The sequence below is a fragment of the Artibeus jamaicensis genome, unplaced genomic scaffold, assembly GCF_021234435.1.
Source record: "Artibeus jamaicensis isolate MK-2021 breed Jamaican fruit bat unplaced genomic scaffold, CSHL_Jam_final contig_540, whole genome shotgun sequence".
NCBI lineage: Eukaryota > Metazoa > Chordata > Mammalia > Chiroptera > Phyllostomidae > Artibeus > Artibeus jamaicensis.
Window position 1 is genome coordinate 4,048,001 of NW_026521879.1, and position 62,573 is coordinate 4,110,573.

General features: G+C 39.0%; 1 protein-coding gene across 2 annotated transcripts; it reads left to right on the forward strand.

Moving 5' to 3' along the window:
• The first annotated feature begins 6,140 nt into the window (after positions 1 to 6,140).
• ASB15 (ankyrin repeat and SOCS box containing 15) lies at positions 6,141 to 53,469 on the forward strand. Of its 2 annotated transcripts, XM_037149859.2 has the most exons (11): positions 6,141 to 6,268; positions 12,390 to 12,459; positions 18,400 to 18,505; positions 20,078 to 20,130; positions 20,221 to 20,352; positions 21,676 to 21,834; positions 37,159 to 37,404; positions 39,138 to 39,309; positions 41,392 to 41,962; positions 42,496 to 42,649; positions 50,549 to 53,469. In XM_037149859.2, the coding sequence occupies exons 3-11, from the start codon at positions 18,402 to 18,404 to the stop codon at positions 50,719 to 50,721; spliced, it is 1,764 nt and encodes a 587-aa protein (XP_037005754.2). In that variant the 5' UTR covers positions 6,141 to 6,268; positions 12,390 to 12,459; positions 18,400 to 18,401; the 3' UTR covers positions 50,722 to 53,469. The 2 variants fall into 2 exon arrangements, with proteins under 2 accessions (XP_037005754.2, XP_053525928.1); XM_053669953.1 differs by lacking the exon at positions 42,496 to 42,649 and having other exon boundaries at positions 50,549 to 50,645.
• The last annotated feature ends 9,104 nt before the right edge of the window (positions 53,470 to 62,573 follow it).

A 62,573-nucleotide genomic window follows, 5' to 3' on the forward strand; every position in this document is an offset into this window, starting at 1 on the left:
ATAGTAGAATCTCTGTTTCCTCCCTAATAAACTAGCATAATATTTCTTATATGGTTTCCAACCACTCAGCATGCTAGCAGAGTGCAGAGAAGGTAAGGAATGCAAAAAAAAAAAAACCCTAAAAGCCCCCAAACCTAAAATCTAGTACCAGTAAGAGTGCTGAAAGGGCAGCTGACTCAAATAAGCAAAGAGAGTTAACTTTGAATGTGCCAGAAAGAACCAACTGAACTATACTGAGGAAGTATAATGCTCTTCGTACACACACACAGACACACACACACACACATTACAAAATATTGAGGAAGAAATAAATCCTCGAGACAAATAAAAATGACAATACTTTAAGTTCAAAAGGAAAGTTTTGAATACATGGAGACAATGTCATATCCCTGGGTGGGAGACTAAATATTTTAGATATGCCAACTCTTCCCGAAGGAATCTAGCCTTAGTGCACTCCCAGTCACAACTCCATTTTGACCAGCTGAGTCTAAAAGTCATCTGAAAGAGATAATGTGTGAAATAAAAATATTAAAAAATTATGAGGGAGGACTTGCCTTCCTAAATACCTCATCATTCTATGAAGCTGTGACCACTGAAGTAGTCTGGTACTCGTGAAAGAAATAGATGGGTGTACGAACGTGTTAGCACGTCCCTGACTGCTTTTTTTGGTTGTGGGATTTAACTATCTGAACAAAACCCTCAAATACTATTGCATTTGAATTGTGCACCAATTCCTCTTCTTAGATATTCACTTTTATAGGTTAAACATTCTGAAAAATAGATGGTTTAGCCTTGTTAAGTGAATACAGAAACAAATTGATTAGAGTAGGAATGGAACATCTCCCTATTCCCTAAGTCCTGTTTAGAAAGCAGTAGGATGGAGTCCCCAGACTGACGCATCACTGCTGGAGATTCGTATGTGCCTGACACAGCTGTTACTAGCTACTGTGATGCTTACTTTCCTCATAGAGTTTCCTCTAGTTTGTTGTTATTTGCATTTATTTCACTAGTTTAAATGTAAATCTCTTCAGGTTGTTGGTGCCTAGAGCAGTACCTGACATGGTACATGTTCCATAAATACTGTATTTGTCAAGCATTGCATTGGAAAGAGTCCCATGTTCATCTACTTCTGCGGGTCCTACATTCTTGACTTTGTAAGATGCTCTATAGCCAGTGATTGGGTTGACTATCATATCCCACCCAGAGCCCCCTGGAAAGCTTTCAGTTACACCGAGACTGAATGGTCTGGAGCTTCGGGATTGGATAATTACCCAGACATACCAAGGTGCATAAAAACACCTTACGGAGCTCTGGCCGGTGTCACTCAATGGATTAAGCACCGGCCTGTGAATGAAAAGGTCGCGGGTTAGATTCCCAGTCAGGACACATGCCTGGGTTGTGGGCCAGGTCCCCAGCAGGCAGTGAGCAAGAGGCAACCACACATTGATGTTTCTCTCCCTCTCTTTCTCCCTCCCTTTCCCTCTCTAAAAATAAATAAAGTATTAAAAAAAAACCCAACACTTTAACAAAACCTCAAAACTCAATGTGTTATTAATACTTTTGATATTACAGCAAACACAAAGGAAATGTGAAAATTTGCCTTATTTGTATGGTAATTAAATAATAGATCCAAATAAACAACTAAGCCAAATATTTAGTAGAAATACCATTCTGCAAAATCCAGAATATTTGTCCTAATTCTGGCACTATTTGTCAGAGGCAAATCTGAGTCCAGCAGGAAGAGACACTAGAAGAAATCACATTTTTCTAGCTTACTGAAAAAATGACTAAGCTTACTTTTTATAGTGAAATTATTTTAACATACACAAAATGGTGGGTCAAATTGGAAATGTTAAAAATAATCATCTGAATGCAGGCAGGAGCAGGATCTTTTAATGTTAAAAAAGTTGCATTTGCACTGAAAATTTTCAGTTTTAGTGTAGTAAGTTTTCTTCATCAAATTATAGAATTTTTTCTATAACATTTCATATTAAAATGCTATTTCAAAATTGAATATTAGTTGGTGGAACGTCATGCATTAGAAAATTCTAAAAATTAAATAGTGGGTGTACATAAAAAGATCAATTCTTTTTAGAAAAAAATACTGAATTTTAAATAATTCCAATTTTACTTTGCTTGCTAGTTCTATCATGCAGTCATGATTATGATTATGTTTAATTTGTATTACACAAGATATTAAAAATAGTTAACGCCGCCTTGCCTTCACATTATCAATTTGGGATATATAACAAACTAGAAGAAAAAGATTTTCAAAGTACTTTGATCCATGAACGTAAAACCATTTTCTTTTTCAAACTCATGTACAGGTGAGTGTGAGTGTGTGTGATCCGTGACTTTCTCCACAGCCTACTTGTGTCTTTATCTGTCCTTCCAGTTTCTGGCCTCTTTTCTACCTATTTGTTCTGTACCCAACGGTAAACTTCTTGAGGACGGGAACTGCATGTCCCACCCAACTTGGCCCGTACTCCTTGAAAAGCTCTAGCATCACATTCTGTGTATGCGAACATGTCTGCCTGCAGAGAAAGGACACCCAAATCGGAGAGTTAATTTAGTATCCACTTTATGTCCCAGAAGTATGATATCATTATTAAGTCCTGTGTCTGTAGAGGGATTATTTTTTCAAGGAATTTTCATAATTATGCTTCTCTTATTCTCATAGCAGTGGGAAATAAAGAGAGCACATTATTTCACAGGAGCAGCTGAGGCACATGTGTAAACGATTTGCTTTAATTCACAAAGATACAGAAAGATCTAAGACTAGAGTACAGATTCTCGGCTTGCTTCTTTTAATCCAGGGTCCTTTTTCTGAGAGGTACTTGAAATATCTCTGACAGCACTGAAAATTAAATGCTTTGTCCCAAAAAAGAAAAAAGAAAGGTTAACCTTTCTTAAAATTCCCCGTGACTCAGCTTTAACCGAGTTCACCTCTAGTTAGATTAAATGGGAAACAACTGCTAACCAATGTGAAGCAGTGTTTAGCGAAATACTCAGCACGTATTCGATGTGCGCTTTCTACCTGGCAAGCACACTCCCAGACACTGGTGGTGAAGTGGTGGGTTAGGTCACTGCCAGCACAGAATCCCCCCACCGCCTTGCTCATCGCCGGTTTAGCGTGCTATCCCGGGCGCTACTTTACTCTGCAAACCACCCGCCAGTCACCCGGCCTCTGTGCTGCGCAGAAACAAAGGGCCGGAGTGATGTCAACAATGCGGGTTCTTCCAGGGGCCTGCGGGCGTCCGTGATCCCGACGGAGTGCAGCGCTGATACACGTGACTCAGTTTCAGTTGTGTAGCTTTCGTTCTGGGGAGAAAAAGAAACCTGAAAAGCACAGCTAAAGTAAACAATTATCGAAGTTCTGGGAGGCATACTAGAAATAAAGGATTCCTTCTCTTTACTCACATTTTTCTACTCTGTTTTATGGGCAACTGAAATAAAACATGAGATTTTTTATCACAATCCCGAACGCCAAAATAATGAACAAGTGCAGAAAGGGAGGAAGGAGGAGAAAATCTGAGCTATATTAAAGATGAAGCCAAGTGAGATGGACATAGGTATTGCTTATACAACAAATCATCGGACAGAACAAAGTAGGATTCTCCAAGGTGTCAAAACTACCCCACCGTGCCCAGAAGGCGAAGATAAGGCTTTAATAAAGAATGGGCTGGATCACAGAGGAATGTGATGAACCATTTTGTGGTGGGGTTGTAGGAGCTGTAGCTCATATCAAGAGCTGTATTTGTACTTACAGCCAAAGGCCTGCAAGCCCCACATGTTTTCAGGAACACAGAGTACCTGTGGGCAAGTGACATGTGCAGTAGCAGCAGGTGCCTTAAAACATGCAGGCCAGGGTGCCTCACTGCTCCCTGGAAGTTCAGGTGCAATGCTACCCCAAGTGGTTTGTTCCCCAAATCAAAATGAGTGGTTCCAGGGATCGCGCCTCTAACACTGCACTCCAGTCATTTCAACCCAACGTTCCTCATATCCGTTGCTATGATTATCACCTTGAAATAGGACATGCGTTTCTTGCCATATAGAGATAGAAGTGACACGTATTTGGATGTCAGCGTCAGGTGGATTATATGCACCTTCCTCAGGACAACAGCCATATTCCGTGGTCCTTCACTGCTCGGTCACACGCCTCTCTGAGACTCACCCTCACCAGACAGCACCAAGCAAACCAGAGGCACAGTGCTCAAAAATCTGATATACTGAACTTTGTTTTCATTTTGAGAAAACCAGCAGGAAAAGGAACTTCCAAAACAGGTGAATGTGGAAGTGATTATTAGCATTATGAACAGATATTCTTTTAAACATTTGAATTACTTGAAGCATGCTTTATTGTATGTATAGATGATTAGACTACTTGAGGAGTAGACTTCATAAAATGGAGGGTGCCATGGTCATTGTCTTACTGTTGCTTTCATCATTATGGTTATTACTATTATTGTGGCTATCACTCTCAGAGAACTTGAACAACCAGTTTCCGGTGACAGAGACAGGAAGCGGTGTGACGAGGCTTGCTCGTTGTCTGTGTTAGCAGTACACACTTTCATTTTTTTACCGCATGGCTTTTGTTTTGTCTTACTATTTAAATATTTTATGATATAAGTATATGTAAAATGATTATTCTATAAGTGAGTAAAAGAGGCATAAATTGGTTGGTTTAAGAGCAGAAATGTCCCTGAAATGTCCCAAACCACATCTCAAAAGGTTGGGTGTAGATTTTCCCAGAAATTGCATTATACTCAAAACCTTCACATGAATATTTAATATTGTAAGTTTTCAGAAGTATTATGTAAAAATTAAAGTATTTCACAATGCTGGTGGCTTTTGTAAGCCTTTCTTACTGAAAAATCTCAAATTAGATTAATAATTATAAAATGTGCACAATCTTCTAACCTTCAACCTTGACTCGATAGTGGCATAAATACAAAATATTTGAGTCCTCCAAGGACTGCAATACAGCCTCTTTTATCACAAAGAATAGTTAGGTCTTCTAATTAAGGCTTCCCAATTTTTGAAACAAAACTGGTAAATTTACCACAATCCATACATTTATTTATTAACACCAAGTAAAAAGAGTGGGTCAGAGAGATAAGAACAACATTGTGGTAAGACCTGGGGAGAGGGAGGTGTAAGGGGACTAAAATGTAGTGTGAAAAAATACAATAAAGATAAAAACATATGATTTAACTTATATCTGGTATCCAAAGATCAAGAAAGAAAAATAAAATAAATAACTTAAGCCAAAAACAAAGTATACAGTTCTCTTCTAAGCCTAGGGAGTAGAAAGCTTCAGGAAAAAGAAAGGAATCAACGTTGGTGAATCCAAGACAGGGCGTAAAAATAACACATGAAAAGTGTCGATCCACCTGAGACAGTGGGAGGTCACTGAGACCCGAGAGTTGTTTCAGTGGAATAGTGGGGAGAGAAGCCAGACAGCTTTGCAAATGCCGACAGCAGCCTGAGTTAATGCAAGGATGACTATGTCTAAACGTATTTAAAACATTATTTTCACTAGAAAATTAGTTAAGATACTGAGCTTTACTGTTTTTTTAAATAGAAAACAAACAATTTTTCCCAATTTAAATCCTGATTTTATGCTGCTTCACATCTGCTACTCACTGGTTTTAGGCTATGCATGTTCTATAAGGTGCCCTAAAGATTCTCAGTCAGATTGTCTCACCTGTCTATCAGATCAGCAGCAAATCAAAGGGAAGACAGGAAATTTGTATGACAGTAAGATTGTACTTAGTGAGATTCAACATGAGTCTAAAAGATGAAGAATGAGAAATAGTGTGTTCTAAAATTGTTGAAGAGTGGATTTGGATCTGCGGGTACACAAACTCATAGATTTAATGTCTCTTGAACAACTAATTTAAAAATATGGTTCAATTCCATTTACATGGTCTTGCTTTCTTCCTTCAGCAGGAACCCTCATTGCAGCTGGGTTGGCAGGTCATTTGTTTTCATGAGAGCTCTTTGAACCAATCAGGACACAGCTAATCTTATTATACCTCTGTGGGTTTGTGTTTCTTTTGATGAGAGTCTGGAGAAGTCATGGGTAATACTTTACTGTGTGCCAGGGACCACTTATGTTTCAGTTGTACAAGGTCAGATCTTAATTTAACCACCAACTGGGAACTTAATTTTAGATACACAGGGGAACACATTGGCTCCCAGGCACTTCCTCTGCTTCAGGAAGGCAAGGCCCTGAATACGAATGGCAGGACGATCATTCCAAAAGGTGAGATTATGAAATATTTGATCTGCACCTCACCAACTAGCTTATCAAGTAGTTTAGTATTAAGAATATTTTAAACAGATGGAAATAGGTATTGTGGTAGCTTCTCATTACTGTCTTTCCAATTGACCATCTGTGGGTTTGCCAGCCTAGAGCCTTTTAAATTACAATATGAAGCCAGAGGGTTTTTTTTGTTGGAAATATGTATTATGGTAGTTTCGCATTTCTGTCTTTCCAATTGACCATCTGCGGGTTTGCCAGTCTAGGGCCTTTTAAATTACAAAATAAAGCCGGAGAGTTTTTTTTGTTACTCTGTTTTTGTTTATAGAATATTAATTCAATTACATAATTGTGGACGTAATAAAAAATAGTATCAAGAAAAAAACAGATCGAGAATAAACAGGCTTATAGGAAGTGTCAGTATACACAGTATGGAATCCCAGAAGGGTCTTATCTAGCTCTGGTTTCTGAAAAAAAGAGTTAATGATTTTTGTCAATAATTAAAATAAATCTCTATCAAAGGTTTTTCATCACATAGCAAAAGATGGCTGCTTTAGATTCAGACAAAAAATTCCTTTAAATTCTCTTAAGTCAGTAGAAGAAAAGGAACTCAATGGAAGTGGAAATTTGCTTTTGCAAATTAAATACTAAAATCTCAAGGCTGGAAAGTCCTTAGAATGTATCTGATACCATCACCCATCTGGTTCTTAAATAAACATATAACTTCTACGAAAGACTGCATATCTAAAGTAAAATGATTTCTACAAAATAGATGATTTCTGCAGTGATGTGGGTGGGAAGTTCTAACACTGCTTTGTGCTGGGAATATTATTGTCATAAAATATAATTTTAAACTTCTGTTGTTTTTATGAGAATACTTCAAATGAAAACTTACCTAAAATATTTATATTCCTGCTGGGGTTGTTTGGTAGGTTTTTGGTTGTTTGCTCAGCCCTTTTAGAAAACTTTTCTGAGGCTTATGAACATTAAAATTATAAAACGTGACCCTCTTTTCATGAATTCCATGAGAGTGGCTTAATCACTAGGGTGCAGTGCAGCAGTAAACCTTCGTGGTGCTGATGTCGAAGGACTGGGTTTACACAAATTACCTAACCTCTCTGTGCCAGCTCAGTTTTCTCATCTGTAAATTGGGGGGAAGTGGTGTTGTAGAAAGTAAATAACATAATCTAATGTATTTATCATAATGCATATCACAGGTAAGCTCTCCATAGATATTTTTTATAATAATTATTAAGGCCCTGCTGTGTGCTTGATTCTGCAAAAACTTGGAAGGAAAGGGAAGGGGGAGATTAAGGTTGTTTCTGGGAAAAGTCTAGAATGTGTTACTTAAAGGCAGCAAACTCCCTGAAGGCACGGATCCCTCTGTCTTGTGTCTAATACAGTGACTGGGACACAGCAGGTATGGAATACCTACTTTTGCATGAGCAGGTAGGACATTCTGAAAATCCTTAGGATTTCACTAAAAAGTGAAAGTCACTGAGGACTGCTGAGTCAACTCTTCTTTGTATTTTTGATTTAGTAGAGAAAGGGAATATAGATACTCTGCATCTGTATTTCAACAAGGTATTTGACAGTATCTGTTGGACAAGGTCTTGTTATTGAAAAGGAGACAATACTGTATGCTCATGTTTTTTGGGGGTGGATTTGAAGCTGGATAAACATTTTCTTGAAGGGTGCTAAATACTAGATCAATATTAACCTGAAAGCCTCTGTCCTTTGCCAATTTCTGTTCTACATTTGTCATTATTTTTTAAAGATTTTATTTATTTATTTTTAGAGAAAGGGGAAGAGAGAAAGAAGAAAAGAAGAGAAATATCAATATGTGAGAGAAACATCGATTGGTTGTGAATTGATTGGTTGCCTCTCACACATGCCCCAACCAGGCAGGCTGGCAACCCCAGCATGTGCCCTGACTGGGAATTGGACCGGCAACCATTCACTTTGTGGGATGACACCCAACCAAGTGAGCCACACTGGTCAGGGCACAACATTTATAATTATTATTAATGAACCAGGTAGACACAGGGGAAACATGCAAATATATTTGCAGATAGAACAATACTTGGAGGGTTACAAAACATATCAGATCTTAGAAGACTGCAATAAAAGTCAAATCTACAAATAGATAAACAAATAAAATGGAATAGAGTTAAAGAGAGTTCTACACAGAATTGCACAGCTATAATGTGGGGAAAATATGACTTGTAGAATTTGGGGCAACAGGGAATGAATCAAGTGTGTAACTTGAGAGCCTCCAAACTCATCTGAGCTTGGGCTACATTAATATGAGGGGGTACCCCCCCAATGGAATTATCTTCTGCAGGGCAGGCCCCTTGTAGTGCAGGATTCCCCCACTAGCTGAGTGTTCTAGGAACCCATGTGTACCAGCTGGTATTGTGAACCAGCTGGTATTGTTGTGAGAAGCTGTGTTTGATTTCAGTGATGTTTTCTGGAAAACTCTTTCAGCAGTTTGCCCATTTCAAGATGGGTGACTTATGAGTGCACTTGCTCAACCATGCTGTGTTCAGCAGTTTTTGACCCAAAACAGCATGACCCCAAGCTCCACACTCCCTATTCATTTGATTTTGCCCCAATCAAACTTTTTTTTTTGTTTCCCCGGATGAAAAATGTCCTCAAAGGGGAATGTTTGGCCAATGTGGAAGATGTGAAACAAAAAAACTGCAGAAGCAAAAAGTCATCAAAATTGACAAGTTAAAAAACTGTTTTGAACGGTGGAGGAAATGTCTCAGTATGTGTGTTGCCTCAAATGGAGAGTACTTGGAAGATAACTGAAGTTTAAACACCTAAGAAAAATATACACACTTTTTCCACAAATAAATTTCATTTTTTAGTCCCCTCTTATAGATTGATAGTGCCTGGCGAAAGGAAGATGGTTACATCTGCTTAATAGTATGATTATTTGACCGCAGCTGCCCGCAGAGCCCATGGTCCAGAGCCTCTCTGAGAAAGAGATGGGTGTTGAATGAGTGTGTTCACAGGAAAGCAATCGAGATGGTGGAGAGAGGGAACCCATGTCCTAGGAAGAGCAGATGTCCCTCCTTGGGAGGAGGAGGCTCAGTGGAGACCTCACAATCTTCTTGGGAGGCATTTAAAGGGCATTCATGTGGCAGAGGAACGATTTTCTCAGGGTAGCTCTGAGGAATAAAACAAGGATCATAGAAAAGTGATTTGAGGAGATGGATTCAACTTAAATGTTTCTCCTAACTGTCAAAGTTGGCCCAAGTGAAAGGGAAGTATGGAGATAGAGCAAGCTTCTTGTCACTTTGTGGTGTTTGGGCTGAGATTGGAAAAATACTCATCGCAATGTGTTAAGTGGAATTAACTGGTGAGGCCACCTAATGGACTTTAACTCTGAAGTCTGGTGATTCTAGAGAAAAGGAAGGAGAGGGAGGTAATAAGTGTGTCAGAGTGTTCAAGGATGAGGAATAGAGCTAAAACTGCCCCAAAATGTTTAAAATTCTATCTCCCCATTCCAGGGGAGTTCAGTTACAGAATATTAACTGGTATGTTTGTTGACCACTTGCTACACATCAGTCACAGCTAATGAGGCAGCTGATCGAGGTGGGGAGGATTTGAGTGAAGAATCAAGTACCACAGACAGCTGTCTCCAGCAGAAAGAAATGCATGGCCTGGACATGAATTCAAAATAAATATGAAGAAATACAAAGGCTCATCATTTTTTTGAGTGAGTTTTAAACAAAAAGATTTGACTTGGAACACCAGTCAGGACCTTCTGCCATGTCAAATATACCATGCTACAGAACAAATATTTACGTAGAAGGGATATTATACATGTAGATGAATATATGCATGTACATATACAAATGCATGCACATATATACATATACAATACTTTTTATTAAGGTCTAGAGATAATTAATTTTGTTATTGTAGCTAATGAATGTAGCCAAAACATTTTCGCTTACCCTGCAACTCAGTTGTACAAGTCAAATTTAGCTCTTTTAGTGTCTGTACCTGGCCTCACCTTCCTCTGGAGCTGCTACTCGATAATAAGTGGAAAATAAATGGTTTCATGTAGGCAGAAGCGATAACTTAGATAATGAAGCCATGGCTTGTGTGATGCAGGTAAATGAATTCGTCTTTCAGATTTCTGCTCTTCCCTGATCCAAGAAACTCCCTCTACCAGGTTTCATCTGCTTGACTAGAAGTTTGGGAAATTTTTACTCTTCTCAAAGTCACCAAGGAACCTGGCTTGTCCAGAAGGACCTATCTCACCACCTATGAGACTCATCCTGTGAGCCAGAAGCCAGGCCAGTTTTCTGGAAGGTTTTGTTAGCTTGGGCTCCATGAAGTCAATCTTAGTTCCTTCAAAGCAGCTGGTCATGCCTGATTAAATGAACATCATTCTCTTACACAAAACTTTATCCATGATGTTAAATATTCTTTAAGGATATGAATTTTAATAACTATTATAGCTTCTTATTGTTTCAGTATGCAATAACATCTTATACAAATTCCCTCTTGTTGGACATTTTATATTATTTCTAATGCATTGTCAGTTTAAATATGGCTAAGATGAATATTTTCACAAATTTCCATATCTCTGATTATTTTATAAGATTCTTAGGATTACAGACAAAGGGTATGGCTTTTTAAAAATCACATTATCACCTGGCTTGTGACAAGGGCACATTTATTAATAATTTGTCTCTTCATGGGCTATCCTTGCTCTATTCTTTTCTAGTGTACATTTATATTCCTCAAGAAACCCACATACTTGTGAACATAAAACTCCTTTTCTTTCCGTGTATCTTTTTCAAGAGATAGTATGGATCTTCCTACATCTTTGTCATAATTGAATTTGACTTGGAAATCTATAGCAGAGACTAAAAAATGTCAAATTTGGTAAAATGAAACTAGATATAAGCAAAACTAGTAGGACAGTTTTTATCAGTAGCATATTAACATAGAAATGAAGCCTTAATTAATCAAGTCCCAGAACTAGAAATGAACTTGGCCAAAACATATGTATGACATAGAAAGAAAACACAAGGTTAATCTAATCTTTTGCTATTTTTCACGGTAGAATATATTTAATCATCCAATTATTCATTCATTCTGCAAATACTTAGTGAATTCCTATCACATACCAAATAGCCTACCTGGTGTCTGGAGACCAATATATCCATTTTGCCTGTTTGTATCTTTTGTAAAATGTTGAGTTGTATCACTTTGGTGCAATATAGAAGTAGCATTAATTTTCTGGACTAAGATTGTGTGTATGTGTTAGCAGAGCAAGTGATTCTGTTAAAGATGCTATTGAAACTGGTCTAGTTCTCTCTGTTATCCACAGAATTTCTCTCTAATAGAAAAGGCAAATACAAGCAGTCTGTTCTCTGTGTCTGTGAGTTTGTTTCAATTTTGTATCTTCATTTATTTTGTTCTTTATACTGATGGTTGCTAGAGGGGCGCTTGAGGGGCTGGGTGGAAAAGGGGAAAGGATTAAGAAGTACAAAGTGGTAGTTACAAAACAGTGTAAAGAATGTAATGTACAGCATAGGGAATATAATCAATAGTATTACAATAACTATATATGGTGCTAGGTGGCTATTTGAAACACCAGAGAGAGCACTTTGTAAAGTTTACGATTACCTAACCACTAATCCGTACACCTGAAACTAAGACAAAGTAATGTTGAATGTAAACTGTAATTGAAAAATACAAAAAATATTTCACCTGTGGTTGCGGGGAGGAGAAAAATGCAAATATCATTAAGAGGGAGTTGCTGTAACTTATGACTTGTAAATAAAAGTGACCTGTGTCTGTGGGGTGGAACCCAGTTCCGACAGAGTTTTGCCTCTTCCAAATCTCTCGGGGGACTCGTTGACTCTGTTGCTGAAATCAGCCTAATGAATCCATTTATCTGATTCGCCACTTTGTGCTACAAGAGTCTGAGAAAACGAAAGTGTGTAGCTACCAAATAAAAACCAAAGTTATAAGCTTACACCTATGAATGGTCAAAATGCAGAAAATGAGAATACACATTGTTTTGTATATAACTATTTCCTTAACAAAACCAAAAAATGAAAGTGCCCTGTAATTATTGCTGCTCCTCTGATAGGACAGACCCCGATGACGCTCTCTGGGACCTCCAACAAAGGGACTCACTCAAGAACCATTGCAGTTTCAAGGTAAAAAAAAAATTGAAAATTTCCTCAGGGTTTGGATATGGGCTGGCCTTGCATAAAATTGAGAACAGAACCAAATTTTACTGTATTGCTCTTTTCTTATCCTTTCTTGTCATATCCCACTAGACTCAGTCTTGGACCCTCTGCCATCATCCCCACCCCAGGTAGCTATTCCAACAGATGCTGATTCCACACTGGGGGCCTGTCTGGTGCTAGTGGCATAAGGGGAGGTTAAGATTAGTATAGGAAATGGAGCAGCCAAAGAATTTACAAGTACAACTCATGCACATGAACTAAGGCTGGGAATGCTGGTGGGAAGTGGGTGCAACGCAGAGGGGAATAAAGGGGAGAAAAAAACGAGACAACTGTAATAGCCTCATCAATAAAATACACTTAAAAAAGGGATACGGGAAGATGGAACAATACGCTCTGAAGGACAGAAACTCTCACTGATGTAACAGGATTGCACTGGCGGACAGGTGCTGGCGGCAGGGTGGTATTTATGGGCACAAAGCCCTTCCTTGCAACATGGGAGCAACTGTCCACCCCAGGACCTCTGAAGGCCAGCCCTGTTTAGGACCCACAGAGGTGTTCTCAGTTTTGTTTTGCCCAAGACAGAGTGTAAGGGTGAGTGGGCTGAACAGATTTGGATGTCACTGGAAGTCAGCCAACTAAACAATTCATAGGGAACAAAGTCATACTAGCCCCTGTTCAGGAAAGAGGAGGACCGGTCCTGTCTCAGGGGAAGCTCCAAGAGGCCCGACAACCTATCAACAGTTTGGTATTATTACGGATCACGGATTGGAGGTGGTTTAGAGAATCAATGCAGAGAGGCGGCATGTACCCAGGTTCACTCCTGCATCATACTTTGCAACATCATCCCAACCTTCTGACCACTTGAGTCAGGCACCAACTGGCATGTTGATCCTATTTTTTTAGACGGTACTGTGTAGGCTCCAAAACAAAAGTGCAGAATGAAGGAAAGTTTAGGGCACCTCAGACCATCCTAAGCAACACAAAGCCTTGTCTCATGGAGCCAAAGATAAAGGTTTATGTGTTCCTGAAAGCAATTTTTTTATTTTTGGAAGTCATTGTCATCAAGAGCTGGCTGTTACGAGCAAGATCAGAGTTTTAAGGTCAACAGACAGTGGGTTGCTTTTCTGCAGCTTAGGAAAGACCTTAACAACAGAGCTACCCGTGTTCTGTCCAGACACTACTTTTATTAGCTCTGTGACAGTGGGAGGGTTTTTTAACCTCCTAAATCCCAAGTTTTCACTTATACACAATGAATCTATAATACATTGTCAACATAAGAAACGCCCAAACCTGTAAAAATTTATATGGGTGTACTGAGTCAAACAGATGACAATTGCTGGGAAGCAAAATATCAATGGATTGAGAAAATGCTCCAGAAAACGGCAGCATTACCACATATCTTATACACCAGAATCAAAGCAGAAGATGTATGGGGATAACAAGAAATCCACTGGTGATAGATTAGGGAGGCAGGAGAGAGCAAAGCAGGGAAATCTCTGGGATTGCGTAAAAGCAAAATGAATGGACATATACTTCTTTACATAGGCGGGTACACGATAGTTAACAGTCAACAATTAACATGACAACAGCAACAATGAAGGGATTGGTGGTCTCTGCTTTGGTGCAGTGTTTGTGCCCTGAGGGGCCTGGAAAAGGGAATTACCTTGGCATTTCAGAGGTATGTTACTGTAGATGCAAAAAAGACAGTAGATAGGCTCAGTGAAGGTGAAGATTTACCTTGTTAGGGAAGAATACCATGCAGGACTACCCACCATGACTCGCTTTTAGTTAAGAAGTTTTCATTTCAGACCATCCTATGAGGTCACTTTAGGTCTCTGAGTTTGCAAGGCCTCCACACAGGCTCCCTCTGAGCTTGTCAGGTTTGATAAGGGACCTCCTTCTCATTCAAAACCTAAAAGTAGAATGGTAAAAGTAGAATAGTAAAAGTTTAAAGCAAGGCAGTGATTGCAAAGGGCTTTGCATGGTGCTAGAAACATCATAATCACTCAATAATTTATAGCCACTTTTATAATCACCATTCTTATTATTACTGAAGATAATCTAAAATTTATGTGATCACCAAGCTTTCCCTTTTCCCATTATTTACACCTAGGATTTTACTCAGTCCATCTATAAACTGATAATTATTGATAATGGAATAATAACATGCAGCATTTGAGAATTATTAACTTAATGGTTCTTTTCCTGGGATACATAAGGCCTCAGGATACATAAATTCTCTAAAATTTTATGCAAAATTTTGTGTGGGCGTGCATTCATCTGGAGAGAGAATCTGTTGCTTTCATCAAGTGTGTTCCTGACCCTAAACAAGGATAATCATTGCTTTTATTTTTATTTTTTTGATTTTTAAAAATGTATTTTATTGATTATACTATAACAGTTGTCCCATTTTTTACTCTCCTTTATTCCCCTCCACCCTGTACCTCCCCTCCCACCATCATTCCCCCATCTTAGTTCATGTCTATGGGTCATAGATACAAGTGCTTTGGCTTCTCCATTTCCCACACTATTCTTAACCTCCCCATCTATTTTGTAACTGCCATTTATACTGCTTATTCCCTTTACCTTTTCCCTCATTCTCCCCACTTCCCCTCCCCACTGATAACCCTCCATGTGATCTATATTTCTGAGAATTTGTTCCTATTCTTGTTGTTTGCTTAGTTTTTTTAGGTTTGATTGTTGATAGTTGTGAGTTTGTTGCCATTTTACTGTCCATGTTTTTATCTTCTTTTTTTAAGATAAGTCCCTTTAACATGTCTTATGAAAAGGGCTTGGTGATAATGAACTCCTTTGACTTGACCTTATCTGGGAAGCACTTTATCTGCTCTTCCATTCTAAATGATAGCTTTGCTGGGTAGAGTAATCTTGGATGTAGGTCCTTGCCTTTTATGACTTGGAATACTTTTTTCAAGCCCTTTCTTGCCTGCAAGGTTTCTTTTGAGAAATCAGCTGAAAGTCTTATGGGAACTCCTTCATAGGTAACTGTCTCCTTTTCTCTTGCTGCTTTGAAGATTCTCTCCTCTTTAATCTTGGGTGATATAATTATGATGTGCCTTAGTGTGTGCTTCCTTGGGACTTCTTTGAGACTCTCTGAGCTTCTAGGATTTCCTGGCAGTTTGTTTCCTTTGTCAGATTAGGGAAGTTTTCCTTCATTAGGTTTTCAAAAAAGTTTTCAATTTCTTGCTCTTCCTCTTCTCCTTGTGGCATCCCTTTTATTCAGACATTGGAAAGTTTAAAATTGTCTCAGAGATTACTAAACCTCTCCTCATTTTTTTGAATTCTTTTTTCTTCATTCTGTTCTGGTTGAATATTTATTTCTTCCTCCTGGTCCAATCCATTGATTTGAGTCCCAGTTTCCTTCCTTCACTGTTGGTTCCCTTTATTTCACCTTTCATAGCCTTCACTTTTTCCTTTATTTTGTGATCATACTCCACCATTTCTTCAAGCAACCTGATTACCAGCATTTTGAACTCTGTGTCTGATAGGTTGGCTATCTCTTCATCACTTAGTTGTATTTTTCTGGAGCTTTGAACTGTTCTTTCACTTGAGTCATATTTTTTTGTCTCAATGCACCTCTTACATAGCAAGAGACAGAGCCTTAGGTATTCGTCATGGCAGGACAACCCATATTGCTATGCTGTTGAGCTATATGTTGGGGAGGGGTCCAAGAGGAAACAATGCCACTTGCTCCACTCTTTTGGCTGCTTTCAGTCACCTCCTCTGCTACCCACAAACAAATTGGGCCCTTCTGGTGCTGATTCCTGGGTGAATGGGTTTGTGTACATTCTAGGACCCTGTGGGTCTCTCCAATAAACTCTCCTGTGAGGCTGGGAGTTTCTCCTGCCACCTCAACCCCACAGATTTTTTCAGTCAGAGGTGTAGAGGCTTTATTTCCCTGTGCTGGGACCCTGCATTGTATGGTCTGTCTGGCTCCCCAGTTGTTCCTCCTGGTTTATCCACATGCAAATGTTCAACTTCCTGCCTTGCCAGGTTAATTTTTGATTTTAACTTCATGGTTGTCCTTCTTTTGGTTGTGTGAGGAAGCATAGTATATCAACTTATCCCTCCATCTTGGATGGAAGTCTGGTTTGTTTGTTTGTTTGTTTTTTTAGTTTATTTATTGATTTTTTCTTTAGAGAAGGATGGAGAGAGAAAGAGACTTTGTTGTTCCACTTATTTATGCACTCACTGGTTGCTTTGTGTATGTGTCCTGACCAGAGATGGAACCCACAACCTTGGCATAGGGGGATGACCCTCTAATCATCTGAGCAACTGGGCCAAGGTTAACCAGTACTTTAACTGAAATGACTAACTATCTAATATTTTCCTGATTATTTTGTAAATTAGCTATTTATGGAGAACAAATAAATGTCACTAGTGGGTTTCTCCAGAACAAGGCTTGCCAAATTATTATTTAGAAAGGGTCAACTAATTTTTTAGACTGAGATGTGGGGCACCTGTAAATAGGTCTTCAATGTGTCAAAATGTTATTTGGCCTTTCTTCAGATACATGGTTGGTATCTATCTTACTTAAAGATGATTTTAAATAAAGGCAATAGACTGTTTGCCAACCCTCAGCTGGGATTGAGTCCAGTCATTTTAAGTGTAAGGTGCAGATAGATAACTCTCTTCTCACCCTTCTCATTGCGTCTTGATGTCTCTAGATCTATTCTAATGATGTGCCTTCGATTGTCTGACACCTTAGTGCACCTGCACACCAATCTTCACTTCATCCCAAGCTGTCAGTAAAAGCTTGGAGACAGCTTGTGTCAGGTGGGGGTTGTTTTGTGCAGTAGGAGTTTCCTCACCATTTCCACCCTGCTGTCATTAGGCATGCAAAGCTGTTAAGAGTCTTGGATAACTTATTTCTGATGGTCATTAAAAGGACATAAAAAATTTTCCACAGATCAACTCAGTTCTCTAAGGAGTCTGTGGTATCTCATGTCCTGGAAGCCCAAATTTCAAACAGGTTTAGAGTTAAGCCAGTGGTTTAAATAGGTGAAAGGCTCTGTATCCCATTACTAATCCAAGAGCCATGCAATCCGGTATCACTACACTGATATTAGAGAGAAAGGCAACAGGCAATGCCATAGGTTTAGCTTCATCATCTAATTCTGCTGTCTGAAGGACTCAGTGCTTTTCTGCTACTAATGAGTCAACAGATTTTTTTCCAGTGACCACCGGGAACAGCCATTTGCTATGGTTGACTAGGAGTGGAGCAGAGAGATTAGACATAAAGGAAAAAGAAAGTTTGTCTTTAATTATAAAACTAGTAGTCCAAGTGAGAATACAAAACACAAACACGTGAAGAACTTGCAAAGCAAATATGAAAAACGTAGTCTGTTTGAAGAAGTTGAATACAAATACAAAACTAAATGCAATTCAAGGCAGTCACCTCAAACCATTGCTGGTGTGAACAAAGGACTTAATCAGCAAGCACAGCAAACACAAAATGAAAAGTAACAAGTATGAAAAGTTCACTATTCTCTCTTCCTGCCACTGACTTACTTCTTGACTGGAGTTTTAAACTTCTAATGTGCTGTGGAGAACAGTGTCTTGAGGAAACTGATGGGCCAAAAGAAAGTCTTGTAAGTCAGAAATGTGGAGAAAGTGAGTTCTTATAAGCCAAACTGTAGTCATTACTAAAAAGCAAGTCAGAATTAGAAAATACAGACACCCAAAGGGTGGATAATTAAAAACTTCAAGCATTAGAATGGACTTCATAGATACAATATGTGTTAAAATCTTAATTGCATTTGTGTTTGTTAAATGGAAAAGGGTGAATGCATTTTAGTTTTTCATTTTGCACCTTTCACACTAACTCTATATGGTGTTCTGTGCCATTTGCCCATAATAAGAAATTGCTTTTCTAAAAATTATATTTAGTCATGGATACTAATGATGACCCTGATGATCATCTTACAAGTTATGACATTCAGCTCAGCATTCAAGAATCCATTGAAGCCAGCAAGACTGACTTTTATCGTGAAAGGTAACAGATTGATTATTCTCAACAAAATTTCTTTGTAATAGTCATTTTGTTGTAAGATGAAATAAATGATATTTCCTGACTCCTCCTCTAGGAAAATACTCATTATTTTTTTCTGGGAAAGAATCAAACAGCTTAACAAAGTCCATTGTGATAGGTTTAGCAATCTGATCTTCCACGAGTCCCCAACTCAGGCAGAAGATGGAAATAACCCAGAGGGGAAATTTCTAGTTGAATTCAGTTGTACACAATTGCCTATTTACTAAAATAGTAGAATGAAAAGGACAATAAAATTAAACAATTTACAAATACAGTTATGAAACTAATGTGTAGGTATGTATACCGAGGTCTGTTCTATATATTTTAGACTGCATTCTGCCACTGACTCCGCCAAGCTTTGTAAGTAATGTATTCCACTTTTTCATCTTTAATACATGAGGGATAAATGCTAACCCACTTAGCCCACAAGTTCAGTGAATGGGAATAAGGCGGAGGGTTTCCATAACATATGGCAAAGTATTATGTCAACTAGAGCCTATTTCATTATCTATTTTTCAAGTGACAGAAGTTAACTTGATGTTTTATGTTAACCAAGGTTATAGAATTTAAAATTACAAAAGTAAATTTCTCTCTCCAGCAACACATATTCTTCTTCTGACTAAAATAACCTTTAGTTTACCTTTGCATTATATTATAATATTTATAATCCTGTATTCTGAAATTTAATAGTATTTTGAATAGATTTAGTCCTATAAAGTTACTGCTTTAGAGCTTTTATAAAATGAACCTATTACATTTAAATTTCTGGTCTCCTTAATTTTTTTCTTATCTTCAACAGGTTTTAGAACTTTAGAGTTCCCAGGAAGGAATCACAGGCCTAGAATGCCAGCAAATGTGTCTGCTTGATAGAGTTAAATCAATTTGTTATGAAATAGTTTGTTTCCTTTGAACAAACACACACACCAGAGAACTGCCATGCGGCTTAAAATCATGACCTGTCAGCCATGACTGGGAGTTTGCTCTAAATGCTCAGCCTGTTTTCACTTGTGGATGAGTTATCAAGACTAACATGCAGGGCAGATCATAAGCTCTCAAATGAGCCATTATTAATTAGCAATTACTAAGTTTAGAGCAGCAAACATTTATTGAGCGTAGAGTTTTTTTTAATGGAAAGAAGTCTTTCTAGTTACTCCCAACACTTTACAGATGAAGAAACCACCACTCACAGAGGCTAACTGGGCTTCCCAGGATAACAAAGCATGAAACCTGAACCCGGCTCCTCTGATGCCAGTTATTTACTCCTTCTTCACTGCTTAGAACTAATTTCAGAGACAGTGTTATAATCTGTCATCTTCACTAATGTTCCTAGGTCTAATGTATCATAAATACACTCTATATCCAACTCATAGATATTACATTTTTAAAGTGGATGAAATCAGTTGTGTGCATATCCTCTAAATCTTGATTATTAAAATTACATGCAGAACTCATAATTTTTACATGCAAAAATGAAAATTTTTGTTGCTTGAAGTATATCACTTTTATAATTATGGTTTATGTTTCTTTCTCTGGAAGATTTGTGCCACTAAGTGATCAAAACAGAAAACTTGTAGAGGCCATTAAACAAGGTAAGTGAGTATATTGCCTACCTTGGGGTGAATTAGAGATTTCTTCGAGCTAAGACAGAGATTTGTTATCAGCCCATGTGTTTACTTTAGGCCACATTCTTGAGCTCCAGGAGTATGTGAAATATAAATATGCATTAGATGAAGCTGATGAAAAAGGATGGTTTCCATTACATGAAGCTGTTGTTCAACCCATTCAACAAATACTTGAAATCATTCTGGACGGTAAGAGAACATAAAACCCCTTTGACCAATGAAGCAAGAATGTAGAAGCTGGGAGTATCCTCAGTGAATATAACAAGCAAAAATAAGAAGCAGAATACAATATTATTTGAAATTGGGAAAAGGCTATACCCATGTTTTAAACACGGGGTGCAAAAATTGGCACATTTTGTAAGTCTCAGGGTTCATCCTTTGCATCCTTTTGAGATTGTGACATGGGTTGGAAGGAAGACGAGGTTATCACCTAAAAGTGATAAAAGTTTGTACATATCATCAGTCAATTGATTTGAATATAAATCTTTTTGCTTTTGGAAGTCAGTTTTTAATTTTTCATCTTGAACTATCTCTTAAGTTAATAATGTCTAAAAGATTATTATTATATAATACAAGTAGTACTTACCATATTTGTCCTTATATTACATAATTTTTATAATATTAATATTAATAAATATCATGGTAGTTGACTCAAGCTTAAATATTAATAACAATTTTCGGGTTCTAACACAGTATTTTTCATACCTCAGTGTCTTACAATACTAAACACTCTGAGAATGCTTTATCTTTCAACCTGCAGTGTTGCTTCCTAGTTCTATAAATATATAATGATATATATATTTCATGAGTAACTATCCAGCCAGCTGGCCAGCTAAAGAAAATAGATAGCTAGACAGACAGGCAAATACAGAAGCTGATATTAAGCATAGTATACCTAATATATTCTCACTGGATACATTAATTCAAATGTATTCTCATTCCCACATTCACAGACTTCATTTGACAAAAAATAATTTCAGATGCAATTTAAATGACAACACTAAGGATTGGGAAGTTAATTTACAATTTATCAAGAAATGAGAATTTACAACCCATTTTTAAAAAATATTTATTTATTTATTTATTTTTAGAGAGAGAGGAAGGGAAGGAGAAAGAGTAGGAGAGAAACATCAATGTGTGGTTGCCTCTCATGTGTCCCCTACTGGGGACCTAGCTTGCACCCCAGGCATGTGCCTTGACTGGGAATTGAATTGGCAACCCTTTGCTTCACAGACCTGTTCTCAATCCACTGAGCTACACCAGCTAGGGCTATAAACCATTTTTTAATTAAAAAAAAAAGCACCTTGAAGCACAGATGTTGGTGGGGTTTTTTGCTGTTAACTTGATTAGTAAGACCATGATTATTTACCCGTACACTCACATCTCCTTTTAGTCTTCGCTTTTCCATCAATCGACTTTGTTCAATCTGCTATATATAATATTGTATTATTCTGATCTAGTGATATTCTTTAAATAAGATTTTTAACTTTACACAATGCTTTCATATCTTAGCATCCTATAAGACACTCTGGGAGTTCAAGACCTCTGATGGGGAAACACCCTTGACTTTGGCTGTCAAAGCTGGTCTGGTGGAAAATGTAAGAACTTTACTGGAAAAGGGAATATGGCCAAACACCAAAAATGACAAAGGAGAGACACCTCTTCTGATTGGTAAATGACCTTTTTTTCTAGAGCTTTTAAGGTTTGAAACAATAAATATTTATTGGAAAGTACTACGTATTGGCTAAAATTATGTGACCTCATCTTCCATTCCCTGTGTTCCTCCCTTATCCCCCATCTCACCTGTCCTATTTTGTTCTCCTACCCCACAATGAAGGGTAGAAAGATCCTTCAGCACCAGCTAACCAGGAGGCATCCAAACTAGTTTTATGAAACTAGAAGTTCTAAAGAAATATTCGCTAAGTAGAGTCCAGTTGTAAGGAGGATTGGTACACAGCCAGAGGATAGAGTCAGAAAGGGGATTTCAGAGAGAGACTCCAGGTCCACATCAGGACAATGAAGTCGAACTGGAAGGAAGAGGAGCCAACAGATCCCAAGTACACAGATGCAGCTCTGGGCACCTACACGGGGTTCACTGCTATGACATAACAAAGGAATAATAATAAATCTAAAGGTGTTATTTATTGCTTCTTCCCAGTCTTGTGTATTCTGCTTTTTGTTGACCAATAAGAATTGGCACATCTGTTTGCAGAAGGAGAGAGGAGATGATATTCACTGCAAACAACCAGAGATAATGATTCCTTTCTCTTAAGAGAATGTGAGGTTGTAGAGTAAGAATTTGGGCTTTGGTATCTGAGATCTGTGGATTTATTTTCTCTCAGATTTATAGAGATATAACTGACTTATAACATTGTATTTGTTTAGGCATATGATATGATTTATATATATATATACATTATAAAATGATTACTATACTTTAATTAACTTATATCAACTCATTTTTTTCCGATGATGAGAGCTTTTAAGATCTACTTTCTTAGCAACTTTCAAATATGTGGATTTAAATCCCAGCTATGAGATTGCAATTATGGGCCTCAGTTTCCTCTATATGAAATGAAAATACGCTACATATCATGCAGAATTATTATAAAAATTAGACAAAATATAAATATACTAAACTCCTGTCCCACAGTGGATGCTCAGGAGAGGAGGGTCATTGTGAAATTTGTGTGTGCATGTGTCTGTATGGCAAGAGAAAGAATAAAGCACCATGAGCTGTGGTCATAGCCAGTTAACACTACCACAGCTCCTGTTCACAAAGAAATCACTAGAATTTAAAAACAACCTAACTATAGTTAACAGGTAACTTAGGAAAGTCATGAACACTAATAAAATACTACATCAACATTAATTCAACAACATCAATACATTTATTAAGAAGTTACATTAAGTCAGGTTCTGTGCTAGGCAGCATGGATATAAAAATGAATGTAATATCTTCTTTTTCTCAAAGAGTCTAGTAGGAAAGCTAGATATGATTTAAATAGAAAATTAGTGTTACAAATACTGTAGTAAAGATGTATATCAAAGCAAATTAGGGAAATAAGAAAGCACTGAATCTGTGAAGCAATCAAAGAGATACCATAGTTGCTCTTGAGTCATGACTTGGGGGTGTAGAGGGGTCATCAGCAGACACCAGAGGAAAATCTGGTCAGGAGTTCTGCCCCTGGACATAACTTGTTAAATAAATAGGGACACCACAACCTGGGGCCATTTCTATCTGATTCCTTCTTGCCTACTCTAGCCCCATGTCAGAGCTTTCAGCCTTCCTAAATTCAGATTCATGGACAATCTAATGCTATAGTTAGGGTACGGTAAAGGTTTCATAACAACATCGACAACAACAAAGCACAGATACACAAAGCAAACAAACAACAATGACTTAGAAGGAAGTTCATTTCTTTTTCTTTCAACATTTCAGAGTGTGTGGCCCAGGCACAGCAGGTTGGCTTTGCCATCTTGACACAGAACTTTCAGAAGTGATTATTTCCCAGTCAGCAGGAAAGACGCTAGAGGAAGACTTGGGAAAACAGCTTATCTTTAAGGAAATGACCTGGACACTGCACACAACCTTTCCATTCATATAGCATTAATTCAGAGTTTGTCACACGGCCACACTTAGGTACAAGGCAGCCTTGGATATGTAGGCTGTATCTAGACAGGCTGTGACCAGCTAAAATCTGGGGGCTTCTGTTGATGAAAGGAAAAGGGGAAGTATAAGTATAGAGGAACAAATGGCTGTCTCTGTATACATGTTAAACTAGTCTTTATGTCAACAAAACACAGTACTTTTGAGAAATATGCCAGAGCTCTTTTCCTGAGCTGGCACTACAGGTACAAAACAGAGTATTCAGCTATGGGTTGCAGTGTCACTATTAATGTGATCTACGTCATTTTTGTGAAGGTATATGCCATAGAGTATCTGCAGTGACATCCTTGTATTTGTTGTTTTTTCTATAGTCTTTGATTTCTTCTCCCCCGCCCCCTTCTTCTTTGTGGGAACAACTTTCCTCACAAGTGTCCCCGAGTGCCATAGATGAAGAGTAATTGTGACTGAGACATGAAATGATCTGCTTGGGGAGAAGTGAGCAGTGGCCAGTTTCTCAAGGGAAAAAGACCAGCAGTGGCCAGTTTCTCCGAAGAGAAAAGGGCCCCAAGCCCCCTCCTCCAGGGCCTTTTATTGGGTTCTAATACACAGGAATACAGAGTGGCAAGGATCAAACTGTAGATAACATTCCAAAGAAATCTGAGGGCTTAGTATAAGTCCAAGTCTGTCAAAAACAGAGTTTTAGGGTTTCCTGCTTGGACTCTTGATATATGAATGAAAGCACTCTTAGCAGAGCAGATTTCACAGGTTTATCAGGAAGTCTTTGTGATGTCAGATTTTTCCCCAGGACATGCTCTAGCAAGGCAAGGAGCTGCACACCCCCACCCCCAATCAGGTATTCAGGCTTAAGGGGATTAGAGCCAGGAAGTGCGTCTCCCAGAGAACATGGGGAGGACTCGGGCTATGTCAAAGCGGGGGCGGGAGGGGGGCGGTGTGAGAGTCCATAGCTCTTTGTTGCAGCATCCCCCCCAGTCCTTCCATGAAGGCCTCCCAAGTGATTGAGTCCGGCTTAGGTTGCCCCCCACTGTGAGCGGTCTTACCCGTCATTGATTTCTGAGCAAGCTTTTGGGGGCAGGGAGAGGAAACTGAGGCAGCGTTTGCTACCAGAGACAGGCTTTGTCTCCTGTGGCTCACATTCCAAAGGTCATCCATCACCCTTAGCCACAAGGGGTCGAGATACAATTCCTGAAACCAGGCAGAGCAGTCTACAATGCTTCTTTTTCTTCTTCCTCTTCCTCTTCTTCTTCTCTCCTTCTCCTCCTCCTTCAAAAAAGACACTTTCCCAGAATTTGTACACTACCTCACTTTGCAAATGTAAAATTAGTCTCTACTTGCTGTACTCAGCCCACTTATTTCAAAATAAAAAATAAGTCATGATTATCACCCACTGGTTTTCTTTTTGCTACATTTAAAGTTTTCAATGTTTAATGCCCACAACAGAGCATTAAGCATTCATATGCAATTCAGAGTTTTTTATTTGTTGGTGTCTCTACTTAACAGTATCTGAAGTGTGGGAAAAAAACTTGATCATTGGGTAATCAGAGCCAAATAGAATTAACATTTGGAAATAATATATTTTAAAAACCAAATGGTAATATCAAACATAATACAAAAGCCTCATGCGGGAAATATTCAGGAGAGGTTCGCTTATGTCTCACTACATTTCTGGAGCATAAGAATTTTTCTTGGGTTACCATCTTCAGGACCTTCATTGTAGAAACCCTATCATCTTGTCGGATTCATAGAAAAATAGATCATTGATGGCATTATCTACATTTTTTCTTGAATTTATGGGCTACTTTGAAATTTACCACTCACAGTCCATTAACTGAGAAAGAGAGATAAGAGAAAAAGCTACTCTTATTATTTTTCTGTGCTATGCCAATTTTATTTTTTAACCCAATCCCAACATCCTTGGACCTATTTATGGATATTCTTAGATGGCCAAGAAAAAGTCCCCTTTGATCCTGCCAGGACCCCACTTTCCCATCAGCCATCTGGCACCTACTATGGTGCTTTGGCGTTGTACAGTTACCTGCTGAGTGGTAGATATCTGACTTGTGATAATTTGGCACTTACTAGGGTTTTTTTTTTGCACTCAAATTCCCTCTCTGCCCACCCTCTAATCAGGTAGCCACGAGGTTGTCCTGGTCTATGCGGCCTAGAGTACATAAAAAGCCAATTAATTTTGCTTCACCCATTTTCTTTTTCACAAATCAAAACATATCTCTTCACTCCATTGCCCCTTTTAATCTTCCAGTCCCTGTCAACATACCTCAGAAATATCTTCTCAATTTGCATGTCATATATCAGAAAACAGTTTACCGCTGACAACTAAATTACACAAACAAAACATATATACCCACAAAGAAAGTGACAGAAATTTAATATAAAAAGGGAAAGTGCCAGCAAAGTATAGTGTTCAAAAGTGCCTATAAACTATGCAAAATTCTTTAATTCCCAACTCCTTAACTGAAATTTGATTTTTAAAGCATTATCATTGAAGAGATATATGTATATTTATTATTATTTAAAGATTTTATTTATTTATCTTTAGAGGTGAAAGGAAGGAGAGAGGGAGAGAAATATCAATGTATGGTTGCCTTTCATGTGTCCCCTGCTGGGAACTGGCCTGCAACCCAGGCATGTGCCCTGGCTGGGAATCGAACTGCAATCATTTGGTTCGCAGGCCCACAATCCACTGAGCTACACCAGCCAGGGCCCGGTTATTTATTATTTAAAAAAACCAAAAGGACATTGGTTAATAAGATCATACAGGTTTCAAGTGCACATTTCTATAATACACAATCTGTTGATTGCATTATGTGCCCACCACTCAAAGTCAAACCGTTTTCTCTCACCATATATTTGGCCCCCTTCACCTGTTACTATCCACTCCCCACCCACTTCCCTCTGCTAACTACCATATTGTTGTCTGCCTGTGTCTATGGGTTTCAGTTTTATATCCCAAATATGAGTGAAATCATATGATTCTTAGCTTTCATATGACTTATTTTGCTTAGCATAATATTCTTAAGGCCCATCCATGTTGTCACAAATGGCAGAATTTCATCCTTTCTTACGGCTGAGTAGTATTCCATAGTATACAGGTACCATATCTTCTTCATCCAGTCCTCTGTTGAAGGACATTCTGGGTTTCCTCCATGTCTTGGCCACCATGAATAGTGCTGCAGTGAACATAAAGGTACATAAATCTTTGTGACTAAATGTTTTTGAGTTTTTCAGGTAAATACCCAGAAGAGGGATTGCTAGGTCATACGGTGATTCTATTTTTAAATTTTTGAGGAACCTCCACATTTTTTTCTATAATTGTTGTACTAGTTCAATTTCTACCAGCAGTGAATGAGCGTTCCTTTTTCTCCACAACCTCTCCAACACTTGTTATTTTCTGTCTTGTTGATAATAGCCATTCTAACAAGTGGCATCTCATTGTAGTTTTGTTTTTCACTTTTCTTATAGCTAGTGATGGTGGATAGTCCAACATCTTTTCATATATATGGTGGCCAATTGTATGTCTTTTTGGAAGAGATATCTGTTCAGGTCCTCTACCCATTTTTCAATTGCATTGTTTGTTTGGTGTTGAGTTGTATGAGTTCTTTTTTTTTAATTTTTATTTAGTTATTTTTCAAGTACAGTTTTTTTTTGTTTATTTCTCCCATCCCGGCTCCCCTACCCCGTCTCCCCACCTCCCTCCCATCCCCCCCCCCCAGTCCTCATCCCTGTGTCTTTCATACTTGTTCTTCAAAATCCCTCCCCATTTTTCCCCTTAAATTCCCTTCCCTCTCCCTTCTTTATACATTTTGTATATTAACCTCTTGATGAAGCTGCTGTTTGTAAATACCTCCCATTTGGTTGGTTGCCTTTTTGTTTTGATGTCAGATTCTTTTACTGTGCAGAAGCTTTTTAGTTTGGTATGGTCCCATTCATTTATTTTTGCCTTTACTTCCTTTGCCTTTGGAGCCAAATTTATAAAACTTCCTCTATGATTGAGGTCTATACATTTAGTATCTACGTTTTCTTCTATGTACTTTATCTTTTCAGATCTTATATTTAGGTCTTTGACCCATTTTGAATTATTTTTTAGTATTTTGTAAATTTAAAGTATTTTATTGTTCAATTACAGTTGTCTGTATTTTCTCCCCACCCCTCCCCCCACTCCCTCCAAACCACCTCCCTCCCTTGCTTCCACTGTCCCCCTTGCTTTTGTCCATATGTCCTTTATAGTAGTTCCCTATTTTATTTTATTTTTTTAATTGATTATGCTGTTACAGTTGTTCTATTCCCCCCTTCATTCCCCTCCACCCTACCCCCCCATCCCCACCATTACCCCCCTTTAGTTTATGACCATGTGTCTCAAGTCCTTTAGATTCTATATTCCCCATGCTATTCTTGCCCCCCCATCTATTTTCTATCTACTGTCTATGCTACTTATTTGCTGTACCTTCTCCCCCTATCTCCTCCTCCCACTCCCCTGTTGCTAACTCTCCATGTGATCTTCATTTCTATATTTCCACTCCTGCTTTCGTTTTAGGTGTGGTTGTTAATAACTGTGAGTTTGTTGTCCTTTCACTGTTCATGTTTCTTTAACTTCTTTTTCTTAGATAAGTCCCTTTAACATTTCATATAATACGGGCTTGGTGATGATGAACTCCTTGAATTTGATCTTATCTGAGAAGCACCTTATCTGTCCTTCCATTCTAAATGAAAGTTTTGCTGGATAGAGCAATCTTGGTTGTAGGTCTTTGGATTTCATGACTTGGAATAGTTTTTTCCAGCCCCTTCTTGCCTGTAAGGTCTCTTTTGAGAAATCTGCTGACAGTCTGATGGGGACTCCTTTGTAGGTGACTGTCCCCTTAGCTCTTGCTGCTTCTAGGATTCTCTCCTTCATTTTAATTTTGGCTAATGTAATTATGATGTGCCTTGGTGTGTTCCTTCTTGGGTCCAACTTCTTTGGTACTCTCTGAGCTTCCTGGATTTCTGGAAGTCTATTTCCTTTGCCAGATTGGGGAAATTTTCCTTTATTATTTGTGCAAATAAGTTTTCCACTGGTGGCTGTGCCTTTCCCCTTTCTGGTACCCCTATAATTCGGATATTGGAGCGTTTAAAGATGTCCTGGAGGTTCCTAAGACTCTCCTCATTTCTTTGAATTCTTGCTTCCTGACTCTTTTCTGTTTGGCCATTATTTGCTTTCTTCTGGTCCACTCCATTGATTTGAGTCCCAGTTTCCTTTTCATCGCTATTGGTTTCCTGTGCAATTCCATTCATTTCAATTAGTTTCGCCTTCATATGTTTCTCTAATTTGTGGCTATAATCAACCAGTTCTGTGAGGATGCTGATGACCAGTGTTTTAAACTGTGCGTCTGAGAGTTTTGCTATTTCTTCATCGCTTAGGTCTATGGGCTCAGGGATTTTGAGAACTTGCGACATTTTTGGTCTGTTCTGGCCCTTTAAGTGTGAGAAGCGGTGCCTTGGACTCCCAGGTCACTGGGTTGTGACGCTGTATGTGGGGGCGTGGTCAGAGCGGGGAAATGGCGGCGCCCTCTACTGCCGCTAGCCGCGGGGACGCCGGGCCCCGGTCCAACCACCCACTCCCTCGCCTGTCCGCTCGCACACAAATAGGCGACCATAGTCAACACGCAGCACCGCTTCCCCGCTGTCTCCTTCGCGGTCGCTCGCCTGGTCATTCACTCGCTTGGTCGCTCACTAGGTCCAACCCTGTGCCTGGATTCCGCGTCTGGATTCCGCGCCTGAGCCCGTCTGACTGAGTCCTCCTATGCAACCCTGCTCCACCAGCCACTGGTTTCGCCCCTTACTGGTCAGGCTGAAGAATTTGTTGTTAACGGACTTCCGAAAAGTTCAATTTTCCGTGTTCTGGCTGTGATTTCTGTTGCTAATATTTAGTTGTCCCTAAACTTGGTTGTGTGAGAAGGCACGGCACATCCACCTATACCTCCATCTTGGCGGAAGTCTCCCTTTATAGTAGTTCTTGAAAACCTTTCTCCCCACTGTCCCCACTCTCCTCCCCTCTGGCTCTTGTTAGATTGTTCTTAATTTCAATTACTCTGGTTATATTTTATTTGCTTTTTTGTTATTGTTGATTATGTTCCAGTTAAAGGTGAGACCATATGGTATTTGTCCCTCACTGCCTGGCTTATTTCACTTAGCATAATATTCTCCAATTCCATCCATGCTGCTGCAAAGAGTAGAAGCTCCTTCTTTCTCTCTGCTTCACAGAATTCCATTGTGTAAATGTGCCATAATTTTTTGATCTACCCATTTGCTGATGGGCACTTAGGTTGCTTTTAGCACTTGGCTATTATAAATTGTGCTGCTATGAGTATTGGGGTGCATAGGTTCTTTGGGATTGGTGTTTCCGGGCTCTTAGAGTATAATCCTAGCAGTGAAATTTCTGGGTCAAAAGACAGTTCCATTTTTAGTTTTCTGAGGAAATTCCATACTTCAAGTGGACAAACTATAATCTAGCTTCATTCTTTTGCATGTGACTTTCCAATTCTCCCAGCACCAGTTATTGAAGAGGCTTTCTTTATTTCATTGTGTGTTCATGGCTCCTTTGTCAAATTTTTTTTGCCTGTATGCCTATGGTTTTATTTTTTGCATTCTCAGGTGTGTTCCACTGGTCTGTGTGTCTGTTTTTCTGCCAATACCATGCTGTTTTGATTATTGTGGCTCTGTAGTATAATTTGAAGTTGGGTAGTGTGATACCTCCAGCTTTGTTCTTTTTTCTCAGGATTGCTTTGGCTATTTGGGGTCTTTTGTGGTTCATACAAATCTGACAATATTTTACTGTTATTTAAATGACATGGGGATATTGATGGGGATTGGACTAAATATGTATATTGCTTTAGTTAATATGGATATTTTAACTATGTTGATTCTTACAGTTCATGAACATGGAATTTCTTTCTATTTCATTGTATCTTTTTCAATCTCTTTTTAATAATGTTTTATAGTTTTCAGTATATAGGTCCTTTATGTTCTTTATTTCTAGTTATTTTACTCTTTTGGTTGCAATTACAAAAGAAACTGTTTTTTTTATTTCTTTTTCTGAAGTATCATTGTTAGTATATTGGAAAGCAATAGATTTTTCTACATTGAATTTATATCTTGCAACTTTACTATATTTGTTTATAATTTCTAATAGGTTTTTTTTTGAGTCTTTAGGGTTTTCTATATAAAGAATCATATCATTTACAAAAAGCAATACTTTTACTTCTTCCTTTCCAATTTGGATGCCTTTTATTTTTTTGTCTTTCCTGATGGCTCTGGCTAGAACTTCCAGAACTGTATTAAATAAGAGTGGTGAAAGTGGGCATCCTTCTCTTGTTCATGATTTTAGAGGAAAAGTTTTCCGTTTTTCACCATTGAGCATGACATTGGCTGAGGATTTGTCATATATGGCCTTTATTATATTGAGGTACTTTCTATACCCATTTTATTGAGTGTTTTAATTGTAAATGGATGTTGTATCTTATCGATTGCTTTCTGAATCTTTTGATAAGGTCATAGGATCTTTATCCTTTGTTCTGTTAATGTGGTGTATTACATCGATCAGTTTAATGAACTCTACTTGTTTGTGGTGTATTATTCTTTAATGTATTATTGTATTCATTAATACATTAAATTCAGTTTGCTAGTATTTTGTTTAGGATTTTTGCATCTGTGTTAATCAGTTTGCTAGTATTTTGTTTAGGATTTTTGCATCTGTATTAATCATAGATATTGGTCTGTAGTTTTCTTTTCTAGCATTATCCTTGCCAGGTGTGGGTATCAGGGTTATTTTGGCCTCATAAAATGTGATAGAAAGTATTTTCTCTTCTTCAGTTTTTTGAAAGAGTTTGAGAAGAAAAGATATCAAATCTTTTCATGTTTGGCAGAATTCACTAGTGAAGCCAACTGGTCCTGGACTTTTATTTTTGGGGTGTTTTTGATGGTTGTTTCAATTTCTTCACTGTTTATCAATCTGTTTAGATTTTCCATTTCTGCCTGATCCAGCCTAGGAAAGTTATATATTTTAGGAACTTATCTATTTCTTCTAGGTCATTGAATTTGATGGCATATAGTCTTTCATAGTACTCTAGTATGACCCTTTTATATCTCTGATGTCTGTGGTAACTTCTGTTTTATTTCTGATTTTGTTTACATGGCTATTTTCTCTTTTTTCCTTAGTGAGTCCAGCCAATGTTTTGTCAATTTTTTTACTGTTTTCAAAAAATCACCTCTCTGTTGTGTTCTTTGTATAGTCTTATTGTTCTCTGTTTCATTGAATTGTGTTCTAATTTTTATTATTTCTTTTTCTCTTACTTGGGGTTGCTTTTGTTTTTATTTTTCTAGTTTTTTAAGATGTGATGTTAAATTGTTTACTTGGGGTTGCTCTTGTTTCTTGGGATAGGCCTGTAATGTTATAAACTTCCTTCTTATTACTGCTTTCACTGCATCCCAGTTTTGATATGTTGTATTATCATTCTCATTTGCCTCTATATATCTTTTGATCACACATTTTATTTCTTCTTTGACACAGGTATTTTTTAGTAGTTTGTTGTTTAATCTCCACACATTCGTTGGTTTCTTTACTTCTTTTTTACAGTTGATTTCTAATTTCAAAGCATTGTGGCCAGAGAATATGGTTGTTATAATTTCGATCTCCCTGAATTTTTAAAAAATTTTTATTTTATCAATTATGCCATTACAGTGGTTCTACTCCCCCCTTCATTCCCCTCCACCCTGCGCCCCCTCACCCCTGCCATTTCCCCATTTAGTTTATGACCATGTGTCTCAAGTTCTTTAGATTCTATATTTCCCATACTATTCTTTCACTCCCCCCTATCTATTTTCTACTTACCATCTATGCTACTTATTTTCTGTACTTTCTCCCCCCTTCTCCTCCTCCCACTCCCCTGTTGCTAGCCCTCCGTGAGATCTTCATTTCTCTGTTTCCGCTCCTGATCTAGCTGTCCTTTTAGTTTGCTTTTGTTTTAGGTGTGGTTGTTAATAACTGTGCATTTGCTGTCCTTTCACTCTTCATCTTTTTTATCTTCTTTTTCTTAGATAAGTCCCTTTAACATTTCATATAATAAGGGCTTGGTGATGATGAACTCCTTGAATTTGACCTCATCTGAGAAGCACTTTATCGTCCTTCCATTCTAAATGAAAGCTTTGCTGGATAGAGCAATCTTGGATGTAGGTCTTTGGATTTCATGACTTGGAATACCTCTTTCCAGCTCCTTCTTGCCTGTAAGGTCTCTTTTGAGAAATCTGCTGACAGTCTGATGGGAACTCCTTTGTAGGTGACTCTCCCCTTATCTCTTGCTGCTTCTAGGATTCTCTCCTTCATTTTAATCTTGGCTAATGATGTGCCTTGGTGTGTTCCTTCTTGGGTTCAACTTCTTTGGGATTCTCTGAGCTTCCTGGATTTCCTGGAATTCTACTTCCTTTGCCAGATTGGTGAAATTCTCCTTTATTATTTGTTCAAATAAGTTTTCCACTGGTGGCTGTTCCTTTCCCCCTTCTGGTACCCCTATAATTCAAATGTTGGAGTGTTTAAAGATGTCCAGGAGGTTTCCAAGTCTCTCCTCATTTTTTGAATTCTTGTTTCTTCATATTTTCCTGTTTCATCATTTTTTCCTTCTTTCTGGTTCACTCACTCCCTTGATTTGAGTCCGTTTCCTTTTCATCATATTGGTTTCCTGTGCAATTCCCTTCATTTCAATTAGTTTAGCCTTCATATGTTCTTCTAATTTGTGACTAAAATCAACCAGTTCTGTGAGCATCCTGATCACCAGTGTTTTGAACTGTGCATTTGAAAGTTTTGCTATTTGTTCGTCGCTTAGAGTTATGGGCTCTGGGGCTTTGAGATCTTCTTGAGCCATTTTTGGTCTGTTCACAGCCATTAAGTATGAGGAGTGGAGCTGTAGGGGCAGGGCGGGGCCACCAGGGCCGGGTCGCTGGTTTGTGACTCTGTATGTGGGGGCAGGGTCAGATGGGGAAATGGCGTTGCCCTCTCCTGCTTACCTCTGCTGGGTGAGGAGCGGAGTCTTACATGTTCTCCAGGGTAGGGCTACTCAGGCGCTGGGTTGTGACACTGTATGTGGGGGGGCGGGGTCAGAGCTGGGAAATGGTGGGCCTCTCTGCTGTCTCCCGCCACTGGGGCCCGTTTGGTTCCATCTCACTGCCCACTCCCTCACCGGCCTATCTGCACAGGGATGCACCATCACAGTCAACCCGCTGCCCTGTGCCCTCGCAGGATCTGCTGGTCACTCACTGGGTCACTCACTGGGTTGCTCACTGGGTCTGCCCTTTGCAACCCCACGCCTGGGATCCAGGTGCCTGAGTCCGTCTGACTGAGTTTTCCTGTGCAACCCTGCTCAGCCAGCTGCTGGTTTCACCCCTCTTACTGAAGCATTCGTAAGGCTGAAGCATTCGTTGTTATCAGACTTCCGAGAAGTTCAATTTTCTGCGTTCTGGCTATGTTTTCTGTTGCTAATATTTTGTTGTCTCTAAACTTAGTTGTGTGAGAAAGCACAGCGTCTTCACCTATGCCTCCATCTTGGTGGAAGTCCTCTCCCTGAATTTTTTGAGGCTAGTTTTGTGACCCAACATATGGTCTATCCTTGAGAGTGTTCCATGCACATTGGAGAAGAATGTAGAATCTGATAGTCTGGGATGAACTGCTGTGTAAATATCGGTTATATCCCTTTGGTATATCATTTAAGGCTGATGTTTCTTTGTTAATTTTCTGTTTGGATGAGCTGTCTAGACCTGTCAATAGGGTATTAAATTCTCCCACTATGATTGTGTTTGTGTCTGTTTTTCTCTTTAGTTCTGTTAGTAGTTGCTTTATATATTTAGGTGCTTCCTGCGTGGGTGCCTATATATTAAGAAGTATTGTCTTCTTGATGTCATGTTCCCGTTATCATTATAAAATGCCCATCTTTGTCTCTTGTGACCTTTGTTATCTCAAAATCTCTTTTGTCAGGTGTAAGTATGGCCACAATGACTTTTCCGTGGATATTATTTGTTTGTATAATCATTTTCCACCCTTTCACTTTGAATCTACCTCTGTCTTTGCAGCTTAAATGTGTCTCCTAAGAGAAGCATAGGGTTGGTTTGTTTTTAATCTAGTCTGCTACGCTGTGTCTCTTTATTGATGAATTCAGTTCATTTATATTTAGTATAATTGTTGATGTATAAGGATTTCCTATAGCCATTTTATCTTTTGTTTTCTGGTAGCTCTAAGCCTCCATGGGTTTTTCTCTTCTCCATTTTCATCTCCCACTTTTTCTCCACTTGCTCACCTTTAGCTGTTGCAATGTGCAGATTTCTCAGGCATATTTGTTCATTGAGCAGGGAATCCTTTATTGAGCTATAGCTGTTCAAATTGTTGAACTTAACGGGGAAAGATCATGGGGATCTCTCATGTTGCCACTCCTTTGTCACTTAAAATGTCAATCTTATCTGTGACTATGATTTCTCTTTTTAAATTTTCATACTAAATAAATACAGTTGATTCTTTAATAATATGAGTTAGTACTGCATGAGCCCACTAAGATGTAGATTCTTTTCACCAGATACAGTTGGCCATTTGTATCTACTGTTTTCACATCTGCAGATTCAACTAACCAAGGATCAAAAATGTCATTAATTATTTAATTTGTATTTTACTTGGTTATGTTACACAAATATGGTGCCTGATTAGCTTCCATTATTTCAAGCATTTATGGGTTAGGAATGTCTTTGTGGGTTAGCTTGGGAGGGGATTTCTACAATTTGCATTATTTTTATGAAAGATAAAATATATTCTTTCTAAAAAATTAAATTGTAGATAAAGCTTATTTTTAAAAGTATTTTAAGTTGAATGTGGCATATATGAATATGGCATGCATATATACACACACTGTTGTCTTTTGGAAAAAAGACTAATACCTCTTATCAGTATATTCTCTGAGTCAGGCAAAAGGAAAAATGGAATAAGAGCAAGAAGATAAATGAGGAAATACCTCTTAGTTTGTTTAACTTGTTGATGTTTGCTCTGCAATAACACCAGCTAGGATGAGGTAATTCACTCTAATTAGAGCTGCCAGTGGCAGGTGGGTGATTCAGAGAAAGGCACTTGTCAACAGACTCTAATTTAAACAGTGAGTGGAAGTAAAACTGAAATCTCACTGCAGTGATGGTTTGCTTGCCTCCAAATGTAGTAGGAAAAGTTTGTCTTCATTCTCCATGAATACTTTTTGGAGTCCTCTTCCTGCCTTGGCCTTAGATTCTTTCTGCCTCCAGTTGCCCAGGATGTTCTAGGTGGCCCCACATTGCCTCCTGCTTTTCCTGGCAATGGCCCAGACTCGGAGTCTCTCTTCAAACAAGACAGGACAGGCTTCTTCCCTAAACTGTAAAGTCCACAAGTGAGAACTAGATCTGTCTTTTCCCATTGTGCTTAACATAGTGCCTTTCAGAGAGCAAGTACGTACCAAATGAATGAATGAATGAGACTGTATTTATTGCCGTCTGCAGGGAGTAGAATTCATCTTGCTCTTTCTTAATAAGATTTTGCTTATTGATGAGGGCATTATATCTTTTGGAACTATTTATATCTAAGTTGAAAAAATTTGTTATTAATCTAAAGAAGGAAAACATTGCTAACAGTGTAATGTTCGGCTACTAGAGACAAGCAGAGGAGGAGAGACAGCTGATTTTACAATGCTCTGCAACTGGAGTATATTAGCTGTCGTGTGCTCCATCTATTTAGAATAATCAGCCCACCTAGATTCTTAACATTCCTATACCTAAATTTCCATTAAAAGCATGGGACAGAATGGTTTATTTCATACTACTATTTTTGGAGGGGATTGTTTTTGGGTGGGGAAAAACTTGATGAACCTTATTTACACATGTGGTTCCAGGAGCCTAGAGGTGATGAAATGATATTATTAATAATAAGCTTATCAGTTACTGAGATCCTAGTATATACCAAACATTTAACATGCACTATTTATTTTATACAACCCAATGCTGGGTATTTTTGTTTATGGAGAAGTTAAAATTTAGAAAGATTAAATACAGCATCTTAGCAATGTACACTACTTTTCATGAAACTCTTGGACCTCCTCAGTCAGAGTCTCAAAGAAAAGGCAGTGTTATCTTGCATGCCTATGCTCCACAGTAGAAACTTGGATATAAGAAATGAGAGGGATATGAAAAATACAGTATTCTTTTATAAAAGGGAGTAGCTAACACCTCTTTTGGTATTAAATTTGGTAATTTGTTTAATACCACCTGAGATATTCATGTTAATATGCCTCCTGTCAATTGTTCCTTTTGAAATCATCTTCAAGCTGTGAAAAGGGGCTCCTATGACATGGTGTCTGCTCTGCTCAAGTACAACACCAGCCTTGACCAGCCCTGTGTCAAGCGATGGTCAGCAATGCATGAAGCAGCCAAGCAAGGCCGAAAGGATCTCATAGCTCTGCTGCTGAAGCACGGTGGAAATGTCCACCTGAGAGATGGGTTTGGAGTCACACCCTTAGGTGTGGCTGCTGAGTATGGTCACTGTGATGTGTTGGAACACCTAATCCACAAAGGTACGTGTAAAGCGGTTGCATGTTCCTGACTTTTCTCCTGCCTCTTGGATTTCTCCTTCTTCATTGCTCACTGGCTTGTCTTCCTCTCCTGAATGTAACTGGGCATCAGGCTTCAGTACCCAGCTTTCAATAGCCCCCTGAATAGCTCCCTATTCCACAGTTCAATTAAGCCTTGTTAAACCCTATCACAGTTACTAGCAAATCTGCACACCCATCCCCGAGCGCTCGCTCTCCCTAGAGACAGCCAGTTTTCACATAGATGGCTCACCAGGATTTCACATTCATCTTCTCTAAACTGAATTCCTCTTCTTTTACACTGTTGATTTAATAATTTTTCTTATTCAAGACTGGAAGCTTAGATTTACCTCTAATCCTTCTTATCACCTTTTCCAAATCCAGTCAGTTGCTGACTGCTACACTGTCTCACTTACCTGCTCTCCTTGGCAGTCCCTCTGGTTTGCATCCTGGTCAGGCCCCTTACATCTTCTCTGGAAATGCAATCATTTCTTAACTTTTCTCCAGGTTTCTAGTTGCCCCCATCAGAGAGTGCTTACTACATACCGAACTCAGCTCCTCTGCCTAAAGGACAGCTACAGTAGTGTACATAAGTCAAAGAATCCTCAGCGGCTCTCACGCCCACGGAGTCATGCGCAGGTCCCCACTACATCACCCTGAATTATTTTACTGGGTGTATCCCTTGCCACTACCATCTTGTATCCTGCACTCCAGCCAAATTAGATGAGAGTCCTCCCAAGCATACCTCACATTTTGCTGTCTGGGTTTTGGTCAAGCCTCTACCTTAATCTGGAATTCTGTCCCACATAATTCAACATCAGTTTCTTGAGACCTCTCCCCACTAAAGCCCTCTCTAATTCTGCCCAACAAATGGTGATGTTGCCCTGCCTTTGAAACCTCCAAGTGTTTTCTACCAACTATAGAACCAGGAATTAGGAAACCAAATTCTGAAACTGGTTTCTGCCACTTAATCATTGTCTGTCCCTAGCCAAATGAGTTAAACAGCTGGTCCTCACTTTTGTCATCTGTAAATAAAGGCTAGGGCCACATGATCCCTAAAGACTGTCGAAAGGGAAAAGACTAACATTTTTGAGGCCCCCCCAAAGTGCAACCTCATTTAATTATTAAGTAAGCCCTATGACATAGCCTCCGTGGCCCTGGTTTAGAGGAGGAGGGAGAGGTACATAGCTTGCCCCCAGCTCCCACAGCCTGCAGCAGAGCCGTAGTTCACAGTGCCCTCTTTCCCCTACGTTGAGCCTGCTGGTCCTGATGGCACGTCAGTGTTACAGTCGTGTTCTTTGAGGATGTTTTGTTTCACTGCCCCTCTGATTTCCTTACAGTTGTTCATTTTAGGATCTTCTGTTGAGTCACGCACAGTGTTTATACAAAGAGTGCAGTTGATGAGTATTTGTTGAAAATGAAATAAATAGAGTGTCAACAGCTGTCTTAAAACTTAAAAGCCTAACTATCTCTCTTCTTGGGGCTATTTGTCTATCATAGTAATTGACTTACTTGTCAGATCTTCTAGTGTTACAAAGATTTTTTAATAAAATGAAATATGCTGTGTAATTGTTTATTAAAAACATTGAGAACATGGACATTCTTAACTTTACAGTTTTAATTTTAAGTCCTCACCAGAAAGGAAAACAGACTATCTTTAAGGAGCCTGTCTTGACAATCCACCCAGTTATCACTATGCCATGTGTTTACCCTGCCAGGGGGTGATGTGTTTGCTTTGGCGGATGATGGGGCGTCAGTGTTGTTTGAGGCAGCAGGAGGCGGTAATCCTGACTGCATTTCTCTCCTGCTGGAATATGGAGGAAGCGGAAATGTGCCTAACAGAGCAGGGCACCTTCCTATACACCGAGCTGCCTACGAGGGACATTATCTGTGAGTGATAAATCATAGGGTGATTATTTTAAGTTAAAAAATACAAAACTACATATACAGTATAATCACAAGTCTCTCTTTATAATAACCCGTGTCATTCAAAAAGAAATAGACAAAGTATTCAGAAGTTTTGTTCTCCTAAGCATTTATTTGATTTTCCCCCTTCTTTTTGCATTTTTTACTTAAAAAAATTAAAAACAATTCATTGCAGTTGACATATAACATTATATTAATTTGAGATGTACATGACACTGTTTAGACATTTACATACCATATAAAGTGCTCACCTCTGTGAGTCTAGTACCCATCCGACACCACACATAGTTATTACAATGCTGTTGACCATATTCCCGATGCTGTACTTTACATCTCATGGCTGTTTTTATAATTGCTAATTTATGCCACTTAATCCCTTCACCTTCTTCTCCCACCCCCAAACAAGCCTGCACCAAGACATATCGTATATATTTTTGTACTTTATATATAAAATTTCTGCATTGAATGTATACTACTTTTATAATGAAGAGTTTCTCTTTAAGAAGAAAGTTACCCATGAGAATTCTTCACAAGCCACCCAAATATGCCTTTCTATTTTTTTAAATTATGCTACACAATTTCTGAAACTTTTACTCTTTGCAAAGAATTAAAATTTGTGAAAATAGTATCAATATTACTCTAATTATTTAGCAACATGTATGGATATTAGAATATAATGTTAAACATATCATTAAGTAGAGAAGTTTCATTATAAGTATAGATTTTTTATTCCATTAAAAATGATTAGATTTTTAAATAATAAAATGTGCCACAATTGATACATCATAGAAGTCTATCATTGTTATCATAAACTACTGCCATGAGAGGTTTGTTTTAGGCAATTAAGTGTATTTAGTACATTCAAAAACTTTGAAATACTCAGGCTTTATCACCTACAGTGGCTACGTTAGCTAAGTGGCCAATGACGTAATTGACTCTAAGTGACATGTTGTTAAAGTTTACCTGGATTTCTTCCCAGGGTGTTCATAAATTCACACATGGTAGCTCTGAATTAGGCACAAGAGATCAAGTTATCCTTGCTGGTGGCTTTCATAGATGTCTACTTGGTCAATGAAGTGTGAAATTTACAACTATCTCTAGTTCTTAGAAACATAAGCTCTGGTTTGTTGTCTCTATTGGACTACTATAAAGTTGATAAAATAATAAAAACTCTTCTTATGGCTAATAATTCAATTTCAGTTTATATTGAAGCAGACAGGATGTACAAAGTCAATGTTAAAGTATGGATAGCTCAGAAAGCAGTGAGAGAGGAGTAATAATAATGAAAATTCAAGAGTCTTAAATTCTAATCCTTGCTCCATGTGTGTGTGACCTTGGACAAATCATTTCACTTTTCCAGACTTCGTATGACTTTTCTGTTAAATGAAGGAGTTGCACTTAAGTGATGTTCAAGGTAACTTCCAGCTTTAAATTCCTGTGACTCCACGATTATAATAATGATCAAGATTATGAAACATTTATTCATGCCATCAGATGGCTTACTTTTTTCTATTCTTCATTAAATAGCATTGGTTGCTGATAAATACTACGTTTTTTGGAGAAGAACTGAAAGATGGAGAGGGTTCTTGAAGAACCAAAATTCTAGGACCAAACATAAGATTCAGCATGATCCCCAGTAATATTTAGAATGGGAAGCCAAATAAAAACTAGGCTAAACAACAACAACAACAAACCTATAGCTAACATCCTTCATAAGAGTGAAGGATGAACGCCTTTTCCCCTAAAACAAGGAGCAAGGAAAGTTAATGTCATAGCCTCTGGCTTTTCGATTACAGCCCATTTTCCTCCTCTGTATCAGTAAAATTATATTTATAACCTCTAAAAAACTAAACTAAATTACAGTAAAGTAATTAGTAGTAAGTCTATGGACAAAAGTTAAATGTCTTTGTATAAGATTATTTAACAAAAGTAAAGGAAACAAACTGCATTCATTTGTCTAGTGAGAAAGCCAGTTTAATTAACTTCTTGATTGTCTTCATGCCATGTGGATATTTGATTTAAAAACAATTTTTCTAAAATTTTCAGTGCACTGAAATATCTTATCCCAGTAACATCCAAAAATGCAATCCGGAAAAGTGGGCTCACACCAGTTCATTCAGCAGCAGATGGGCAAAACGTGCAGTGCCTGGAGCTGCTCATTGAAAATGGTTTTGATGTCAATGCTCTGCTCGCTGACCACATTTCCGAGAGCTATGATGACGAGAGGAAGACTGCACTGTATTTTGCTGTTTCTAATAATGATATCCATTGCACAGAAGTCCTTCTGAATGCAGGTGCAGACCCAAACTTAGATCCCCTCAACTGTCTACTTGTGGCTGTGAGAGCCAATAATCATGAAATTGTCCGGCTGCTTCTCTCCCATGGAGCTAATGTCAATTGTTATTTTATGCATGTGAATGACACTCGTTTCCCCAGTGCCATTCAGTACGCCCTAAACGATGAGGTAATGTTGAGGCTGTTGCTGAATAATGGCTATCAAGTGGAGCTGTGCTTTGAATGCATGCACGGGGACATCTTTGGGAATTCATTTGTGTGGTCAGAGATAGAGGAAGAGGCACTGCCAGGATGGACCTCTTGTGTAATAAAGGATAACCCGGTGAGTTACATTCTTTCCTTCTGCGTGTTGGGTCATCATGCTTATTTCCACTCATTTAGACATGTAACAAGAAAAGAAAAATCAACTATAACTTTTATATTTTTCTCATTCTTGAACTTTTGTTGGCACAATATAGGATGTAAGTGTAAAACTAGGGACCAAAGATGGTGTTTATTTTTCTTGAAATGGAAACTGAATGTTGAAGAATGTGAAAATGTATACAGTTAATAACTTATGCTTATTTGGTGAAAATATTGGGGCTAGAAGTGTGGAAAGAATAATCATGGAAAGAAGCATGTTTCTTCCATGTTATGGTGACCACAACCACATCAGAGCCATGCATGTAGTAACTCCAGGGCCCACAGTTTCATAGAAACAAGCAAATAATTTATTTCTCTCTTTTGTTCATTATAAGGAGGGAACTTTTATTCTCTATAAAAAGATAAAGATAGTAATTTTTATAACAAAATTGAGTGTTTATGTATATGGTATGTTGAAAGTACTACTAAATTAAATTTTATCAATTCTCTCAGTTCTGTGAGTTTATTACAGTTCCTTGGATGAAACACTTGGTAGGCGGTGTTATTCGTGTATTAGTAGATTACATGGATTATATCCCTCTGTGCGCCAAACTGAAGTCTGCACTGGAAGTACAGAGAGAATGGCCAGAAATCCGTCAAATACTAGGTAAAAAGTAGTTTGCCTACATAAGTTCTTATGAAAAATGTCTATAGGGGAAGTTTCTTAATGTCATCTTTGATACTTTTTCAGTGCTACTTTACTTTCAGAATTATGTGTTTGAAAATCATCCTTAATATTTGATTTAAGATACTAATTTTTTGTTTTTCTTGAAACTTTCCAACTCTGTAATTTTATAATGGGTGATATAAAATTATATTAACACTCAACTAGAATTCATTTTTTTATTTAATTCACTTTTAATTTTTTTATTTAATTGTTTTTCAAGTACAGTATTCTATTTCTCCCATCCCAGCCCACCCCGCCCCATACTCCCCACCTCCCTCCCTTTTCCCCTTAGTTATTGTCCCTGTGTCTAGAATTCATTTCTGACAGTTAACTCCCATAATATCATAAGTATGTAGACTGTAATCTCCATATGTGTAGGGAACTGTTGTTTATTTTTGTATATTCAAGGCTTAGCATAATTCCTACTATGTGATAAAAACTCAATAACTACTGAGTAAATGAATGAATGATATGAATTAGAATCATCTTTTTGATATGCTCTCTCTCAGATCTTTATTGACAAATTCCTACCATCAAAACTTTGTATACGGACAGGCTACTATGTATTATCCTCTAGGTTGACGTTTAGTCATAATCACAAAAGTGAATCTTACTGCAAATGTTTCTATAAAATTGCATCTAAAAATACTTCAAATACATATAGAAACATAGGGCTTAGAGATGTTTTCTCTTTCAAAATATTGGTTTGGAAAAATAAACTTTAAAACCAACGTGGACATCAATTTCATGGATCCTAAAGAAGCATGATAAAGTTTTACATTTAGGCCAGAGCTCCTTTGGCTGCCACTGCTCCACTAGGCTTGTGGAACCACCTCCTCCCAGTTGGGCTGTGGTGCTTCTGTGGATGGGGGAAGGCAGGACTGACGCTCATGATTTGCACGGATTATATCATGGATGATCTTTTTACAAGAACTCTTTGAAGAAGGTTCTGACTTCCGCCAAGATGGAGGCGTAGGTGGAAGCACTGCACCTTCTCACACAACCAAGTTTAAAAACAACGAAGTTTTAACAACAAAAACGCAGCCAAACCACAGAAAATTGAACTACACGGAATTCTGACAACAATAAACCCTTCAGCCAAACCGGTAAGAGGGGCAGAGCCAGCAGAGGAGCAGGGTGGGGCAGGAAAGATCCACTGGACCCACCTGGGAGCACAACCCAGGCGTGCAACCCAGGCACGCCAGCAGCCATAGGCGGATCCCAGGTGTGGAGTAGTGGGCAGACCCACTCAAGGTGCAAGGTGGTGGACTCACTGAGGGCTGACCACAGTCACGCATTTGAACGCAGATAAACCGGTGAAGGAGCGAAGCAGTGAGATAGACTGTGCAGGCCCCAGTCGCGGAAAGTGGCAGAGGGGACCGCCATTGTCCCTCTCTGACCCCGCCCCACACACAGCATCACAAACCAGCGACCTGGGTGGCCCCACCCTGGTGAACACCTCCTCCCATGTAACAGGCATGAACAGATCAAAACATGGCTCAAGAACAACTCAGAGCCCCAGAGCCAATAAATCTAAGCGATAAAGAAATAGCCAAACTATCAGATGCACAGTTCAAAACACTGGTGATCAGGATGCTCACAGAACTGGTTGATCATAGTCACAAATTAGAGAAACATATGAAGGCTAAACTAATTGAAATGAATGGAAATGCACAGGAAACCAATAGTAATGGAAAGGAAACTGGGACTCAAATCAAAGGATTGGACCAGAAAGAGGAAAAAAATGACCAAACAGAAAAGGATGAAGAAACAAGAATTCAAAAAAATGAGGAGAAGCTTAGGAACCTCCAAGACATCTTTAAATGTTCCAACATCCAAATTATAGGGGTACCAGAAGGGGAAGAGGAACAGCCATGAGTGGAAAACTTATTTGAAAAAATAATAAAGGAGAATTTCCCCAATCTGGCAAAGGAAATAAAATTCCAGGAAATCCAGGAAGCTCAGAGAGTCCCAAAGAACTTGGACCCAAGAAGGAACACACCAAGGCACATCATCATTACATTAGCCAAGATGAAAATGAAAGAGAGAATTCTAGAAGCAGCAAGAGATAAGGGGAGAGCCACCTACAAAGGAGTTCCCATCAGACTGTCAGCTGATTTCTCAAAAGAAATCTTGCCTTACAGGCAAGAAGGAGCTGGAAAAAAGTATTCCAAGTCATGAAATCCAAAGACCTACAACCAAGATTGCTCTATCCAGCAAAGCTTTCATTTAGAATGGAAGGACAATAAAGTGCTTCTCAGATAAGGTCAAATTCAAGGAGTTCATCATCACCAAGCCCTTATTATATGAAATGTTAAAGGGACTTACCTAAGAAAAAGAAGATAAAAAAAAGATGAACAGTGAAAGGATAGAAAACTCACAGTTACTAAGAACCACACCTAAAACAAAAGCAAACTAAGAGGACAGCTAGATCAGGAGCAGAACCATAGAAATGAAGATCACATGGAGAGTTAGCAACAGGGGAGTGGGGGAAGGAGAAGGGGGAAGAAGGTGCAGAAAATAAGTAGCATAGATGGTAGGTAGAAAATAGATAGGGGGAAGGGCAAGAATAGTATGGGAAATATAGAATCTAAAGAACTTGAGACACGTGGTCATAAACTAAAGGGGGGGAATGGTGGGGAAGGGGTGTGCAGGGTAGAGGGGAATGAAGGGGGAAAATAGAACTGTAATGGCATAATCAATAAAATATATATTTTCTAAAAGTTTTACATTTATATATTCTGCCACTCTTAATAAACCCACATCAGCCTTGAAAGGAATTTAAAAAACCTCAGTAACTGATTCTTTAGGATTAGGTAAATTCTACATAAATTAGGTAGATTATATTTTTCAGTCAACAAAATGAAACTTAATGTTGAGCTGATTTATATACCAAGTTTGTTAGGTATAAAGTTGTACAAAAATAAATGAGTGATAAGGTGGTTTTTATTGAAACACTTTAGTTTCAATTAGAGTCTCATACATTAAATTAATTCATATGAATTTTGTGAGAAGGATGGAGACTTTGGCTAGAAAAAGTGATAATTCAACCCAATGCAGATTTGGAGATAAGCTTGAAATTTCCCCAAATGACTTCCATTGGAGTGAGTTCTACAAAAGCACATACTTTGTGGAAATAGCAGTATTGTGAGCCTAGAAAGTGACCTTTGTGCTCAGGTGGAAGTTCAGACGAGATGAAATTCTGGCCTTGTCTAGGAGTAGGATTGCTGGGATGTCATTCAGGGCTGATATTTTCATGGAAACATACATCATCTTATTGTGTCATTCTTGTTTTATTGAGGAGAAAGGGATTTTTTAATCTTCTAAAAATAACCAAGGTAGTCATACTAGCTGTGTAATTTTGAGAAACTTACTTTCCTGTTTTATCCAAGGTTTTCCCCTTGCAAAATGGGGCTGTGATAGTAGTTAACCTCATAAGGTTGTTGTGGGAATTTAATAAGATGATGACTATAAGGTGCTTAGCATACTACCTAGAATATTAAAAACACAGCAAATATAGCTATTTAAAAACTACAATATTAGTGGTTTTGTATTATTTTTATTACATGGTAAGTTTGTGTGAAGTATGAAATATATGTGTAAAGTATATCATGAAATCCTCACAACTTGTAGAGGTGGGTATTATCATGCTCATTTTTATCAATGAAAATCTAGCACCAAGGGAATTATGTAATAGTCTGGACCCGATGAATTCATGAAAAACTGGGCTGTCTGGCTCCCTCTCAGAACTAAGGCCCACATTGGACCATCAGAATCGAGCAGGATAGAGATAAGAGGGAGTCCACATAAGCAGGGTGGCAAACAAAATCAGGAAACCTCAGGGAGCGAGATACTATACTTTGGATCATTGCAAGAAGACAACAGACTAAGAAGCTCTGTTAAGTTAAAAGAGCTATCTTGAACCTAACTTCCTCTTAGAAATTCAGGAAAACTGAATTCACACAACGATGAACCACAGAAAATCATCACAGTCAAATCTCATATAAATTTATCAAAAGAAAGAATAGAAATAGACATGTCAAATAAAAAAAATCTTGTCAGTACTATTGTGTAGGGATAGCACACTGAGGTAACAAAGTTCTAAAGGAAGTGATTACTGTAAAAGTCAGAATAGCAGTTCCTTACAGAGGAGGAATAAAGAAAGCTTGGATGGATTGTAGAAGGAATTCTGGGGTGGCTGGGGCAGTTCTATTTATGGCCTGGGAGGTAATTAAAGATGTTGACCTAATAATCACTTATAATAACTAAAGAAACTATGTATTTGTTCAGTTGCTCTATCTATATTTATTTTACAACACAAAGGTTAAACATTTTGGAGATTGTAAGGACAAAACTCCAAAGCTTAGAAAAGTTAATTTTCCAAAGTCGTAGACACAGACAATAACAAAGCAAGAATTTGAACCCTTGTCTGTCTCAATTCAAAACATAGGCTTTTTCTCCAATACCACTCTGCTTCCTGTCATAGAACAGATATTACTTCGAATTGGTAATTAATTTTCCATGTGTTTATACTGGAAAAGAATGACTAATTCTTAGGACTTTAGAAAGGCAATCCAAGTAAAGATAAGAGGAAGGTTTTTTGGTTTTTTCAGTCGTTGTTGCAACCAGTATGTTAGTTGATTGCTATGAGTATGGTTAACCACTGGATGTCAGGATTCCTCCAGGTATACAAGAGGCAGCATATTTGTTTGTTTGCTTTTAAGTTATATTATTATGTTATTACAGTTGTCCTATAATTATTAAATTATATGATTATGTTATTACAGTTGTCCTGATTTTCCCACTTTTGTCCCCCTCCGCCAAGCACCCCCCACTACCTCAGGCAATCGCCCCACCCTTGTTCATGTTCACAGGTCACGTATGCAAGTTCTTTGGCTACTCCCTTTCCTATACTGTACTTTACATCCCCAGGGCTATTCTGTAACTTAATACTTGTACTTCTTAATCCCCTCACTTCTCAGCCATTCTTCCACAGCCCCCCTCCCATCTCTTTATCTTTAAGCTTTGGCATTTTAATTATTATGTGTCTTGGAGTGGACCTCTTTGCGTCTGTCTTGTTTGGGATTCTCTGTGCTTCCTGGACTTGTGTGTCTATTTCCTTCACCAAATTAGGGAAGTTTTCTTTTGTTATTTTTTCAAATAGATTTCCAGTTTCTTGCTCTTTCTCTTCTCCTTCTGGCACCCCTATAAAGTGAATGTTGGATTGCTTAAAGTTGTCCCAAAGGCTACTTACACTATCTTTGTTTTTTGAATTCTCTTTTCTTTTTATTGTTCTGATTGGTTGTCTTGTGCTTCCTTATGTTCCAAATCATTGATTTGACTCTCAGTTTCATCCACTCTATTGTTGTTTCCCTGTAAATTATTCTTTATTTCAATTAGTGTATCCTTTGTTTCTGATTGAATCTTTTTTATGCTGTTGAGGTCCTCACTAAGTTCCTTGAACATCATTATAACCACTCTTTTGAACTCTGCATCTGATAGATGGTTTACCTCTATTTCTTTAAGCTCTTTTTCTGGAGTTCTGATCCGTCCTTTCATCTGGACATGTTTCTTTTTCTCCTCATTTTGGCAGGCTTCCTGTGTTTGTTTCTATGTATTAGGTAGGGCTGCTTTGACTCCATGTCTCGGTAGTGTGGCCTGATGTAGCAGGTGTCCTGTAGGGTCCAGTGGCACAGCCGCCCCTATCACCCAAGCTGGGTACTTGAGGTGGACCCTCTGTGTAGGCTGAGTACACCTTCCTCTTGTAGTTGAGCCTTGATTGCTGTTAACAGGTCAATGGGAGGGATTTAACCAGGCCAGTCCACTGCAAGGACCACCTGGGCACGATTACCACCAACCTCTGCCCTGTGTGGAAGATGAGCTGTGGGGGCAGGATGGTGGTACTCCAGCATGGTCTGTAGCTGCCCTGGGGTTTCCTGGGGGCAGGCCAAGATCAGTCCCCACCTGTGTTTTTCCTGGGGTTTTTATACTGAAGTATAAAGCAATATGAGATGGCTGCTACTTGTACTGGGCTTGGAGATTTCCAGGCAAAGCCAAGCTGTGAATGTAGGCTGCTAGTTCTGGGCCTGAGTCTCCCTTAGGCCAGCTGATGCTTGAGAGAATTTAGGAAATTTTGAAGCATGAGCCATTCATGTGGAAAAGCAGTTTGGGTGGGTACATAAACTGGGTTGGACAGAGTCTCTGGGGATCTCCAAGCAGGTCAAACAGTGTTAGCTAGGTTGATGGAATCTTAGATATGGCACCAGTCTGCCAGCGCTGTGGGGGGAGAGCCCAGAAAATGAACAATGGCCTCTGCTCACCTTGATGCCAGATACCTCAGCCTCCCCTGTGTGCACCACTAGTTCCCCTCAAGCCACCGCCTCAATGCTGGAGCCCAGAAAGAGTGAGTCTGAGTAGGGGAGTCCATATGCGGGTTCTTTAAGAGGAACTGCTGGGGCTCCAGTGGTTTCTTCCACCAACTCAATCTCTGCTGGTTTTTACAGGTAGAAGTTGTGGAGACTTATCTTTTTGGCACCGGAACCCTGGTCTGGGGGCCCTGGTGTGGGGCTGGGACTCCTTGCTCCCAAGATATCCCTCCCAAATTTTTATTCACCACACGTGGATGTGGGACCAGCCCATTCTGTGTCTTCATTCCTCCTACCAGTCTGGATGGATGTGGTTTCTTTAACTCTGTTATTGTCTGATTTCCGTTCAGTTGATTACTGTCAGTTCTGAGTGTTGTATAATTTAGTTGTAATTTTGCTGTGGTCGTGTGAAGAGATGAGCCATGTCTGCCTATGCTGCCATCTTGACCCAAAGTCTGGAGGCAGTATATTTGTTAGGGAAGAAGATGAAAGTGGTCATTTTTTTTAAAGATTGGTTTATTTTGCCTATTTTGGTAACAATTATTTTGCCTCAATTGTTTTTGAAAAACATTTTTTAATTAAAAAACAATTTAAATGTGTATAATCTCAAATGTAACAGAAATGTGATGTTTTTTATTTTTGAATTGAGTGATATTTTGCATTATTGAATGGTTACAAGGAACCAAGCACTTTTCTAATACTTTACATGAATTAATTTTTTTGGTCTTCAAACAACCCTAGGAGGTAGGTCCTACTTTTATCCACATTTCACAGCTGCGAATACCAAGTTCACAGGGGTTAAGTAACTCAGCTAAGGTTACACAAGTACTAACTAGCAGAGCCAGGATTTTAATCCAAGCTAACTGTGTGCTATGCTGCCCTTTCACTAGCTCGTATTGCTGGGATAAAGTATCAGTATTCAAACTGCAATGTAATTAAAGTAAGAGTTGAAAGTAAAGACCAACTCTGATATTTGACATTAGATTTAACAAAATGTTTAGATGTCTGACACTGAAATAAACCTAAGAATCATAAACACATGGAATAATTTGTATCAGATGTTTCCTGGATGAGTTTTCATGAGAAGGGTTTGTAGAAGAGAGAAAAAGTAAAGAAATGTATCTCTGTAATATTCAATTAAAAAAAACAGGTAGGAGGAGATGTGAGCACTTGTTCTCTTACATCAAGTCCATTCATTCATTTAACGGATCCTGGTTGAAGGCTCCTATGAGCCACACTGTGTTCCTGACACAGTGACAGACTCAATATCCATGTTCCTGGAGATTACATGCTAGAGGGATGGTCTGGAAAGCTTAATTACAATTTGAATTTCACTTAAAGTCCCCAGTTGCCAACATGTGCATACCTGTTTTCAGAATAACATCATTAATGTTATCCTAAAAGAGTCTCTATCTTCCAGGTCAATCCACTAATATTGGTTTTTATTGTTGCTTGTCTTCCCCACTCATTTTAGAGAATCCTTGCTCATTAAAGCATTTGTGTCGGTTAAAAATCCGAAGACTTATGGGACTCCAGCGACTCTGCCAGCCAGCCTCAATGAAGAAGCTTCCTCTACCACCAAGTATTCAAAGATACATATTATTTAAAGAGTATGATCTCTATGGACAAGAGTTAAAATTGCCATAATTTATAAATGATATTTTAAATGCCATTTAAGAAATATTTTAAAATGTGATTCCCTAAGAACATTTCTTGGAATCATTTTACATCCTTAAGGTATTTAAAACCATTGACAGTTTTAAAATGAGATCTTGTGTTCTTATGAGAACAGTGCATTTCACATCTTTAAAAACCTTTACATCGCAATTTTTAAAATTCAAGCATAGTTGATACACAATATCATATTGGTTATATTAGTTTCAGATGTACAATATAGTGATGCCACATTTTATACTTTATGTGATCACCTTACTAGTTCTAGTAATCATCTGTCACCATGCAAGCTTAACACAATATTATTGATTATATTCCTCTTCCCCTTTTCACCCATTCCCCCACCCCACCCTTCTGATATCCATCCTTTGGATTACATTGTGATTTTTTTAAGCTAGCTAATATTTTTTATTTGAACGTCTATTGATTTTCTTCATTTGCAAGAAGTCTTCAAATTCTCCCTTCAAGTGGCTCCTACAATATTCATCAACAAGTCTGCCCTGTGTTTATAACACAAAGACCCACTTTTTCAAACCACATCTTCAGCCAGTCCCTGGCCCTTCCTCCCCATTCTCTCACGGCCAAACTGCATGAAAGAGCTCCTTCCTGCCTGCAGATTTACACACTGTATCTGGCTTCCGCTTCCTCCGCTGCCCTTCTCAAGGTCCTTAACCACTTCATGTTGCTAATTCCAATGACCATTCTTCAGTCCTTTCAGCTGATTCCTGCACCATCTGACACTTGCCTGCTCCCTCCTTGAAAATGTCTTCCCTTGGTTTCCAACCTTGGTGTCTTGCCTCTCCTCCCAGACTGCTTTTTCTCTGGCTTCTTTCTGTGTTGCTCTTTTCCTTCTTTCTGTAATAAGTCTTAAGCCTTTTTCTTATGCTACATTATTTGGGAAATTCCACCCATGATTGCAGTTTCAATTACTACCTGTATACTCTTGACTACCAAATTTATATCTGAAGTTCAGCTCTTTCTCTCATGGGCCTGAGACCTGTGTAGACAATTGCCCTAATGGTCATGAACACCAAGAAACCTCAAGTTCAACACATCCCAAATGAACTCATTATCTTCCTCCACCAAAGGCTCCTTCTCTTACACACTCTAGCTCAATGGTTAGTGCAATTATCGATTCAGTTTCCCAAGTCAAAAGCCTGGACATTCATCTTGACCATCCAAATTTCCTTACCTACTATAACAGATCATCAACTCCTGATAAGTTTATCTCTTCAAATTATTTGCTTCTCTGTTTCAGTGATTTTGGCTCTAATTCCAGCTCTTGTCTCCATTTACTGAGATACTCCAGTGCTGGCAACTGGCCTTCCTTCCTGCCGTCCTGCCTTAGTCAACATGCATGCTACACACAACATCCCAGAGTGAGCTTTCACAAATGTCAGGAGAGTTTCATTCCCCTGCTTAAAATTATTCCCGTTGCTCATGGGATAAAGTCCAAATGGTCCCTCATGATCTAACTCCCTTCATTCCTCCTCAGCCTTATCTCTTGATGTCTTCCTCAACCTTCCCCTTGAACCATATTAAACACATTTTAGAAGTTTAATCTTTGAACAGTGACTTATGCAAAATCTATACATCCATAGTTTTGGTTTCACTAATTTTAAAAATGGGGCCATTTATTTAAATATATATAGAGGATCCCAGATGGGGAAAAATGCATATATATGTATATATACTAATACATATATGTGTGTAAACATATCTACTACTATCACTGTCATTTCATAAGAGAGAAGCCATTTTATTGGCAAAAATAAGGCAGCCTTCAATAAGGCTTTAATAAGGCATACCATATTAAAGTGCTATGACTTTAGCTTTGGAAGGACTTACACTGTCTTCATTTTCCCACTGATGGATAAAAATTTCATTCTGGCTGAACAAGTATCTTAGGTTCTTTGTTTGGGAACCACTGCTGCAGGATAGATCATGCTCTCTTGCACCTCAGCGGGCTGTGCACTTTCATTTCTCTCTGTCTGGAATCCTCTCCATGTCCTTCCTCCCCTCTGCACTTCTTACCCTACAGGTCTCAGCATGGATGTCCATCCCCTAGGATGGGAGGCTCCCGCATAGCAATTCTGTGTTATCACAGGTGCCTCTGTTTGTTCTCAGTTGTCTGCCCCACTAGACTGTAAGCTCTGTGAGGGCAGAGTCTATGTCTGCTTTGTTTTCCAGTGTTTTCACAGGGCCAGATACATTCCCTAGAGCACAGAGAGAGGTCAAAAATTAGTTGTTAAATATATTAAATGAGCGAATGTTATACAAGATGCAGACAAAATAACCAATGACCTCATGGTAAATGATAGTGTTTAATCTCTGAATTGGTTATATAACCTTAATGTGTAATTATTTAGATTTTTTTCGTAGATTTTAATGTTTTCTTATATTCGTTTTTATCTTAAGTATTACTGCATTGTTTCAACTGTAATATCTCACTGGTTGTGAATTTTTTTCAAATTGTATTTAGTTTTAGTGTTCTTTGAGACATAAATAAGTATAAAAATTACTTGTACAATTATGGCTATAGTTTTAACCCCTTGCATTCCTTAGAGTTATATTTTTATGTAAATTAGACTGCAATGTTTTTAATTAGAACCATGTTTTATGTATAGGATTTCATGATTTCTCTGTTGCTCTCCTACTTGTGGCAAAAATGCATTTTTACCTGTAATGGTGAACTAAAGAAATAAAAAATGTTAACAAGAATTTGTTTGCCATGTGACTTCACATATGAAATAAATTAAGCTTTGACATTTTCTTTAATGTAGTTTATATAACTAGATTCAAGAAACACATGAAAGTAAATACATGAATTCATTGCACATGCCACAGGTTTTGAAAACGGCTCTTTTGGTATTTGTAAAGCAGGAGAAAAATGTGTCCTGCAATGAAACTGAGGCAATCGCTGCTTACCAAATGGATTTGATTTTTTTCTTATCACATCTCGAAGTTTGTTAGCAGTGTTTTGTTTCTGAGTGGGCTAGAAGGTAAGGGGAATTAATTTCTATCTAATTAGGACTCTCTCCTAGAATATGCCACTTTACATGCAAGAGGCCAACAGCTGCTCATCCCTATGAGCCTTTGGAGAAGCCAAATTTTCTACAGTGGCGCCTGTTTGACCACTGTGAAATCAATTGGTGGTTTGGCTGTTTTGGTCACTGTGGATTCTATTCTGTATCTCGCAGAAAGCCTGGGGAGAAAGAAGCAGATCTGACCTCTCATTAGTGTGTCTCATTTAGTTTTTCAGTAGGTAATCTTTAAATACTATTTCCATTTCCAACTTAAAACAATTTCATAATCAAGTGCCTCCTGAAGAATATGGTTCATTCAGTTTCATTAATCACAGGACATGTTTTCAGGCAATAGGATGACAGTGCAGAAAAAGTGAAAATTATGGTGTAAGTGTTGCCCAGACAAATCAGTATGTATGGGTCAGACAGCATGGGAACCACAAATAAGCTGCAATGCTTTATGACGCAGAGAATCACACTTAAGCCTCGTTATTGGCCTTCTACCAGACATTTCTACCCAAAGTCTGGTTTCCAGACACATCACTCTTATGTATATCGTCGTTTTCCAAATCAGAAACCATTTAAGAAATACAAAAACTGTAAACTACTTCAAGGTACTTATGGGGCAAAATGAAACACTACCTGTATATATTCATACTTTCATACATAGTACACATGTTATCTAACATAGAGTGAGTACACATGAAGTGAGCTCTCATCATTATTACTTAGTGACAGTGATTAGTGCCAGAGTGGCAAAAGTTAGGAATCTTGGTCTAATGGTTCAGGTCTGCAGATTGTCATGCTTCCTTGTGAAACTATGAAAAATAATGTTGGAGATATATATGACATCTTACTATCATCTATAAATATTTTGAGAAAATTCACAGGATAAAAACAGAGAATTGGTCCCTAGCCTGTAACCCCTCACATCTGCTTTTACTTAGTAAAGCCTTGATTGTCAATTGTTGAAAAGGGAAGAAAAGGCTTCTCAGGGGAAAAGGTGTGTAGAAGGAATAGACTTACTTGACCCTGGTGGCCTCTGTTTTGTAACTTCAGGCAGTGCTGGAGATGTCTGGGGATTTGCTGTTTTTGGAAAGAGGCAGCCTAGTAATTTGAATCTGGTCACTGGGAGCACCTGACTTCTATGGTTGGATTAGCCAGTGATTCCACCAGAGGCACTTGACGGGCACTAACATTCTGTGCTTCAGATTCCAGTAAATGGGGAACAGCCATTTCTCTTGCTTTGGAATTCTTCCATCCTGGATCTCCCAAAGAGATTTAAGATAAAACTTCTTGGAAGCAGCCCCTAGTGCTGGATAAGGTAGAAGGTGTGGAGGGCGCTAAATGTGATGCTTACTCTGGGATTGAGTGGGTGTGAGAGACCAGTATTAGGTTCTCTCTGCGCAAAGCAAAGCGTGTACTTGTTTTCTCAAGGAAGCTATTTTTTATGCTTGTAAAAGTCAAGTAACTGGACAAGACATTTTGAGGTCAACAGTCTACATTTATGAATGTCTGAATATCCCTAAAGATCTAGTTATTCCAACTGGCTTAATACTGTTTCAGTGAAGTGATAACTTTAATCATCTTTGCCTGAATAATAGAAAACTTCGCTTAGGCTTGATGCATTGGAAGCCCCTCAGCTCTGACTCCAGACCCTTCATTGGGGGCCTGCCTTTCACAGTCACCAGAGGTGCCCTAGAGACTAAGTTGAATCTGAACTTTTCTGAGTCTGACTCCTACAGTGATTCTAGGATATCTGAAGACCCTCTCTTCAAACAATTAAATGTAAGGTTTAGAAAGCAAGTAAGTCTAAGAGAGGTAGAATCATATTAAAGCTTTTCTCAATAACAAGCTTTAGAAGGAAAAGATGATGAGAACGCTAAGTCTATAGAAGAAAAATGGTCAATATTTCCTATAGATCAAAGGCTTAATTATTTGTTTTATGAATGTGGAAAGAATCTTAAGAAACATCTAGTTCACTTGAGTATATTCTGAAAAGACTACTTCAGTAACATTGCCTTTAATTTGTCCTGTGTTTTACAGCTCACAAGGCATTCCACATACAATATCTCACTTGATTCTTACAGCTACTGTAGGAGCAGGGAAGGGAAGGGGTTAGTTGCCGCCACTCTGTGGGTAAGGAAATCAATCTCACAGGTCACTAAGCTTGGACTGAACATGGGTCTCCTGACTCCAAATCCTGACCTCTTTCCACCCCAACATTTTTAGTTCAGATTAGGAGGGCATTGTTTATAAAAGCCAAGTGGAAACAATTCAAGTGCCCATCAACTGGAAAGTAAATACACACAATATGGTATACCTATACAATAAAATAATATTCAGCAACCTGCTACCACATGGATGAACCTCTAAAACATTAGACGAAGTGAAAGAAACCAGACACAAATAACTATTATTATATGATTCCACTTATATAAAATATCCAGACAAAGCAAACGCCGAGAGCTAGGAAACAGATTTTGGAACAAAGGTGGGCTGCAAGTGGGCGTGGGGATCTTTTGTGGGGACTGGAAATGTAAAATTGGGTTGTAGTGATGGTTTCACAACTTGGTAAATTTATTGAAGAAAACTGTTGAAGTTTACACTTAAGGTGGATGAATTTTATGGGATGTAAGTTGCATCTGAGTAAATCACTTTCAAAAAAGAAAAGGAGTCTGTTTCCCACCGACAGGCGATGCCATGTTTATACCCTCGCTGAGGCAGGCTAACGAAACAATGAAATCATCTGGCTCAGAGGGAAGTACTTGGTTCTGGTGCGAGCAGCACATGATTTATTGGTTTTGCTCTGCTGATAAGACCAGGAAAAGCAGATGCTGAGACAGCGTCCAAGGGCGGCGCAGGGCTTGCTGCTTGCACCGGTCTTCTGGGCCTTCGACCCAGGCAAACGCAGCCTGCTCTGCCAAACTCCGACATTTCCGTGCTGGAGGTAATACGACTTCCCCACATCACCATCGTTATTATGTACAAACACACAAAAACATACAGATTGAGAGCTAAAAGAGTGAAGGCTTCCTGTTCTATGAAGGGCATGAATTGACAAGGAATCCTGTTACTAGTGGAATGGGTCTTTAGTAACACCCTTGACAACCAGCTCTGATTCCCTGGGGTGTAGCAGAAAGGACAAGAAGGAAAAGGGGGGACGTCATTCAGAAATGGGTGCCAAGGGAAAATCAGAGAAGGCAAACACTCAAAAGGCCATGGATCTCTGGAGCAGGGGAACTGTGGAAGTAAAGGTCAGTGAGGAACTGTGAGTCTCTGTGAAAAGACAATGCCTTAGATTTTCAGGATAAAATTGTAAACAAAAAGGCTCAGGAACAAGATACCAGTTCCCAAGCACTAGCCATCCCATTATTGGACACACCGAGTCCCCGTATTCCTGTACTTTGACACAGAAGTTGCCTTTGTAGCAGCCCCTCTTCATAGCAGGATCCCAGCTTTTTGGCCCTTGAAGCTTCCACTTCCCTATACGACTTAAAGTTTTCTAAAGCGAAAGTTGCCCTGAACCCGAGGGGACAGCCCTCCAAGGGGAAAGATCCATCTTGGGTGCTGACCCTCCACATCCTTCTTCCTGGTACCACGGTGAGTGAACCATAAAAAACCATCATGTCAGCACTTTCCTGCCAGGTTGTAGAAATGAATGACTGCCTCAGACCTGTGCATCTCAAGTACAATTTCCTTTATCAGAACTTCATATGATACATATCCAATCTTCTTCCCATTTCATGAGTGGAACTCCTTGCTGATGATCTGCAGCATAAGATGAAAGAACTGATTGATAAAGTTCAGCTGTTCTTTGCTTGTTTCTGATTTTTTTCTGAAAAATCACTTTTTTTTGTCTTTACAGTTTTAACATTATCAGTTTATATTTCCCTTTTTCTGTGTTTGAATTAGTTCAGCAAAGGATCATTGAATCTACTATACATAAGGTAAACCATTAGATGCTCAATTAAAAAATGTTTGACTTCTCTATCTTTCATTTTGGCACATTTAGAAATGACAAACTAGCAAATCTCAACATGACAAGTGGCTTGGACTTTTGAAACATGACTCTAATTACCAGTTACTAGTCAGGTATACCCAAAGAAACTTTTTAACCTCTCAGGACCTCGACACTCATTTTCATCCTTTGTAAATGGAAATAATAGTGCTGATGATGTCAAGTGTTGCCTCACACACACTAAATGGTGTCTACACACAATTATTAAATAAGATCATATTACTACGTTAGACTGCTTGGCACATTGTATGTAAAAGCATTTTGTAAACTATAAATATTACACAATTGCAAGACATTGTTATAAATAGCTCTAATAATTTTAAATTTGACTCATGCTCACTACCACAAGCTGGCATAGCTGGGAGATTTGCTTGGCTGCCAAGCCTGAGAGTGAAGACTTGATAAGGGTATTGCCAGTTCTCATCTGATCCCTGGGGCCTGCTTGGTTGTTGTCTGCCCAGAGCCTGACCTTAGCCTGACATTCCCCCGGGAGCCTCTCTCTGGGTAGCTGACAAGCTCCCTCCGACAGACTGAGTGAAGTCGGAAGCTTTAACTTCCTTAGGGGCCATTACTTTAGCAGCTTTCTGACAAACCATTGTAGGAAATGTTGAAAACCCAAATCCTTCTGTGTAAGTGGGAAACATGTCAGATCTAGTCCAGGAAGCAATCTTGCTCCATCTGTACAGTGAGAGGAATTATAACAGCCTTAAAAAAAAAAAGGCAGGGGTAGCAGGAGGGTGAAAATAAAGCACAGCTTGTTAACAGTAGACAGAGCCTGGATACTTGTGAGAATAAGAGAATTTCCAGTTTCCCCACTTGACAAATGAATCTATAGCATATGCTTTTCATGTTTTTTCTTCAGCAAATTGGGGACAATTTAAACACAAAGGCATCCATGAAATGAAAAAACAATGCCATCGTGAACTGTAACACACAGTGGCCAGTTGGGCTCAGTCATTAGTTTGTGGGGGCATAACTCAAAGGAAGAGGGACTATGAAGCAGAACATTTCAGGTCACTGTGAGTGTCGGGGTTCCCAGGAACAGTGAGTAGAGTATGTGTGTGGGAGGCGGGTAGGGGGAACAGAGAAGTCAGGTTACAATTAGGTAGCATTTCTCTGTAAGCACTTCTGGAAACTGCATAAGATCTTAGAAGAAAGAAGCTCAAATTGCCTTAGACTTTTCTTTTTGTCATGATTCTATTATGTTTTAACAGTCTCATGTTTATTTATAATTATATTATTCTTAAAGAGGCCCTCCCTCAACACCCTATAAACCTCAAGCTGTATCAGACCTGGATCTACCCCTGTGTACACTGCAATTGATATGGTTTTGATATTTTTTTAAAAAATATAAGTCCTGGACACATAATAACTACTCTAGACACAGTGAATGGATAAAGAAGGCCCTTTCCTCTGGAGAAAACTTCTTTCCTGTTAAGACCAATTCAAACAAGTGATCCTCAGTGGGAAGCGGCCATGGAACGGAGTTGTGGGAGCTGGAGAACTAACCTGATCTCGGAATCAGAGATCTCCCTGTGGGAGTGCTACTGAAGACCCAGGAGGGGGCAGGGGCACTTGTTGGGGACCGCTCCATGTGGTTTCCCAGACTGTAGCCCGACAGAGCAAGCCCTGAAAGGGGCTAGTAAGTATCCCTGGAAAACCAAGTAAAAACACAGGTGGCAGACATGACCAGACTCTAACACTGAGGGTTCCCATGGGAAGCAGGCCTGATAAATACATTGCTCTGCTTTGTTCATCTAGCCTTGGTGATATAAACCAGATGTTCAAGTTCAAGACATAAGGAGTTTATTCCTTTATCTCATGAAACACACCTTAAAGACCCTCTGGTGTCAGCATGACTAACAGATCTGACCTAGGACAAATCTCATATTTCTTCAATTGTTGTCTATAGATAATGCCTGTTTTTGAGTGACTATAGCCATTTTGACATTGATTGATGAGCTATGCATGTATACACCTACACATACCGTTCCCAGTAAAAGCCATTTGGGAGAAGGGCTTGGGGTGTTCTCCACTGAAGAGAATTGCCGCCCCTTTCCCTGTGGAACAGCAAGATTGTGTCTGAGATGACTTATTTCTCATCCATGGTGGACGGGAGAAGCACTGCAGGCTGGAGTTCCTCCCACAGGCGCTGACAGTCCAGGCACAAGGGGGAGCATGCGCAATGGCTTGGGGAAGGAACAGGTGTGCAGTCCAGAAACCCAGTGTGACTCCAGTGAGAGAGTTGGAGGAAGTAACCCAAATCGAGGCTGGAGAGGTGAGCAGGTCCTGATTCTGAAGGGGCCAGAGGACAGGATTAAAGATTCCGACTGAAGCATACTGGAAGCTATTTTTGGGTTTTAGGCAGAGAATGACCCTTTGATTTGTGCTTGCCAAAAGTAATCTGGCTATATTGTGGGGAAGGGGACAACGTCCAGTCACAATGCATCAGGGAGTTAGTATTGCAGTCATTGAAGAACATGAGGACAACAGTCTAGCCTCCAGTTGACACACGGGGGAATAGTATACATGAAGTAGGATTTAAGAGCTTGTGAGTGAACTTGGCAATACTGGTGAGAGGAGGAGCCAGAGTGAGCTCCTCTACTCCACACCTGGGTGGACAAGGATGCCATTTTCAGAAACATGGCCACCAGGGTTGGGGGTGGGAAGGCAGAAAGAGGGAAAGGAAGTTACTGGTTTAAAGCGGATTGAGTTTTAAGTGCCAGTGAGACACCCAGGTGGAGATTGTCTAAGTATTTTCATGAACATTCTTAAGCTTGAGGATACAAATTTTAGCTCAGTAAAATGACATGTAATTGTGAACCTTGGACTTTTGGGGTCCTTCCAATCATTGGAATGACTATTAAATCTGTGAGTGACAAGGGTGTAATGTAGAATGAAGCAGAGGATTGGGAGAAATGAGACTTTAATCAATGTATTCATATAATACATTCACTTAACTCTGTTTTGTGGTTATAAATAGGAATACTTATACAAACATTATGCAAGTTCAGAAATTACCAAATTCTTCTTGAAATTTGGAGATTATTAAAGAAAATGAAGAAACAATTGGTAGGGCCTCTCAAAACTTCTGATGTAATCAAAAGGACATAAGCAACAAGCTAAGTAACTCACCTTTAGGCAATGGGAGTCTCCTGCCATTGAGAGTGTTAGGCTGAAGTCACTACAAGTGAAGTGAGAAGATCTCCAATCATTGCCTGTAAATACTATTTACTGAAATACCAGATTTGCTGGCAGGACTGGTACTGCTGATTTGGGGAGGTACTGATGAGTTTTGTTCTTGTTGAATCTCCACTATTATCTCGACTCTTGCCAGAATTAAAAGTTGCCAACATTGAAGAAGGCAAACTAGGCTGTGAATGGTGGCTCTGGAATAATGTTAGAAATTTCCACTTAACAGTAGGTAATAATAAAGTATAAAACTCCTTGACACAGCCCTTCAAATAAAAAATACACAACAAGTGGACTTCCAGCCAAGATGGAGGTGTAGGTAGATACACTTTGCCTCCTTGTACAACCAAAATAAGAACAATGACAAATTTAAAAACAAAAAATAAAAACTGGAACTGGAGGGACTTCTGCCAAGATAGAGGCATAGGTGGAGACGCTGTGCTTTCTCACACAACCAAGTTTAGAGACAACAAAATATTAGCAACAGAAAACACAACCCGAACACAGAAAACTGAACTTTTCGGAAGTCCAATAACAACAAATTCTTCAGCCTGACCAGTAAGAGGGACGAAACCAGCAGCTGGTGGAGCGGGATTGCACAGGAAAACTTGGTCAGACAGACTCAGGCACACGGATCCCAGGTGTGGGATTGCAAAAGGCCGACCCAGTGAGCGACCTAGTGAGTGAGACCCAGTGAGCGACCGGCAGATCCGGTGAGGGTGAAGGGCGACGGGTTGACTGTGCTGGTGCATTCCTGCGCAGATAGACCCTCCAGGGAGTGGGCAGTGAGACGGGACCGAGAGGGTCCCAGCGACGACCTGAGCCAGCAGAGAGGGCCACCATTTCCCGGCTTGACCCCACCCCCACATACAGCGTCACAACCCAGCGACCCCACCCTGGAGGCCCTGCCCCACCCCTAAGGCTCCGCTGCTCATACTTAATGGGCACAGACCAAAAATGGCTCAAGAAGATCTCAAAGCCCCAGAGCCCATAACTCTAAGCGATGAACAAATAGCAAAAGTTTTTAATTATATTAGCCAAGATTAAAATGAAAGAGAGAATCCTAGAAGCAGCAAGAGCTAAGGGGACAGTCATCTACAAAGGAGTTCCCATCAGACTGTCAGTGGATTTCTCAAAAGAGACCTTACAGGCAAGAAGGAGCTGGAAAGAAGTATTCCAAGTCATGAAATCCAAAGACCTACAACCGAGATTGCTCTATCCAGCAAAACTTGCATTTAGAATGGAAGGACAGATAAAGTGCTTCTCAGATAAGACCAAATTCAAGGAGTTCATCATCACCAAGCCCATATTATATGAAATGTTAAAGGGACTTACCTAAGAAAAAGAAGATAAAAAAGATGAACAGTGAAAGGACAGCAAATGCACAGTTATTAACAACCACATCTAAAACAAAAGCAATCTAAAACAAAAGCAATCTAAAAGGACAGCTGGATCAGGAGTAGAACCATAGAAATGAAGATCTCATGGAGGGTTAGCAACAGGGGAGTGGGAGGAGGAGAATGGGGGAGAAGGTACAGAAAATAAGTAGCATAGACGGTAGGTAGAAAATAGATAGGGGGAGGGCG

Coding starts and splice junctions, on each gene's coding strand:
- ASB15 (XM_037149859.2), top strand. CDS start 18,402: ATGGATACTAATGATGACCCTGATGATCATCTTACAAGTTATGACATT. Junction 37,405..39,137: donor GGAACACCTAATCCACAAAG/GTACGTGTAAAG, acceptor TTACCCTGCCAG/GGGGTGATGTGTTTGCTTTG. Junction 42,650..50,548: donor AGAAATCCGTCAAATACTAG/GTAAAAAGTAGT, acceptor CACTCATTTTAG/AGAATCCTTGCTCATTAAAG.